The 72,089-nt window shown below is 45.3% G+C and overlaps 2 protein-coding genes across 12 annotated transcripts; both read left to right on the plus strand.

Annotated features, from left to right (window-relative positions):
• Nucleotides 1-5,314: 5,314 nt before the first annotated feature.
• Nucleotides 5,315-20,660, plus strand: LOC144729111 (chromobox protein homolog 1-like). Of its 10 annotated transcripts, none has more exons than XM_078609060.1 (7): nt 5,315-6,971; nt 10,536-11,246; nt 14,299-14,462; nt 15,535-15,757; nt 16,715-16,812; nt 17,586-17,646; nt 18,721-20,660. In XM_078609060.1, exons 2-7 carry the CDS (start codon nt 11,022-11,024, stop codon nt 18,811-18,813), a joined length of 864 nt encoding a protein of 287 aa, XP_078465186.1. In that variant the 5' UTR covers nt 5,315-6,971; nt 10,536-11,021; the 3' UTR covers nt 18,814-20,660. The 10 variants fall into 10 exon arrangements, with proteins under 10 accessions (XP_078465186.1, XP_078465183.1, XP_078465184.1 ...); XM_078609057.1 differs by lacking the exon at nt 5,315-6,971 and adding an exon at nt 7,003-7,087; XM_078609058.1 differs by lacking the exon at nt 5,315-6,971 and adding an exon at nt 7,255-7,353.
• Nucleotides 20,661-24,626: 3,966 nt separating this feature from the next.
• Nucleotides 24,627-59,967, plus strand: LOC144729112 (uncharacterized). Of its 2 annotated transcripts, XM_078609067.1 has the most exons (7): nt 24,627-25,250; nt 38,671-38,763; nt 47,978-48,064; nt 50,909-51,009; nt 52,062-52,160; nt 54,257-54,706; nt 56,244-59,967. In XM_078609067.1, exons 2-7 carry the CDS (start codon nt 38,704-38,706, stop codon nt 56,806-56,808), a joined length of 1,362 nt encoding a protein of 453 aa, XP_078465193.1. In that variant the 5' UTR covers nt 24,627-25,250; nt 38,671-38,703; the 3' UTR covers nt 56,809-59,967. The 2 variants fall into 2 exon arrangements, with proteins under 2 accessions (XP_078465193.1, XP_078465194.1); XM_078609068.1 differs by lacking the exons at nt 24,627-25,250; nt 38,671-38,763 and adding an exon at nt 44,436-45,157.
• The last annotated feature ends 12,122 nt before the right edge of the window (nt 59,968-72,089 follow it).

Below are 72,089 nucleotides of genomic sequence, written 5' to 3' on the forward strand. Positions count from 1 at the left end.
AAGCCATGATTACACGTTAAGTCAATTTGAGAATACGATATGGCTTGTAGCCGCATCGACAGCATTACAAGTATGCTGGCTGCTGCATGTATAGTAATACCCTGATTTCTTAAGTCTCTCCCGTTAGCGTCGTTTTGCAAGTACGTCGTCGTTTTATTAATACCGCTACCCGATTTGCGTCGCCTCAACCCACACGTCGCTCGCAACATCGTCTGTTGCTTCAGCCTTCGCCTCCAATATTCGTCGTCGCACCTTTCAGAAACGAACCCCCGATGATTCAACGATTTTAGCTTCCACATGGGAAGTTGAACCTCCATAAACCCGGTCCCTTCCTCTTTAGGTCCTGCCCCTTGGGCACGTGGTTGGGCAGGGGTTGGGTAGTGACGCCATCGCGAATGGATGACGCGGGCCTTCTCCCCCACCGCCACACCGCGTGCTTCTCATATTCTTTTATTACTTCCCTTCTACGTGACTTTACCGAAACAACCTAAGAATATGATTCCTTGCAGTCACGAAAGCTTCAAATCTAGAAATAAACGCGTGCTTCTCGTTTGATGATCTCGTGGCGCGCGGTGACATTTCGTGAACGCGGGAATTTGATTTCGTTCATCGAAAAGTGTCCACGATTTGTAAATTGCGCTCACGCTAAATTTCATGAACCGAACGTTCGTAAATCTAGAGATACCTGTATTGAGACTCGGGCTGACTAAAAGAGCCTTAAATTTCGATTTAAAGCTTTCGTGACTGCAGGGATTCATCTTCTTGGTTCTTTCGGTAAAGTCACGTAGAAGGGAAGTAATAAAATAATAAAAAATTAAACACTGCCAAGCTAGGAGCTTATATATAAGCTCCTAGCTTGGCAGTGTCTCATTCTTCACCTGAAGACGGCTGCTTGCGTTGTAGCCGAAACGTCGTGAGAATTATTTTATTGTTTTATTTTTTATTATTTTATTACTTTCCTTCTACGTGACTTTACCGAAAGAACCAAGAAAATAAAAGAGCCTTATTTTAGTTGATTTAATCACACGTCATTTACATGTTGCTGAATGCAACACTTGGGGATTTTCCCATTATTCATCAACTCAACACGTAGGCTTTCGCGACCAATATCCAGAATTTAGTTTTTTTTTTTAGATCGTGTTATTGTAGATGTAGGTTTATTCTCCAACACACCGGTGTGCTGAACTAGTAACGAATTGGCACGTTTTGTTTTCGTGACAAACTTTACTAATTGGCTGTGTCGGGTGGTGGTGGGTTGAATGGCACATTTATATTTACGCGATCTAACCCAAAAACCTCTCATGGGTTTATCGACTTATCCTAAAGTATATTTGTTTAATAAAGCAGTGTGGCAGTGGAGTGTGCACTGCAAGTTAGACCGTGGCAAGGTAAAAGTTTAAAAGCAACGAGCCTACCTTTACCCTACCTTTTACCGTTACCCCATACAAATTACCCAATTACAGGCTAATTACCGGGGTACTACACATGAAAAAAGTTTATAACAGGTAAATGCTAGGTAGAGCGCTTTAATCGTATAGAATACTCTCGAATCGGGCATTGAGGCTGTCGACGACACTGTCCTCCATAACCTCGTCCCAGTCGTCTTGGTCGATGACGATCTCATCAACAACCTGATCTTATTGCCTGCCGTCGTCCTCGGACGAACGCCACTCCGGCCCAGTTAGACGGGACCTTCAGGCAGCCGGCCGCGAACCATGAGCGCAAGCACATGGACTGGATGAAGAGCGTCGACGACAGCGACTGGCGAACGCACGTGGAACTCCCGCCCGGCTTCGCTATTCGCGCCTTCGCAGGGAGTTGATGTCGCCGGCGCTCCCAAGTAGTCGCAGGCCATCTTGTAGTGGGCAGGGAGCATCTCTTTGCGGGGAGACCACCACTGCATTACGTCAATGAAGGCACTGGTGGTCGTGATGCCCATGCTCAGAAAACGATCGACTTCATCGCCATCGTCGACGGAGTTGCCGACGTTGTTGAACACGGTGCTGAACAGTGACCCCTCATCCATATGGGCAGCGACTGCCGTCGGCGGGATCGCGAGCACGTCCGAGTAGCGATGCTGCAGGACCCTCCATCCAATCGTGCGTGTGCTCTCACGGGAACGCATGCCGCTGCCTCTTTCGATTGCTGTTCGCAGCCACCCCGGAAATGCCATTGCTGGCATCCTCGACCTCATCCTCTACCTCAAGAACGTGGCCCGTCTCCATCTGGTCCGACATCAATGATTTCAATTTAAAATGGAGGCCACGGACTGCGCCACAGAGCTTTTAGCGAGTGGTAAACAGGGTATTTACCGGGTAATACTTTGCGCTACCTTTACCCTACCGGGTCATTTTTCCACGCTACCTTTACCCTACCCTTTACATTACCCCTTGGCATGGTCGACACCTTTACCCTTTTACCGGGTAAAAATAAATTACCTTACCTTGCCGAGGCCTACTCCAAGTATGAAGTATCAATCCAGCGACCAGAGTTCGATTCCCTGCCATGGCGAGTGACATCTTAACTGGTCATGGAGCCCCTTATTAACCAACCTGCATTGACCAGCGTGATGAAGTATGGTCAAACAACCCCAAGACCAATAGCGTGAATAGGAAGGCCCTTCAGCAGATCACGTGTTGTCATACGATTTAGAGTTGAGGGTCACCTCATGAACCCAGAACAAATAACCCACAACCAAAGTATATACTTTACATTCAATTATATTATACATAAAATTATAAGAATAATTAAATTATGAGAATCATTTAATGTACGTATGTAGATCTAAACAGAGGATGCGAAACAAACCGGCACAACATTACAAAGCTTAGGGTTATGACTTGTCAATACACACACAATAACTTTGAATGGCACATTCATGATTGTGTGATAGCGCTCGATCTGTTGAAGGCTTCCCAGCCTGCGTAAGAAAGTATTCAGTGTTTGTTCGACCATACTTCATCGGCGGGTTGGTCAAGAAGGGACTCATGACACCACGCGTGGACTCCCAGCATCAGACAAACTAACCACAACCACACCGTTTACAATACTGTACCACGATTGTGCGGATCCAATACGCCTTTGTCCCTCCACGCAAACACAATGAAATAATATTTTATACATTCCCCCAGCAGCCACACGGCCTTCTGGGAGTACATCATTGCAGCACAAGTATGTCCACAGGCGAACACATTCCTGCGGAGGGAGCTGGTAGGAACGTTGGGTTGCTCAGTCAATGGCCAGGGTCAACGGCAGCGTGGTGTATTCCGCGAATATGCCCGACTGTGAGGGCGGGCACAAGCCGGCGTGAGTAGGTTAAACGTTGAGTTTTATAAGGGCACCACGTGGTGACCAGCCCCTCCCCACCCAGCCCCACCCCCCACCCTCCCCACTCACCCAGCCCCTCCCTCCCCACCCAGCCCCTCCCTGCACGACGGACACAATAATCCCGTGGGCAGGTGTCACCAGGAGGTTCCTACCAGTAAAACTCTGGACCTGTTTCAACACTCATTGTCTCATTAGCAGTCAGACTTGCATTTTGTCCATTATTTAAAGTACACATCCCAACGTGAGCTTATGTACGCACACAACATACTACAATGTACACAACATACTACAATGAACATACCTTTGTGTGCCCAGACATGAGGTCATGGACACGTTTTTATCAACAAATGAACAAAAAAACCAACAATATTCATACTTTTTTGGCATATATTTTATCAATTGCTTATGCATGCACACAAAAAATGTTATACCCCAGAGATTACGTTAATACATTGACTCCGAGCATTTGTACAGAAGCACACACACCATACACAATATGAACACGATTGTGCATATTATATCATTGGTTACAGGACGCGTCCTGACCATCAGCTGATGCAGACATGCAGAGCAGTGCTCACGAAGCTCTGTGTTCTCAGGGATGGCATGAAGCACACACAGCGGGCTCCCAGAGAAACACATGCCGTGATAATGACTGTATTTGACTTAATATTCCTATTTAAGTTGTTAAGCTTTGTGTGCAGACATGTCATCAGCTACCGACACTGACATCCATCAAATGATAGACTTTTGGCACAAGTGCTGTTGACGAGCACCTATTAATGCCGAAAAAGCACACGGAGGGGGTGGTTGAGCAGCACCACACACTACCGCCTTTGTCTCCCCAGTGGCGATGTTTACACACAAGCACCAGGTACTCATTTGAGGCTGAGTCGACCTAGGGGAGACCCAGGACCGGCTCAGATAATCATCATCGGTTGTTGGCCGTGAGAAGGAATTGAACTCGGGTTGCCGGGTTCGTAGAGCAGCGCGCTAACCGCTATACCACCGCTCTCCACTCACACACACACCTTTGTTGTGTATGAGTCAGAGTGTGAGTCAGAGTGTGTGTATGTGTGTAAGAGTGTGTGTGTGTATGTGATTGTATGTGTGTCAGAGTGTGTGTGGATGTGAGTGTGCATGTGTATGTGAGTGTGCATGTGTGAGAGTGAGTGTGTCAGTGTATGTGAGAGTGTATGTGAGTGTGTGTCAAGAGTGTGTATGTGAGTGTGTGCAGACATGACGTCAGCATACTCCCTCAGCATTGTGGTGGAGACAACACACACACGCACACTGACACACACACCGTGACACACATATGCACACAGAGAAAAACCCCCGTATAGCCTTAACATACTGTAGGGGCAAGTGCTATTAGCAAATAGCACCTATGAAGGCCGGAACGGTTCACGAGGGGGTGGGTGGCCAGCACCACGCCCGACCGCCTTTGTCTCCCCAGTGGCGATGTTTACACACCGCACCGGGTACTCATTTGAGGCTGAGTCGACCTAGGGGAGGCCCAGGACCGGTTCAGATAATCGTCAACGGTGGTGGCCGTGGGCGGGAATCGAACCCGGGTCGCAGGGTTCATAGCGCAGTGCGCTAACCGCTACACCACCGCTCCCCTTATGCACACAGAGACACACGCAGTGACACACACATAGTGACACACACAGTGACACACACACAATGCCACACACAGTGACACACACACAATGACACACAGTGACACACACACACAGTGACACACACACAGTGACACACACACACAGTGACACACACACTGACACACACAATGACACACAGTGACACACACACTGACACACACAATGACACACACACAGTGACACACACACAGTGACATACACAGAGTGACACACACAGTGACACACACACACAGTGACACACACACAGTGACACACGCACATAGTGACACACGCACACTGATACACACAGTGACACACACACAGTGACACACAGTGACACACACAGACACACACACACAAGACACACAGTGACACACACAGACACACACACAGACACACACACACTGACACACACACAGTGACACACACACACTCAAGGCCGGCGCCATCTTTGCGTCCAACTCGCCCACCGCAGCGGGTGGTGGTTGGAGACTCAAACCGCAGCGGCTCCGGCAGCTCCCGACGCGAATCGCTTCGCCCACATCACGATACACACACCGACGTGCAGCAACAGCAACAACTACCCACAACAACAACAACTAGAGCCGTAACATCGCTCGGTGCGAGCTAAGCCGGAGTTGATTCTTCTACGGCACGAACGTTGCAGGCGGCCGTGGTGGTGCTGGTGGTGGTTGTGGTGCTGTTGTTGTTGTTGCCTCGTGTTCGCCGAGTGGCGAGAGAAGAAGGAGGAAGGGGGGTAGGCGAACCAAGAACCCGGGCGAGTACCGTCGGCGTCTTTGCAACTTTGTTAAAGAGCCAGAAAGCAACTACAGTACAGTCCATACACCGCCACCATCACACACCACTACCACAACCACCATCACACAACTACATCACACAACACTACATCAGCAACACAACCATCACACACCACTACCATCACACAAAGACCACCACAACCACCATCACACAACACCACCACCACCACCACTACCATCACAACACTACATCACACACCACCACCACCATACGCCACTACATCACACACCACCAACTACAACCACCACCACCACCACCCACGTTCACCACAGAGCAGTCACAAACGAGGCTGGTAGAGAAAGTAGGGCAGCAGTGGAGAGAGAGAGAAGCTCCACAGAGTGCAACAACCACCACCACCACCAATCATCATCACCGCGGTCGATAGCGCAGAGCGCAGCCTGCACCCAGCACGCCAACAACACCACCACCACCGTACGGCGCGAAACAAGTCCCAACAACTCCACCACCATCATCATCATCTATCAGTAGTCTACGATGGTGATCTGCGCCATGGTGGGCTGCAGCAACAGGACGGGCCGTGACCGCAGCGTCTCCTTCTTCAACATCCCCGCCGTGATCCAGCACCACTGCGACAAGACGCGCCTCCTGTCGCAGCAGCGGCGCGCGCTGTGGCTCAGCCGCATCCGCAGGGACGACCTGGGGGAGGACGACGTGAAGGCGCACACGCGTGTCTGTAGTGCACACTTCATACACGGTGAGTGAGTGTGTGTACCTAGCCTGGCACCACAACACGTGTGTGTAGCAGGGACGACCTGGGGGAGGACGACGTGAAGGCGCACACGCGTGTCTGTAGTGCACACTTCATACACGGTGAGTGAGTGTGTGTACCTAGCCTGGCACCACAACACGTGTGTGTAGCAGGGACGACCTGGGGGAGGACGACGTGAAGGCGCACACGCGTGTCTGTAGTGCACACTTCATACACGGTGAGTGAGTGTGTGTACCTAGCCTGGCACCACAACACGTGTGTGTAGCAGGGACGACCTGGGGGAGGACGACGTGAAGGCGCACACGCGTGTCTGTAGTGCACACTTCATACACGGTGAGTGAGTGTGTGTACCTAGCCTGGCACCACAACACGTGTGTGTAGCAGGGACGACCTGGGGGAGGACGACGTGAAGGCGCACACGCGTGTCTGTAGTGCACACTTCATACACGGTGAGTGAGTGTGTGTACCTAGCCTGGCACCACAACACGTGTGTGTAGCAGGGACGACCTGGGGGAGGGCGACGTGAAGGCGCACACGCGTGTCTGTAGTGCACACTTCATACACGGTGAGTGAGTGTGTGCACCTAGCCTGGTACAACACGTGTGTGTACCTAGCCTGGCACCACAACACGTGTGTGTAGCAGGGACGACCTGGGGGAGGACGACGTGAAGGCGCACACACGTGTGTGTAGCGCACACTTCATACACGGTGAGTCAGTGTGTGGTGTGTGCACCTAGCCTGGCACCACGACACGTGTGTGTAGCAGGGACGACCTGGGGGAGGACGACATCAAGGCGCACACGCGTGTGTGTAGTGCACACTTCATACACGGTGAGTCAGTGTGGGGTGTGTGTGTGGTGTGTGTGTACCTAGCCTGGTACAACACGTGTCTGTAGCGCACACATCATACACGGTGAGTCAGTGTGTGTGGGGGTTCGTGCACCTAGCCTGGCACCACAGGAGCCGTGCAGTGGTGCTACGATGAAGTCGCACACCCGCGAATGCAGCGCGGTGTGATATACAGTGAGGAGACAAAGGCGGCCGGGTGTACAGTGCTTGTCACGTCGAAGGCTCACGGAGCGGATCAGTGCGAGGTGGTGTGCGTGTACTGTACGGCGTGGCCCGCTTTGTGCACCTAGCCTGGCACACGCGCCGTGGAGAATGGCGACTGCGCAGCAGGGTGGGTGATGGGTGGAGTGTGCGAGTGATTGAGCACGTGTGTGATATTGTGTATGTGATGTGTGTGTGATGTGGTGTGTGATGTTGTGTGATGTTTTGTGATGTATGTGTGTGATGTGTGTGTAATGTTTTGTGATGTATGTGTGTGATGTGCGTGCGTGTGTGTGATGTGTGCGTGTGTGTGTATGTTAGTGTGTGTGATGTGTGTTAGTGTGTGTTAGTGTGTGTGATGTGTGCGTGTGTGTGTTAGTGTGATGTGTGTGTGATGTGTGTGTGATGTGTGCGTGTGTGATGTGCGTGTGATGTGTGCGTGTGTGATGTGTATGTGATGTGATGTGTGCGTGTGTGTGTGATGTGTGTGTGTGATGTGTGCGTGTGATGTGCGTGTGATGTGTGCGTGTGTGATGTGTATGTGATGTGTGTGTGATGTGTGCGTGTGTGATGTGTGTGTGATGTGTGTGATGTGTGCGTGTGTGATGTGTGCGTGTGTGTGATGTGTGCGTGTGTGTTAGTGTGTGTGATGTGATGTGTGTTAGTGTGTGTGGTGTGTGTGATGTGTGTTAGTGTGTGTGATGTGTGTTAGTGTGTGTGATGTGGTGTGTGTTAGTGTGTGTGATGTGGTGTGTGTTAGTGTGTGTGATGTGGTGTGTGATGTGGTGTGTGTTAGTGTGTGTGATGTGGTGTGTGATGTGGTGTGTGAAGTTGTGTGTGGCCCGCCGTAGGCCGCAAACGCAGCGCGGTCTTTGTGTGCCGGGCTGTGTCGGGTGGCGTCGCGGTCAGCGCGCTGCGAACCCGACTTCCCGCTCACGGCCAACACCAGTGCCGGTCATGGCCCTCCCCTAGGTCTACTCGGCATTTAATAGAGTACCGGGGAGACAAAGGCGGCCCTGCGTGACTGTTCACCCACCCTCTCGTGTGCCACAGTATGTGGCCTTCATAAGGTGGCTTTTACTCTCTAACAACAGCACTTGCCCCCCACAGTCTGTGTGTTTGTGTGTATAATAGGCGATGTTTTGATGGTCGTGAGAGTTTAAATTGATTCTTAAAGTCGCGTGAGGAGCTCGGGAAGATCTCTGGACACGGTCCCATCGGCGAGATCATTGCTACACTGTATAGGGATGGATCGATCCACGTTGAATCCACCGTGCTCGATCCACGGATCGAATCGTGTGTTTCTCTATATATTTTTTTAAATATGCCCATTTAACATTCACGCTTATCGTGTGCTCGCGTTGAGACGTTGGCGACCGCGGAGGAACGAACACGTTGAGATAATAAATAAAAACTTCAAGAGACGTTTATATTTAAGGAATCGTTTCGTGTGAGGAATCGATACCGTGGAATCGTGCGTAGGCGGTCAATCGCCCTCTGTACAGTCCGCACGAATATCCCGAGGCCTCGCGCGGGTAAGCTCCGCGTGTCTTCGTTAAAACTAAACAAAGTCGCACTTTGTTATAGTTTACGTCAAGATGTCAACGACGTAAGTTTAAGCTGCACGCGCGTGATAAACACGGCGTGTGTCTCGTGTGTGTGCTGTACGGAACTGGGCACTGCACAAACGAACCCAGGAGTTGTGTTGCAAGGCAATTGGGCTATGCTGTCGAGCGAAACAAACCAAAAAAACTAAACAAATCAGTCACGTAGCGTGTCATTAATGCAATTTACTATTAATTAGTGTGTGTGTGGTGGGGGGTGAGGTGAGGATTGGTGGCGCAGCGGTTAGCGCACTGCGCCATTACGAACCCCTGGTGTGAGATCCGTGCACAAGGCACGGGGAGAGAAGACGAAACGTGGGTTTGTCCACGGCTAGTGTGGTGAAGTATGGTCAAAACAACGAGATAGACCTCAAGGCGTAGGGAGGAGGTCTTCGTGGGTCAATGTCATCACTTAAGAGCTGTACGTTGCCATGGTTGTGGTAGGAAGGCGCTGAAGCTATGGCACTTTTAAATCGTCTGGATTGAAAACTATGACTTTGAAGCTTTCGTGACTGCAGCAATGCATACTCTTTGGGTCTTTCGGTAAAGTCACGTAGATAGAAAAGGAATACAAATACAGCAGTGCGCTTGCTGTATTTTGCTGTGCAATCCGCCGGCTGTATTCTTTTCACCTGAAGACGATTGCTTGTGTTGCGATCGAAAGGTCGTGATTTTGTATTATTTTTTCCATGTACGTGACTTTACCGAAAGACCCAAAGAGTATTGGAAACTATGTTTGTTTAGGACTGCTTTTTGGGTTCAGTTTGTTGTCCTTCCCTCGCCGCCGCACATCCGATTAGCCACGGTTGGCTGCGTACGGTGCGAAAAAAGTTCAACACACCGTACGTACAGTAGTGGGTAGAGCGAGGAAAGTTGGTGGGGATGCAGTTGGAAGGAGTCTGAGGTGGCTGAGGGAAATTGAGGCACGAGGAGGCACTGGGAGAGTTAACGCATTTTTATTTTCATTATCACCATCATCAGTTTAACACGCAGGCTTTCGCGAGCATCATCTGGCTGTCCGCCTGATGATGCTAGTTGTAATTGCTGGCGAAACGTCGTACTCAGATTATAAATCTTGTGGCTTTCCTCTCCAGCACACCGGTGTGCTGTACTAGTAACGAATTGGCATGTTCTGTTGACTTGACAAACCTTACTAATTAGCTGTGTCTCCGGTCGTGGCAGGTTTAACGACACATTTATAAGTACGCGATCTAACCCCAAAAAAAACCTATATTATGGACCATCATCATTTCGAGTTGCAAATGGATGCTGGGAGAGCATCCCAGAACGATTCCGCACACGCGATGTCTCACGGTGTTGCTTGTTGTTGTTGTCTTCTTGTTTTGTTCCTCGTTGCAGGCAAGCCGTCGACTCTGTTCGACTTCACGCATCCGGACTGGGCTCCTTCCGTGGCGCTGGGCCACGACACTGAGCCGCAGAGTCAATCGCAGCGTGCCGTCTCCCAAACAGTGAGACTACAGTGAGGGGAAAAAGTATTTGATCCCCTGCTGATTTTGTGCGTTTTCCCACTGACAAAGAAATGATCAGTCTATAATTTTAATGGTAGGTTTATTTGATCAGTGAGAGACAGAATAACAACAACAAAATCCAGAAAAACACATGTCAAAAATGTTATAAATTGATTTGCATTTAAATGAGGGAAATAAGTATTTGACCCCCTCTCAATCAGAAAGATTTCTGGCTCCCAGGTGTCTTTTATACAGGTAACAAGCTGAGATTAGGAGCACACTCTTAAAGGGAGTGCACCTAATTTCAGCTTGTTATCTGTATAAAAGACACCTGTTCACAGAAGCAATCAATCAATCAAATTCCAAACTCTCCACCATGGCCAAGACTAAAGAGCTCTCCAAGGATGTCAGGGACAAGATTGTAGACCTACACAAGGATGGAATGGGCTACAAGACCATCGCCAAGCAGCTTGGTGAAAAGGTGACAACAGTTGGTGCGATTATTCGCAAATGGAAGAAACACAAAAGAACTGCCAATCTCCCTCGGCCTGGGGCTCCATGCAAGATCTCACCTCGTGGAGTTGCAATGATCATAACAACGGTGAGGAATCAGCCTAGAACTATACGGGAGGATCTTGTCAATGATCTCAAGGCAGCTGGGACCATAGTCACCAAGAAAACAGTTGGTAACACACTACGCCATGAAGGACTGAAATCCTGCAGCGCCTGCAAGGTCCCTCTGCTCAAGAAAGCACATATACAGTGAGGGAAAAAAGTATTTGATCCCCTGCTGATTTTGTACGTTTGCCCACTGACAAAGAAATGATCAGTCTATAATATTAATGGTAGGTTTATTTGAACAGTGAGAAACAGAATAACAACAACAAAATCCAGAAAAACGCATGTCAAAAATGTTATAAATTGATTTGCATTTTAATGAGGGAAATAAGTATTTGACCCCCTCTCAATCAGACAGATATCTGGCTCCCAGGTGTTTTTTTTATACAGGTAACGAGCTGAGATTAGGAGCACACTCTTAAAGGGAGTGCTCCTAATCTCAGCTTGTTACCTGTATAAAAGACACCTGTTCACAGAAGCAATCAATCAATCAGATTCCAAACTCTCCACCATGGCCAAGACCAAAGAGCTCTCCAAGAATGTCAGGGACAAGATTGTAGACCTACACAAGGCTGGAATGGGCTACAAGACCATCGCCAAGCAGCTTGGTGAGAAGGTGACAACAGTTGGTGCGATTATTCGCAAATGGAAGAAACACAAAAGAACTGTCAATCTCCCTCGGCCTGGGGCTCCATGCAAGATCTCACCTCGTGGAGTTGCAATGATCATGAGAACGGTGAGGAATCAGCCCAGAACTACACGGGAGGATATTGTCAATGATCTCAAGGCAGCTGGGACCATAGTCACCAAGAAAACAGTTGGTAACACACTACGCCGTGAAGGACTGAAATCCTGCAGCGCCCGCAAGGTCCCCCTGCTCAAGAAAGCACATATACATGCCCGTCTGAAGTTTGCCAATGAACATCTGAATGATTCAGAGTACAACTGGGTGAAAATGTTGTGGTCAGATGAGACTAAAATTGAGCTCTTTGGCATCAACTCAACTCGCCGTGTTTGGAGGAGGAGGAATGCTGCCTATGAGCCCAAGAACACCATCCCCACCGTCAAACATGGAGGTGGAAACATTATGCTTTGGGGCTGTTTTTCTGCTAAGGGGACAGGACAACTTCACCGCATCAAAGGGATGATGGACGGGGCCATGTACCGTCAAATCTTGGGTGAGAACCTCCTTCCCTCAGCCAGGACATTGAAAATGGGTCGTGGATGGGTATTCCAGCATGACAATGACCCAAAACACACGGCCAAGGCAATAAAGGAGTGGCTCAAGAAGAAGCACATTAAGGTTCTGGAGTGGCCTAGCCAGTCTCCAGACCTTAATCCCATAGAAAATCTGTGGAGGGAGCTGAAGGTTCGAGTTGCCAAATGTCAGCTTCGAAACCTTAATGACTTGGAGAAGACCTGCAAAGAGGAGTGGGACAAAATCCCTCCTGAGATGTGTGCAAACCTGGTGGCCAACTACAAGAAACGTCTGACCTCTGTGATTGCCAACAAGAGTTTTGCCACCAAGTACTAAGTCATGTTTTGCAGAGGGGTCAAATACTTATTTCCCTCATTAAATTGCAAATCAATTTATAACATTTTTGACATGCGTTTTTCTGGATTTTGTTGTTATTCTGTCTCTCACTGTTCAAATAAACCTACCATTAAAATTATAGACTGATCATTTCTTTGTCAGTAGGCAAATGTACAAAATCAGCAGGGGATCAAATACTTTTTTCCCTCACTGTACTTGTTTAGTTTTTTCAAAGCTCTAAAGTTTCTGGCCACGAGATGGCAATAGAGAAAATGTTATCCTTGAATCCATCTGCGTGGAGTTTTGAGTTTTACCCACTCGTATGCTTGGGGTTTGAATTGTTTTCTTTCTTCCCCCGGGTACGCCGTCACCCGAACAGTGAGACTACTTTTATTTTTTCAAAGCTCTGAAGTTGCTGGCCAGGAGATGGCAATAGAGCAAATGTTATTCTTAAATCCATCTGCGTGGGGTTTTGGGTGTTAGCCACTCATATGTGTGGGGTTGTATTATCCTGGGTGCTCTGGTTTCAACACTCCTTGGCTTAATGTCGCTAAGTGGCAGGACCCTCCTTAACAGTCTTGAGAGTCAGGTGAGGCTTTTTTGGACAGTGGGCTTTATTTATCCTTCTGTCTCTGACCAAATCACTTGGAATACACGTGGTCTTGTCAGATCTCCGATCCTGAGCAGGATTGAGCCTGGATAGTGCTTGGATGGGCGACCACCATGCACACAAACAGGTCATAGGAAAGTAGAGGGCAGTACAGAACTAAACGATTTACTCTTAAAATTCCATTGTTTTGTACCCCTATGCTATATCAAGCTATAAACTATTTTTCTTTTACCAGGTAAGACCCACTGAGCTATAGAGCTTTTTTTCAGCAGCGACCTGACCACAAATGATAGCTCAAGGAAGTGACTTATATGGACATTTAGAGCAGCTAAATACTTTCAACTCATGTTGATTCTAAATGTGGAGGGTAAAACCAGACGACCTGGAGAAAAATCCTTGCAACCACGTGGAGAGAGAGAAACACGCAAACTCCAAATATGCAGGCATCAGGGTTGGCATCGTACCCACGACCTCCTGCATACCAGCCGAGGGAGATAATATCTCGCCATACATGTGTGCTCCCTACCTTAGTTCGGACAGTGGTGGTCAGATATCCCTCGTAGCCTGCAAGGTGTGGGGAGGTCCTCATCCAGCAGTGGAGAGACAAAACGGCTCTGTACATATACACATACTTTATAAGGAGAAACACGTGTTGGAGACCATTACATAATCCCTTTCGATTTAAAGCTTTCGTGACTGCAGGGATTCATCTTCTTGGTTCTTTCGGTAAAGTCACGTAGAAGGGAAATAATAAGAAAAAATAATTATTATATTATTTTATTTTATTATTTCCCTTCTACGTGACTTTACCGAAAGAACCAAGAAGAGAATCCCTTTCGTTTGCATGATTTTCCCCCTCCTTGTTCTCCGCTGCTGTGTCCCGGTGAGAAGATGGGGAAGAGCAAGCAGAACGTGAAGTTCTACGGGGAGGGAGCCGCGGGAGGCGGAGGGGGCGCAGGGGGTCTGGTGGAGGAGTACGTGGTGGAGAAGGTGCTTGACCGGCGAGTGGTCAAGGGCAAAGTTGAATACCTGCTCAAGTGGAAGGGCTTCTCACAGTAAGCATACCATCGTAGTTTTTTATTGTGTGACTAGGTTGTGTTGTAGTGGGCATAATAACAGCGTCGTCATCATCATCATTTAATATTGATACCTCCCCTCCCACGAACTTCTTTCGCACCGTATGTAGCCATCCGTGCTAATCGGAGGTGTGAGAGTGACCCAGCACTTACAGGTCACTCATGCAAATGAGACTATCTTTGTCCCTTGAGTCTCTGACCTAGTTTATATGACTAAACTTCAACACACTTGAACCTGCACTGCTCATACCCTGGGTTTGAATTTGTGGAGCACATAATATTACTTCATTTACGAAATTCAGTCGAATGCTGTATTTTTATAAATTTCGTATTCAGTCAAATGGAAGTTGAATAATGTTCGATTTTGAGCAACGTGGTCTGTCGTAGTCACCTGACTACCATGGTGGAGGGTGGGAAGGGAAGAGGGCATGATTGCAGGAGAGGAATGGTATGATGGCAGCAACATCAACAACACCACCTACCCTGAGCATATAGTGATGGAGAGTAAGAGTTGGAGTGAGACAGACATAGTGAGTGACACAGAGGTGGGAGAGGGTGAAAGAAGGAGACTAGAAAATTATAGGATGGCAGAGGGAGTAACAGGGCATGGAAACAACATGAGACAGTGGGACAAGGGGAAATAACGAAACAGAGGGAGATGGAGACGGGGAGAGAGACGGACAAGGATGGAATGCGATGGAAGAGACAAACGGGGAGACGCAGGAAGACATAGTGAAATGAAGAGATATTGAGAGATAGAGACAAAGGGAGATGTAGAGATAGACACTTTATAAGTCATCTTGGTGCTTTTCTCTGACGTTGATTAGTGCACTCCTCATCGCTGGAGTTCCATATGGAAATGGCATCGTCTCATGAAAACATGCCGCCCATTTCACAATTGGAATATTATGGCACGGGTGATAATTTTTTCCCCAACATAATAGGGAGTACAGGATCGATTTGAATAATTGAATGAATGAACGAATGGATCGTTAAGTCCGCTTTAGGACTGAGCTGTATTAAGTGTAATGTGTGCCTTGCTAAATGCAAGCAGTGGCGATAATACGTGGGAACCCGAGGACCACCTGGACTGCCCGGAGCTCATCAACCACTACCTGGATTCGCTGAAGCTCAAGCCGAGAGATGGTGGCGGCTTTGGAGGAGGAGGAGTAGCAGGAGGCAGCGAGGAGCGGGTGGAGGCGTACAAACGCAAGCCGGCGGTGGCCTTCAACGGCTCGGAGGACGGACGAGCCAAGAAGAAGAAGGATGACAAGGTGAGGGCTGGTGATGATCATGTACGTATGTTGAACTTGTTTCGCATCGTACGTATAGCCAACCTTGCCAATCGGAGGTGCGGGATTAGCCATAAATACTACGCTCCGTCTATTTCTCAGTTGACGTTAAATATGATGTCGTTCAGAAAAAATTACGCCACTTATGCAGGCATCACAGTAAAAATTTGCCAGATTAAAAAATAACAAATTCCTTGTCATCACATAATAATTAGCACGTTTGGTGTTCGCGTTCTTATATGCTCAGGGCTGTCACGATGGTGTTGTGTTTCACAGCCATAGTCTGCAGTAGTTTCGCGGTAGGGGAGGACTATTACTCAGTGTTCTCCCAACTTGTTAGGGCAAAGCCACAGAGCACCTACGATTATTATGGTTGGCTATGTACGGCGCGAAAGAAGTCCTACATACATACATCGCAACATGGCCACCTACTGGCAGACTATACTCATCTGTGAAGATAGCGCCTTCGTGATAGCCTTGCGCCTTGAGAATGTCACGAATACGAAACGGGCTAAAATATTATCACGATCATAATAATTACGAGTCTCGTTCCTTTTTTAAATCCTTTATATTAAGTTCACTTGCTTGCTTGCTTGCGCGCTTACGACCGTGCACATCTTTCGGTCGTTTTTTAACCCACTTCCCGTGATCCAATCGAGCTGACATTTTGCACACAGACTCGTTGTGCGTGACAATTTATTTTCGTGAAAATTCTTTTTTCAAAAATGTTACTTTTTAGGAAAAAATTAATTATATTTAATTACCAATTGCTTAATGGTGGCAGGCAATCATCTGACCCATAGGTGGCAGCCATCTCAAGCCAGAGGACAAGAGGACTCTAGCCGCCACGCATATAAAGGATTTATAGTGAAAAACTTTGTTTTTACGGGTTAATTTTTTGCTTGTCTTCGCACGCACGTGGCTGCGTGTGTTTCTAAGGCGGATGAGAGGATCCGAGGCTTTGCGGGAGGACTGGAGGCGGAGCGGATAGTGGGAGCCACGGACTGCAGCGGAGAACTCATGTTTCTGATGAAGTGGTGAGAGAGACGACTTTGTACTCTTTGGTTCTTTCGGTAAAGTCACGTAGATAGAAAAATAGCTAATAGATCACGACGTTTCGATAGCAACACAAGCCATCGTCTTCAGGTGAAACAATACAGCAGGCGGACTGCCGAGGCAGGAGGAAATGTAGCGAGAGAGCTACTGAAACCAGAGGTTATATACGTTTGTGGTGGGTACAACCCAAGGGTAAGTGAGCGGGGCTTGGGATGGAATTTGCAAGTAAATGTAAGGCTAGCAAACGTCAGCTAATGAAATTTACAAAGGGAACAAGGTGATAGAGAGAAAAAAGAAAAAAAAGATATGAAACTTAGCAAACTTAGAAATATAATGCAACTCAGAGAGTCGGCCAACACAACAGTTAACACTACACCTGGTTGATCAACATCCTTCCAAAAATTGCTCAATTTTGCATCCATCTTCTCGGTTGAAGTAATGTCTGAGTTGTGTGGAAATCCTCCCCGTAGATGTGGTTCAATCTTGATTTGAAGCTTTCGTGACTGCAGGAATTAATACTCTTTGGTACCGAAAGAACCAAAGATGGAATGCGCATTATACATTTGAATTATTAGGTTTAAAATCATCTTAAATTGGCATCTGTCATCTGTGACTATTTCCTGCATACATAGGGAAAGCACGTAATTATTGTTTAAACAGCGGCATGGAACTATCAAACAAGTAAATCAAAATCTAGCAAAAAAGTTTTAGTGGCATTTCTTTACACTTGTTGCTTTTTTGTTCCTGTTTACAGGAAGGGTTTGGAAGAGACTGATTTGGTGCCGGCAAAAGAAGCTAACGTGAAATGTCCTCAGGTGAGAATACACGTGCGGACGGACGCGTGTGTACAGAATACACGTGCGGACAGACGCATGTGTACAGAATACACGTGAGGACAGACGCGTGTGTACAGAATACACGTGCGGACGGACGCCTGTTGCCAGGCATGTGGCGTTGTCCTTTCCATGGGCGGTCACTCGTGGTATTTGTAAACTTGCATAGCAGGGGCCAGGCGAACAGTGTAATGTCTATTTGAGCACACGTTTATTTATTCATCATGAGCCACGATCAGTGCTCCTGAATGAAAGCTTATTTGTTATTATTCGTAGTACAATATGAAGCCTTTACCAGTCCATCTGGGTGCCGCAGTGGAGAGATGTGAACTACCTCGCCTGGTATACAGGAGGTCGTCGCTTCGATCTCGACCCAGACACTTGTCAATCTCCACCCAGAGTATTTGGCTGGTATTAATTTCCACGTGGTAAACCACTTAATTTGGGCTACCATTTGTGACCAGTTTGCATCTGAAAAAAATTATATAGCTCAGTGGGCCTTACCTGGTAGAATAAAAAACTAATTTAGTTTATAGTTTTTATCTGGAGGAAACTGGTATTAATGTAGAGCCCTCACAAAGTGGTAATTGTTGTATTGACTGATGAATGGAGTATGATGATGATGGCTTGAGTTGATCTGAAACTAGATTGACTCCAAAACCTGATTGTGAAATAGGTTAGGGTTGCACGGATTGGTCCCCTCGCTTCCCAATTTGGCTGAATACCGGATATATATTTTTGCATTCGTATTTGGCTCAGAAACAGTAAAAAAAAATATGGAAGCTGAATTTTAAATTAAATCATAAACAACATTAACCACGAACACATGGCGAGGGAGAGCGATGGAGTGCAGCAAAGTTAGAAAAGACATACAGAGGGACACCCAGATTACTTTTTGGCTTCAAATTCAGGTTCTCAGTAAACCAAAATAACAGAGGGCAAATTATTGCACCCCTATAAACCGACACTTAACCACAGAACCACCCAGTCTAAACATTTCAAGATATATGACAAAACCCAAGCAACAGACTAATTATCGCTGATTTTTTTCTTCAGGTGGTGATCAAGTTTTACGAAGAGCGTGTTACATGGCACATGTACCCCGTGGATGAGGAGGACAAGGAAGAGTCGGCTGATGCCGCCGTTTGACGAGAAAAAGCGAAGGGTTTTGGGGAGGTGCGGGACATTGACGTCTGACCGTTTTGGATTTCTCCTTCTTCGGAGATATGCCACGTTACGCTGGGACGAGATCACGAAAGCTTACTCCGGGGTCAGCCATGATGAGTGGGGCGATGCGGTGGCGAGATGTTAACTACCTTGCCTGGTATGGAGGAGGTCGTGGGTTCGATCCCGACGCCTGCTGCATATTAGGAGTTTGCATGTTCTCCCCATGGTTCTTTGGCTCTTCCGTTTTTTTCTTCCACATTTGGAAACAACATGCGTTGTAGAGTATTTGGCTGATATAAATTTTCCACTTCGTTGAGCGATCATTTGTAGCCAGGTCACTTCTGAAAAGAGCTATATTGCTCAGTGAGCCTGACTTGGTAAAATATAAAATACTATACGAATGTCAGATTGTTATGGTAGCTCAAGGTTTTCCGCATTTTGGGGCTTTAAAAGAACGGAATGGTCGCCAACCAAGCGTTAATTTACAGACAGTTTTAACTGAATTTAAGTGTTTACTGTAAGTTCCAAAACAAAGTTAGTGATTTTTTTTAAGAAAAAGAAAGTGTTATTTTTTACTGCTTTCCAATCCAGCGTGAAACGTTTATAAGATGCTGGTCTTAAAGATGCGTTGGATGACATAAGCGATGTCATGGTGTTCCGTGGTTTGCTGACCCCATTAGTTACTTAATGATTCACTGCGCCCCTCCCCTTTGCCCCCGCTCAGCGATGTGATAAATGATCACAATTTGTGGTCGCGATTCAATTTAAGAAGGTATTTATTTTCTCGTTTTTACCACCAGTATTTCTTATTTTTTCTATCTTTATTCATTTGGCTCCACTGTTGTAAATGTAGCAACATGCAATGCCCATAAATTGTGTAGCATTGACTCTTCGCATGAACAATGAGTTGTGGACATCAAAGGAAAAACATTCAATTGGCAAATCGGTGTTGTCACTCACGGAGCTTTGAGACTATATAAATGAGACAGAAGAAGGAAGCTCATGCAGCACACGTGTCTTCTGTGATGTTTTGCAATCAGCTTTTGTCCTAAGGTAGTTTTTAATGATCCATTATAGCCCTCTGATCAGTGTACCCTGGTTTTTTTCTAGTACAAGTCCCTGGATGCATCACAACATTAAAATACAATTTTAATTCATGTTGGATGATTTACATGACAGTGATCCCATGTTACAGACGGATGAACAAATGGATATAACTAATGGAGTCATGCTTTCAACCCGAGTTGGAAAGCGTAAATACGAATAAGTAAAAAAAACGCTTACGAAACGGTAAAAAACAAGACCAAAGGAAATTGCTTCTTGAATCGAATTGTGACTGAATAATTGGAACTCATTGAACTTAGCAAGGTGTGGGGGGGGGGGGAGGAATGTTCAATTGTTCCATGCCTGTTAGCGTGTTCTTTGTTAAGTTAATTTTTTACGTTAAATCTTGACTTAAAGCTTTCGTGGCTGCAGGAAGTAATATTCTTTGGGTCTTTCGGTAAAGTCACGTAGATAGGTTCAAATTAATACAAATAAAATAAACAAAACTACGACGTTTCGATCGCAACACAAGCGGTCGTCATCAGGCGGAGAGAAAGACGCAAATAATTTGTTACGTTTGTTAGGTATTCGTAATTTAGAAACGCAGAGGCTGCGAATTAGGTAATTCACTTTGTTATTTGATGCGACTGTTTTTTTTTATCATTCCAGAATGCCCCCTTTGACCGCAGCGCGCTTTTGTCTGCTTTTAATTTGCTCGGCAGTTAATCCCTGGAGAGTTTGTATAGATATGTAACGATTCGTAGAATAAAACACGTTTAATGCTCGATACGTGTGTAAAATCGGAGGCGTTCGAATCGATTTTCTATCCGGTGCATATGTTATGATGTTTGTTTTATTTCATTTAAGATGTTGTAGGCATGAGACAAGCAACGAGATGGTGCACATGACACAATACAAGTGTAACACACACAATCGGCCAGAGAGGGATGAGACTGATGATAATACTGGTTACACCAGCCCACAGGGGATTATTCTGTCCGTCCGTCGTGTATCCAAAAATGGGAGGGGTGGGGCTGGGTGGAGAGGGGCTGGGTGGGGAGGGGCTGGGTGGGGGGTGGGGCTGGGTGGGGAGGGGCTGGTCACCCCGTGGTGCCCTTATAATACTCAACGTTTAACCTACTCACGCCGGCTTGTGACCGCCCTCACAGTCGGGCATATTTGCGGAATACACCACGCCGCCGTTGACCCTGGCCATTGACCGAGCAACCCAACGTTCCTACCAGCTCCCTCCGCAGGAATGTGTTATACACGATACAGAGTGAGTGGTGGCGCAGTGGTTAACGCCCTGCGCTGTGGATGTTGGCCCCTTCCAGTCAATTCCGATCCATGGCGAGTGATGGTTCTCTCCACCAGTCCACACCATGTTGGCCATGGACAGGGGTTGGGCAAACAAAAATAACGAGCCACTAATTCTAGATTTGAAGTTGTCGTGACTGCAATGATCCGTACTCTTTGGTTTTTTCCGTAAAGTCACGTAGGTAAAATTTTTTAAATAAATTAAATCACGACGTTTCGGAAGCAACACACGCAACCGTCATCAGGTGTTGACTGTTCCAGCAAAATTCCGATGATTGCTTGTGTTGCAGTCGAAACGCCGTGAGAATTTGTATTTTATATTTATATTATTTTATTATTTCCCTTCTACGTGACTTTACCGAAAGAACCAAGAATATGAATCCCTGCAGTCACGAAAGCTTTAAATCAAAATTTCATGAAACTAATTTAATATCAAAATATCTCAAAGTTCTGAACATATACGTGGGGGTAGGACCTCATCCAGCGTTGAATAGACCTACCACGTGGATCGATATTCATCCACGTCGGGGGCCTTCACTCAGCAGTGTACAGACGTAAGCACGTGGGGGAGGGGGGGGGAGGCATTCACATTCATCCAGACAAGATTTGTAGTGCAGAACCTTTCATCCAGCAGTGGGTTTGCATATGAAATGAAAACCTATACATACTCAAGAACGTTATGGCGAGGGACGCAGTCCGTAAATCGGGACTGGGTATCAATAGGTTGAGTAGGTTTTTGCTCAGGCCTCGGCAACCTGCGCCGATAAAAACCGCGTGGGGCTGTTTAAGGACTGCTCCTTTGTGACGATATTCGTTCGGGGACCACGAACGGTGCATTGCGGCTCTTGAAATATCGAAGGTTTGTTTTGACCGAATTCGAAAGTTACAACGGATCTTGTTATATTGGGCGTCGACCTCTGGCTTAGTGAAATTACGTAAAGCGGGAGGGCGTAAATTGAGGTGTTACTATAAAACATCTGTACTTAGGGCGGTTATCTGCCACGGCTAACCTCGGGTGGCAAGTGATACCTAGACTTGGCTGTTCGCCCTGCACCAACCCACACTGACCGACGGAATCAAACAACACTCAGGAACTGACATTGGGCTTTTTCTTAACCCACGTGTGTATGTTGAACTTCTTTTACACCGTACGTAACCCACGTGTGTATGTTGAACTTATTTTACACCGTAACCCACGTGTGTATGTTGAACTTATTTTACACCGTACGTAACCCACGTGTATGTTGAACTTCTTTTACACCGTACGTAACCCACGTGTGTATGTTGAACTTATTTTACACCGTAATCCACGTGTGTATGTTGAACTTCTTTTACACCGTACATAACCCACGTGTATGTTGAACTTATTTTACACCGTACGTAACCCACGTGTGTATGTTGAACTTCGTTTACACCGTACGTAACCCACGTGTGTATGTTGAACTTCTTTTACACCGTACGTAACCCACGTGTGTATGTTGAACTTTTACACCGTACGTTAAGTTTGACCATACTTCACCACACTGGAGCAATGCAGGTTGGCTTAAAGCGAACCCGACTTTTAGCGTGTGTTTGTTAAACTCGATTGACCTGAAGTTCCAACACTTGAATATGATCAATATAATTGAGAGAAATACCTGTTCTATTTTGAACCAGGTAACTTTGTGTGAACAGTACGTATAGTTTGTTTAAGGTATCGCCTAAGGCAGCCTAATGCGTGTGGGTTGCAAAGACAAAGATCGCCCGTATAGCCTGTAACAGACTGTTGGGGCAAGTGCTGTTGAGCGAACAGCACTCTATGGGTACTATCAGTGAGGAAATAAGGCAGTACACACGTGGGGGAAAGACCTCATCTAGCGGTGCATAGACGCAGCACGTGGGGGAGGGAACTCATCCAGCAGTGGAAAAAACGCAGCACGTGGGTGGAGGGTCTCATCCAGCGGTGGAAAAAACGCAGCACGTGGGAGAGGGAACTCATCCAGCGGTGGAAAAAACGCAGCACGTGGGGGAGGGAACTCATCCAGCAGTGGAAAAAACGCAGCACGTGGGGGGAGGGAACTCATCCAGCAGTGGAAAAAACGCAGCACGTGGCGGGAGGGAACTCATCCAGCAGTGGAAAAAACGCAGCACGTGGGGGAGGGAACTCATCCAGCGATGGAAAAAACGCAGCACGTGGGGGAGGGAACTCATCCAGCGGTGGAAAAAACGCAGCACGTGGGAGAGGGAACTCATCCAGCAGTGGAAAAAACGCAGCACGTGGGAGAGGGAACTCATCCAGCAGTGGAAAAAACGCAGCACGTGGGGGAGGGAACTCATCCAGCGGTGGAAAAAACGCAGCACGTGGGAGAGGGAACTCATCCAGCAGTGGAAAAAACGCAGCACGTGGGGGGAGGGAACTCATCCAGCAGTGGAAAAAACGCAGCACGTGGGAGAGGGAACTCATCCAGCAGTGGAAAAAACGCAGCACGTGGGAGAGGGAACTCATCCAGCAGTGGAAAAAACGCAGCACGTGGGGGAGGGAACTCATCCAGCGGTGGAAAAAACGCAGCACGTGGGAGAGGGAACTCATCCAGCAGTGGAAAAAACGCAGCACGTGGGGGAGGGAACTCATCCAGCGGTGGAAAAAACGCAGCACGTGGGGGAGGGAACTCATCCAGCGGTGGAAAAAAACGCAGCACGTGGGGGAGGGAACTCATCCAGCGGTTGATAGACGCAGCACGTGGATTGGTATTCATCCACGTGGGGGGGGGCCTTCACTCAGCAGTGTACAGACGTGAGCACGTGGGGGAGGAGGTGGTGGGGGCACATTCACATTCATCCAGACAAGGTGTGTGATGGAGAAGCTTTCATCCAGCAGTGGATTTGCATAAGAGCCGTAAATACACAAACACACACACATAATCTCTACAGCAACGTAAAGAATGTCGAGGTGGGGGGGGAGGGGGGTTCATTCCTTTTGACGATGCGAAAGGAATCTCTCCCCCCCCATCCCACACTTGGGGAGCGGTGGCGCAGCGGTTTGCGCGCTGCGCTACGAACCCGGCTCACGGCCACCCAACACCACCAGTGACGATTATCTGAACTGGTCCTGGGCCTCCCCCTAGGTCGACTCAGCCTTAAAAGTTTCACCCGGTGCGGTGTGCAAGCGTCGCGGCTGGGGAGACAAAGGCGGCCGGGCGTGGTGTTGGCCACCCCCACCCCCTCGTGTGCCGTTCCCGGCCTTCGTAGGTGCTACTCGCCAACAGCACTTGCCCCAACAGTATGTTAAGGCTACACGGGGCCTTTGGTACACGTGGTGGTGGTGGGCGGGGAGCGGTGGCGTAGTGGTTAGCGCACCAATCATCACACGAGGAACCCGGTCGATCCGGGGTAACTTCCGCCTTCGAAGGCGGCCCCTCGCAGCTCAACAGCGACTTGCCCCCAGCGTTCTGCGAAGGCTACCCGGGGGATCTTTACCTTTGTATGGCAGCGGAGAGCTTTGGGTGGGCCGCGTGACATCACCCCCCCGGGGTATTTATGGAGTCTCCACCCCCCCTGACACTTCCATCACCATCATCACCACCACGGCTCGCAGCCGGGGAGGGAGTCCGGTGGCACTTTTATTTAAATTCGCAGTTTCCTAGAACTCCGTGGTACACTCACCGCTGTCGTCTCCTGCTGTAGCACACACGGACACACACACACAGACACACGCAGACACGTGGGGACACACACACAAGGACACACAGACACGGCTACACACACACAGACACGGCCACACAAAGACACGGCTACACACACATAGACACGTGGACACACACACGGACACACAGACACGGATACACACAGACATACACACAGACACGGCCACACGGACACACACACACACGTGTGTCTGTGTGTGGCTGGTGTCCAACCCTGGTGTAGATTAGAGATTAGAGAGTCGGGTTGGCAATTTGCGTTTGGGTTATCTTTGATTATTAGAATTCGATAAAGACGGCGAAGACGGCTTTGGGAGCGCCGATTTCTACAAGTTGGTTAACCACCACTGCCACCAACCACGCGACTTTTACACAGAGGTAAGTTTCCGAATTAGTTGTTTTTACCAAGTTCTGTGTTGTTTAGTGGCTACACTGTTACACCACAGGGTTACGACTGAATTAAGCGTTGCGTTTGTAAAGTACTGGAGTGTATGGTGGTAAAGTAATCACAATAAAATAGATAACATAAGAGATACAGTGGGCCCTTTGGCCGGTTATATCAATGATGTTGAATGATTCTGACAGTCTTTGTCCGTGTTTACCTTAAATACAGGAGGTGTCAAGATATTTAAACACCCAAATCGTCCATCATTATGATCACCGTTACATTGCTTTTATGGCTTTATTTTGGTGATTTCGAAAGTTTTTTGGTTTGGCCACGTTTGATTGTTGTAGTACGGAGTTAGAATGATGGCTTTAATATAAGTTGTCTTGTGGTTTTTGTTGTTGTTTGACTTGCATCCCACTGGGATTTTTACACAGCGTTGGTGTACGGTGCCTTTTCTGGAAGACTTTGCAGTTTTTCCCTGGATTTTTCTTTTTGCAAAAGTTAAAAAGTCACTTTAAGATGTTTTCTTGTTCATGTTTTTTGTTTGTTGTGGTTGCACCCGATTCAAGAGCCGAATGGCTCACAGGGCTATATACCAATGAAATGAAACTAAACTTCATCATCATCATCACGGGCAGATTGGCCCCGTAGATGGCCCCCACTGCTTTCAGCATCACGTCAACAAATAGTTTCCACTTCTCGTGTCGTGTCCAATGTGCTCGAGTTTAGTGCCCACATCTCTCTGACGATGTCGTCGTGAGGTCTTACTTCCATTGATCCGAACAACAACCACAACAACCACAACAACTTTAAATGTTCCTGTTGTATTCCATCCTACGTGTGTGCCCAGTTTCCTTCTCAGATCTGCTATTAAACCAGTATTTATGTCAGAAATGGTAAAGCTTGTATGATATATTTAGATCCTTCAATACATTGGTAATGACCCAAAGGTTGTGAGTGATGTTCCAAATGACTTTACCGAAAGAACCAAAGAGTATATGGATTAACACTATGAGATCTCTTTTACCAGTGGCAAAATATAGTAGTAGGTTTTTACCCTTTTAAACTGGTACAAAACTGACACCTTTATTCAAGGCATCATGTTTGCAATGACCACAACACAAGTAGTCAAAAAAGCAAACAAAAAGAAGCAACTCTGATAATGATAAGGACAGTGCATATTATTATTATCATTATCAGAGTTGCTTCTTTTTGTTTGCTTTTTTGACTACTTGTGTTGTGGTTATTGCAAACATGATGCCTTGAATAAAGGTGTCAGTTTTGTACCAGTTTAAAAGGGTAAAAACCTACTACTAGTATATGGATTCTTGCAGTCACGAAAGCTTCAAATCAAGATTGTATTTTCACTGTTTTGGTCCGACTTAATTCATGGTAGAGAGTGCCAAGTTACATTTGTTACACTACAGATGTAACTTAATACACACTCTGGCAGCATTCGCCAACTCGTACTGACCAGCGTGGTGAAGTATGGTCAAATAAGCCAGAGCACGTGGCATTGAAAAGCCCTTTCTGACTGACACTGGTTATAACGTGTAGAGGTTTCAGTGTTATAATTATTGTAAACGTTGCAGCGGTGTAGTTGTATCACTTTAGTTAATGAGGTTACATTGGCAGTCGTGTTATCAAGAAGTTCCATTTTTATAAAAATTTAATGTCGTTTAGAGTAAGCATTGTTTAGAAAGTCGTAGTGTTTTATCTTTATCTGAAGTAGCCCAGAGTGCATGGTGTTGCTATTAAGTTGAGTTTGCAATAGACATTCGTGTTGTTTAATCCATCAGTGGAGTAACAAAGAAGGTTTTGCCCGAAACGTCGTGATTTTATTTAGTTTTCATTTATTTTATGTTTTACCTACGCGACTTTACCGAAAAAACCAAAGAGTTTGCGTTCTAAGTGTCCGTTCTAAAGGCATTGTGTGGTACTGCAGTACCAATATAAACTAATGTGGCATTATTATTGGATTATAAGAAAGTTTGTTCTTTTAAATGGTTTGCCTAGAAGTTGTGTAGTTTGATTTAAATCTTCGCATAAGTTGAAAGAAAGAAAAAAAGTTCCCGCTAATTTTCGCACAATGGAATGGGAAACAATAGATTGAATCTTCAAAAGGACTTGGGGATATTCATTGTCGATTAATCTTTGGTTGTTTTTGGCTTTCGTCTTGGGAAATCCACTGCTGGATGAGGCTTTTGTTGCTTATATAAAGTACATTTGGCTGGGTGTCTGCTTTTACATGAGTCAAGGCTGTTTTACGACACATTTGTTGCGTATAATAGCGAAACAATTGTTAATCATTAATGGACTGTTACACAAGGGAAGTTGTAATTTGGTGTTTCTTTAACAATTTAAAAAAACTAAAAAAAGGGTTGTTAAAGGCACGTGTGTAGGTTGTTGTACTGTGCAATTCGTATGAAATGTTGTAAGACATAAAATATGCAGTCTTTTTAAATCTCAAGAACCGTGATTTGACTACGTTAAAATACTCGCGTTCAATATTTAATATCGTGTTTAAAAGTCAATTCACTCGGTCCTGTACACATTATTTCCATTGTATTTTTAATGTAGGCGAATATTTAGCAAGTCTAAATTGAACACATAACTAGTGGATATTTCCTCAAGGTATAATTTGGAATGAGAGGGTATAGTTCAACATCGTTTAAGCATTTTTACAACATTTTCGCTATCTAAATGTACCCCACCAAATCTCGCGAGACTGTCCAACGCACCATACACCGACATCGCAAATCTCGCGATAGTTTGTAAGAGGTGGGGGAAGAGACTAAAGATTATTTTAATTTACAAATATTTTTAAATTATTTAAAAATATTTGTAAATTATCTCGATAATGGTCATTTTGTAGTTTCTTAAGGCCCGTCCTTAAATAACGAAACATTAAATAACGTAAAACATTTTTTTTAAACGCGTTAGAAGTGGTGGGGGGGGGCGATTCGCAATCCGAGGCCTGCCGCTGTGGGTAGGCGCCGCCGTGTTTCCACATTAACATCGTTTAATTTAAACATACTTGTTAATTGTAATACGCGTGTGATTACTGTGTTGTAAAACTACCCACCTACATTTGCCTTGTAATATTAAGCCTTCAAATGCGAGTTGTGATTGCTTTGTTGATGTCGTCAATGCCTCGCTGCTGTTGTGTTCTTTGTGTCCTGAGGTTCCCGTCCGTTTCTTAAAATAACAAAATAAATATTAAATCACTATTACATCCTGGTGATGTCCTATTGAGGTTATCGGATATGTGCATTCGCTTTCGACCGAGTCCATTGATAAGCAACGATGTCCCTTTAATTAAACCCAAGTCGTGGTCACATTGAGAATAAATGTTTTTTTATTTAACAAAATATACAATTATAGTAATACAGCTGACAAGTATAGATGATAATTTACCCCCCCCTCCCTCTTTATTTAATAAAGGATACAGTTATAACGATATGGCCTTGCACGTTTTCGATTGTCCCATTGATATCGATCACCAGATTCTCGTTATTTAAACCCATTGCTGTCACCAGATGTTCATTATTTAAACCCATTGCTATCGCCAGATGCTCATTATTTAAACCCATTTCTATCACCAGATGTTCATTATTTAAACCCATTGCTATCGCCAGATGCTCATTATTAAAACCCATTGCTATCACCAGATGCTCATTATTTAAACCCATTGGTATCACCAGATGCTAATTATTTAAACCCATTGCTATCACCAGATGGTCATTATTTAAACCCATTGCTATCACCAGATACTCATTATTTAAACCCATTGCTATCACAAGATGCTCATTATTTAAACCCATTGCTATCACCAGATGGTCATTATTTAAACCCATTGCTATCACCAGATACTCATTATTTAAACCCATTGCTATCACAAGATGCTCATTATTTAAACCCATTGCTATCACCAGATGCTCATTATTTAAACCCATTGCTATCACCAGATGCTCATTATTTAAACCCATTGCTGTCACCAGATGCGAATTATTTAAACCCATTGCTATCACCAGATGCTCATTATTTAAACCCATTGCTATCACCAGATACTCATTATTTAAACCCATTGCTATCACCAGATGATCATTATTTAAACCCATTGCTATCACCAGATACTCATTATTTAAACCCATTGCTATCACCAGATGCTCATTATTTAAACCCATTGCTATCACCAGATACTCATTATTTAAACCCATTGCTATCACCAGATACTCATTATTTAAACCCATTGCTATCACCAGATGCTCATTATTTAAACCCATTGCTATCACCAGATTCTCATTATTTAAACTATTGCTATCACCAGATACTCATTATTTAAACCCATTGCTATCACCAGATACTCATTATTTAAACCCATTGCTATCACCAGATGCTCATTATTTAAACCCATTGCTATCACCAGATACTCATTATTTAAACCCATTGCTATCACCAGATACTCATTATTTAAACCCATTGCTATCACCAGATACTCATTATTTAAACCCATTGCTATCACCAGATGCTCATTATTTAAACCCATTGCTATCACCAGATACTCATTATTTAAACCCATTGCTATCACCAGATGCTCATTATTTAAACCCATTGCTATCACCAGATGCTCATTATTTAAACCCATTGCTATCACCAGATGCTCATTATTTAAACCCATTGCTATCACCAGATACTCATTATTTAAACCCATTGCTATCACCAGATTCTCATTATTTAAACTATTGCTATCACCAGATACTCATTATTTAAACCCATTGCTATCACCAGATACTCATTATTTAAACCCATTGCTATCACCAGATACTCATTATTTAAACCCATTGCTATCACCAGATACTCATTATTTAAACTATTGCTATCACCAGATACTCATTATTTAAACCCATTGCTATCACCAGATGCTCATTATTTAAACCCATTGCTATCACCAGATGCTCATTATTTAAACCCATTGCTATCACCAGATACTCATTATTTAAACCCATTGCTATCACCAGATACTCATTATTTAAACCCATTGCTATCACCAGATGCTCATTATTTAAACCCATTGCTATCACCAGATACTCATTATTTAAACCCATTGCTATCACCAGATACTCATTATTTAAACCCATTGCTATCACCAGATGCTCATTATTTAAACCCATTGCTATCACCAGATTCTCATTATTTAAACTATTGCTATCACCAGATGCTCATTATTTAAACCCATTGCTATCACCAGATACTCATTATTTAAACCCATTGCTATCACCAGATGCTCATTATTTAAACCCATTGCTATCACCAGATACTCATTATTTAAACCCATTGCTATCACCAGATGCTCATTATTTAAACCCATTGCTATCACCAGATGCTCATTATTTAAACCCATTGCTATCACCAGATACTCATTATTTAAACCCATTGCTATCACCAGATGCTCATTATTTAAACCCATTGCTATCACCAGATGCTCATTATTTAAACCCATTGCTATCACCAGATGCTCATTATTTAAACCCATTGCTATCACCAGATACTCATTATTTAAACCCATTGCTATCACCAGATACTCATTATTTAAACCCATTGCTATCACCAGATGCTCATTATTTAAACCCATTGCTATCACCAGATACTCATTATTTAAACCCATTGCTATCACCAGATACTCATTATTTAAACCCATTGCTATCACCAGATGCTCATTATTTAAACCCATTGCTATCACCAGATACTCATTATTTAAACCCATTGCTATCACCAGATGCTCATTATTTAAACCCATTGCTATCACCAGATACTCATTATTTAAACCCATTGCTATCACCAGATGCTCATTATTTAAACCCATTGCTATCACCAGATGCTCATTATTTAAACCCATTGCTATCACCAGATACTCATTATTTAAACCCATTGCTATCACCAGATACTCATTATTTAAACCCATTGCTATCACCAGATGCTCATTATTTAAACCCATTGCTATCACCAGATGCTCATTATTTAAACCCATTGCTATCACCAGATGCTCATTATTTAAACCCATTGCTATCACCAGATACTCATTATTTAAACCCATTGCTATCACCAGATACTCATTATTTAAACCCATTGCTATCACCAGATGCTCATTATTTAAACCCATTGCTATCACCAGATACTCATTATTTAAACCCATTGCTATCACCAGATGCTCCTTATTTAAACCCATTGCTATCACCAGATACTCATTATTTAAACCCATTGCTATCACCAGATGCTCATTATTTAAACCCATTGCTATCACCAGATACTCATTATTTAAACCCATTGCTATCACCAGATACTCATTATTTAAACCCATTGCTATCACCAGATGCTCATTATTTAAACCCATTGCTATCACCAGATGCTCATTATTTAAACCCATTGCTATCACCAGATGCTCATTATTTAAACCCATTGCTATCACCAGATATTCATTATTTAAACCCATTGCTATCACCAGATACTCATTATTTAAACCCATTGCTATCACCAGATGCTCATTATTTAAACCCATTGCTATCACCAGATACTCATTATTTAAACCCATTGCTATCACCAGATACTCATTATTTAAACCCATTGCTATCACCAGATGCTCATTATTTAAACCCATTGCTATCACCAGATACTCATTATTTAAACCCATTGCTATCACCAGATACTCATTATTTAAACCCATTGCTATCACCAGATACTCATTATTTAAACCCATTGCTATCACCAGATGCTCATTATTTAAACCCATTGCTATCACCAGATTCTCATTATTTAAACTATTGCTATCACCAGATGCTCATTATTTAAACCCATTGCTATCACCAGATACTCATTATTTAAACCCATCGCTATCACCAGATGCTCATTATTTAAACCCATTGCTATCACCAGCTACTCATTATTTAAACCCATTGCTATCACCAGATGCTCATTATTTAAACCCATTGCTATCACCAGATGCTCATTATTTAAACCCATTGCTATCACCAGATGCTCATTATTTAAACCCATTGCTATCACCAGATACTCATTATTTAAACCCATTGCTATCACCAGATGCTCATTATTTAAACCCATTGCTATCACCAGATGCTCATTATTTAAACCCATTGCTATCACCAGATGCTCATTATTTAAACCCATTGCTATCACCAGATACTCATTATTTAAACCCATTGCTATCACCAGATACTCATTATTTAAACCCATTGCTATCACCAGATGCTCATTATTTAAACCCATTGCTATCACCAGATACTCATTATTTAAACCCATTGCTATCACCAGATACTCATTATTTAAACCCATTGCTATCACCAGATACTCATTATTTAAACCCATTGCTATCACCAGATGCTCATTATTTAAACCCATTGCTATCACCAGATGCTCATTATTTAAACCCATTGCTATCACCAGATGCTCATTATTTAAACCCATTGCTATCACCAGATACTCATTATTTAAACCCATTGCTATCACCAGATGCTCATTATTTAAACCCATTGCTATCACCAGATTCTCATTATTTAAACTATTGCTATCACCAGATGCTCATTATTTAAACCCATTGCTATCACCAGATACTCATTATTTAAACCCATTGCTATCACCAGATGCTCATTATTTAAACCCATTGCTATCACCAGATACTCATTATTTAAACCCATTGCTATCACCAGATGCTCATTATTTAAACCCATTGCTATCACCAGATGCTCATTATTTAAACCCATTGCTATCACCAGATACTCATTATTTAAACCCATTGCTATCACCAGATGCTCATTATTTAAACCCATTGCTATCACCAGATGCTCATTATTTAAACCCATTGCTATCACCAGATGCTCATTATTTAAACCCATTGCTATCACCAGATACTCATTATTTAAACCCATTGCTATCACCAGATACTCATTATTTAAACCCATTGCTATCACCAGATGCTCATTATTTAAACCCATTGCTATCACCAGATGCTCATTATTTAAACCCATTGCTATCACCAGATACTCATTATTTAAACCCATTGCTATCACCAGATGCTCATTATTTAAACCCATTGCTATCACCAGATTCTCATTATTTAAACTATTGCTATCACCAGATGCTCATTATTTAAACCCATTGCTATCACCAGATACTCATTATTTAAACCCATTGCTATCACCAGATGCTCATTATTTAAACCCATTGCTATCACCAGATACTCATTATTTAAACCCATTGCTATCACCAGATGCTCATTATTTAAACCCATTGCTATCACCAGATGCTCATTATTTAAACCCATTGTTATCACCAGATACTCATTATTTAAACCCATTGCTATCACCAGATGCTCATTATTTAAACCCATTGCTATCACCAGATGCTCATTATTTAAACCCATTGCTATCACCAGATGCTCATTATTTAAACCCATTGCTATCACCAGATACTCATTATTTAAACCCATTGCTATCACCAGATACTCATTATTTAAACCCATTGCTATCACCAGATGCTCATTATTTAAACCCATTGCTATCACCAGATGCTCATTATTTAAACCCATTGCTATCACCAGATACTCATTATTTAAACCCATTGCTATCACCAGATGCTCATTATTTAAACCCATTGCTATCACCAGATGCTCATTATTTAAACCCATTGCTATCACCAGATACTCATTATTTAAACCCATTGCTATCACCAGATGCTCATTATTTAAACCCATTGCTATCACCAGATGCTCATTATTTAAACTCATTGCTATCACCAGATGCTCATTATTTAAACCCATTGCTATCACCAGATACTCATTATTTAAACCCATTGCTATCACCAGATGCTCATTATTTAAACCCATTGCTATCACCAGATGCTCATTATTTAAACCCATTGCTATCACCAGATACTCATTATTTAAACCCATTGCTATCACCAGATGCTCATTATTTAAACCCATTGCTATCACCAGATGCTCATTATTTAAACCCATTGCTATCACCAGATGCTCATTATTTAAACCCATTGCTATCACCAGATACTCATTATTTAAACCCATTGCTATCACCAGATACTCATTATTTAAACCCATTGCTATCACCAGATGCTCATTATTTAAACCCATTGCTATCACCAGATGCTCATTATTTGAACCCATTGCTATCACCAGATACTCATTATTTAAACCCATTGCTATCACCAGATGCTCATTATTTAAACCCATTGCTATCACCAGATACTCATTATTTAAACCCATTGCTATCACCAGATGCTCATTATTTAAACCCATTGCTATCACCAGATGCTCATTATTTAAACCCATTGCTATCACCAGATGCTCATTATTTAAACCCATTGCTATCACCAGATGCTCATTATTTAAACCCATTGCTATCACCAGATACTCAATATTTAAACCCATTGCTATCACCAGATGCTCATTATTTAAACCCATTGCTATCACCAGATGCTCATTATTTAAACCCATTGCTATCACCAGATACTCATTATTTAAACCCATTGCTATCACCAGATGCTCATTATTTAAACCCATTGCTATCACCAGATGCTCATTATTTAAACCCATTGCTATCACCAGATGCTCATTATTTAAACCCATTGCTATCACCAGATGCTCATTATTTAAACCCATTGCTATCACCAGATGCTCATTATTTAAACCCATTGCTATCACCAGATGCTCATTATTTAAACCCATTGCTATCACCAGATACTCATTATTTAAACCCATTGCTATCACCAGATACTCATTATTTAAACCCATTGCTATCACCAGATGCTCATTATTTAAACCCATTGCTATCACCAGATGCTCATTATTTAAACCCATTGCTATCACCAGATGCTCATTATTTAAACCCATTGCTATCACCAGATGCTCATTATTTAAACCCATTGCTATCACCAGATGCTCATTATTTAAACCCATTGCTATCACCAGATGCTCATTATTTAAACCCATTGCTATCACCAGATGCTCATTATTTAAACCCATTGCTATCACCAGATGCTCATTATTTAAACCCATTGCTATCACCAGATACTCATTATTTAAACCCATTGCTATCACCAGATACTCATTATTTAAACCCATTGCTATCACCAGATGCTCATTATTTAAACCCATTGCTATCACCAGATGCTCATTATTTAAACCCATTGCTATCACCAGATGCTCATTATTTAAACCCATTGCTATCACCAGATGCTCATTATTTAAACCCATTGCTATCACAAGATGCTCATTATTTAAACCCATTGCTATCACCAGATGCTCATTATTTAAACCCATTGCTATCACCAGATGCTCATTATTTAAACCCATTGCTATCACCAGATGCTCATTATTTAAACCCATTGCTATCACCAGATGCTCATTATTTAAACCCATTGCTATCACCAGATGCTCATTATTTAAACCCATTGCTATCACAAGATGCTCATTATTTAAACCCATTGCTATCACCAGATGCTCATTATTTAAACCCATTGCTATCACAAGATGCTCATTATTTAAACCCATTGCTATCACCAGATGCTCATTATTTAAACCCATTGCTATCACCAGATGCTCATTATTTAAACCCATTGCTATCACCAGATGCTCATTATTTAAACCCATTGCTATCGCCAGATCTCCTTTACCCAAAATAAGCCCTCGTTGGTAAAATGGCCTCAAAGATTTCCACGTGCACGTTCTTTTACTGTCCGTCGCATGCGGTATTCCCTTTATTAAAACCCAAGTTAAATTGCGGGGGGAGGGGGTGATCGTGTAATTGTTTTATTTACATATTGTTCGGGAAGGTGTTATTTAATCAATGTGCCATTCATTGTTTGACCATCTCAGAGTCGCGTTAAGTTAAGGGGCTCCACGGGTGGCCAGAATCTCGCCTGGTATGCAGGAGGTCGTCGTTTGGAGCCCGACCCTGACACACGATGCCTGTTGTATATTCGGTCCTCCGGTTTTTCCCTCCGCATTTTAGAATAAACGTGCGATCATAGAGTATTTCTGGGTGCTATGCCATCATACACATGATGACAATTATCACCCGCTAGTTTGATTCTGAAAAATAGCTAAATAGGTCAGTGGGTTTTGTCTGGTGAAATGAAAAAAATTAGTTTAGTTTAACATTTACAGGACCATACTATGCAGTTTTTTTGTATGTAATTCATGTCCCTTTAATGTTGTCAACGCTTATTGATGTTGTTTCCCTTGGTGTATTTTAACCAGATACACGTGATTTGATATCTACCTCTCTATATTTATATTGTGATTTGAAGCTTTCGTGACTGCAGGAATCCATACTCTTCGGTAAAGTCACGTAGGTAGAAAATAAATCGCACATTTTATTTTGTACACCTACGTGACTTTACCGAAAGAACCAAATAAATAAAACGTGCGATTTATTTTATTTTGGAACCAAAGAGTATTTCTATTGTGGTTTTTATGTAGTTCAACATGGTCACGTATATTATAGCTTCACCATTTATCTTAAGCGTGTGTTGCGAGTGCGTTGATTTTGAATGATACTGAAGTATACGTTGGCCTGTTTGCCACGAGAGAGTGTGGCAATATCTCTGGTATCATTTCACCAGCTGAAATGCCATTCAGATTATCATTGATCTGGTTTTAAGCACGTGAAAGCTCATTGGGAATATTTACCTCCAATTGGTCTTGTTTTAATGTCATCATGTGATTGGGGGAAACTGTTATCTTCATAATGTCTGGGGATATATACAGATAATACAATAGATAATACAATACCAATCGTAATTTAATGGACAAACGTTTAACAATAGGCTTGCTCCAGAATTGAATATCTGGTACCTGTTTTACACCGACACAAAATTAAATATTGTCTAAGGCGTTAATATTTGGGCATGATGGGTAGTGAATGAATTACTGAGTCGTGTAATGTAGCATCAGGTGAGTCGTGAATTTCTCCTAAAGCGATACTTAAAATGTACACGCCACGGTGGCGAGATGTTAACTCCCTCCCCTGATATGCAGGATGACGTGGGTTTGATCTCAAACCTGATGATGATGATGCGTGTATATTAGTAGTTTACATGTTCTTGCCGTGGATTTTTATCCGTGCCAATCCGGTTTCTCCCTCCACATTTCGAAACCCTGCGTTTAGAGTGATTTGGCTGCTATACATTTCGACGTGCTAAGCCACCACTTTGAGCTGTCGTTTGTGGCCAGGTCGCTTCTGAAAACGAGCTAATATTAAATATATAGTTTAGCTTAGTACATGTGCAAGCAAGACACGGGAATCACCGACGCCACCAGGTTAATCTCTTCTCGAGAATGTTGATCTTTAATTCCACTGAATATGCACATTTTAATTAAATCCATTAAATGGTAGGCTGAATTCACATACTGTAGTTTACACTTCAGTGGCACATTTGAGTTAATTCAATTGTTAATTTGGCTCACAATCATTGGTTTATCAAAGCGTATTTTTATTATGTGGAGCGTTGAAAGTCGAAACGTTTACTTTTCCCACCAGTGGTGAGTGAAGGCCCCTTGGAGAATCCACACTTTGCCCTTCCACATTCCATGCCATGTGGCTCACCCCTGTGCAACCTTTAAACTATTAGTCAGAGAAAAGCCACAACCAAAGCTTCACTGTTTACCCGAATTCATGGTAAATCTCATGCTATGAAAAAAAATCTTGGAACGGTGATGAAAAAATGTATAGTTGCTGAATTGTGTTTGTGGTTTTATTCCACGATTAAAATAAAGAAAACTTAAGTGCACTGCATTGCTTTATTTTGTTCGAGTAAAACTCTTTAATGGCCCATTATGTAATGCTTAAAATACATCTTATAAACTGCCTGGCAACACCATTTACAATGAAACTACAGGAAGTTGTCTTTTCCTTTTGTTTTATGTCACCCCAAGTGTGTGTCAAGAAAAATAGCCCCAAGCAAAGCTTATAATCTTACCGCAATTCGTTGAAGGCATAAAATGTAGTTTCACCGCTCTTTTTAATAATTGCCTAATAAACTGAGGAATAAATTTGACTTCATCTGTGCTTTTTTCCAAAACAAAAAAAACTTCGAGGCAGTCAAAGACCAACTACGCTTATCCAAATATTTTCATCCTCCCCTAGTTGCTTATCAGTGTCAAGAGTGGTCCAGTGAGATAGTTCTGCTTTCCAAGGGCCAAGTCACGAGTCTCTGCGTGAGTCAAGTAGGCTAAAGGTCGTGAGTGTGTAGTTCTCAGAATCGTTAAACAAATGTAGGTATTTCCAAGTACGATGGATTGTCACCAACTGGAATGTGAAATTGCGTGCTGCTTTATTGATCCTGACAATGTTATTGCCGTGTTGTTTCTGCCCACAGGGCGTTTTTTGTTACTTCAAACGAAGAAGAGCAATGGAAGAAAGCAGCGCAGAGACCGTCAGGAACTTCCCTGCTCTGTGCAGAATGCAGCAGGTAAGAGTATCGGGGTACATCTTCTTGGTTCTTTCGGTAAAGTCACGTAGAAGGGCTCTTCACCCTCCAACCCAGCTTAAATATACGCTGCCAAGCCTGGTGGTGTTCATTCAGACGCTGTCTTTCCGACAGACCTGTTCTGCTATGTTTTATTATTATTATTTTATTATTTCCCTTCTACGTGACTTTACCGAAAGAACCAAGAAGGATGCTGTCTTTCCGACAGACCTGTTCTTCGCCTGAGGACGGCTGCTTGCGTTGTGGCCGAAACGTGAGAATTATTTTATTATGTTTTATTTTTATTATTTTATTATTTCCCTTCTACGTGACTTTACCGAAAGAACCAAGAAGACGCTGTCTTTCCGACAGACCCAGATGCTGTCTTTCCGACAGACCTGTTCTTCACCTGAGGACGGCTGCTTGCTTTGTGGCCGAAACATCATGAGAATTATTTTATTATGTTTTATTTTTATTATTGTATTACTTCCCTTCTACGTGACTTTACCGAAAGAACCAAGAAGATGAGTCCCTGCAGTCACGAAAGAAGCTTTAAATCGAAAAGTATCGGGGTAGTCGAATCTAGACTTTCCCACCTTCACCGACCCACATTGACTAGCGATGGTGAAGTAGAGTCATATAACCCCACCGCATGACCTGCATGGGAAGTGTAAGTTCTCTTTCGAGTGAATTGACAACAGCAGAGCGTGGCATTTCTGTAAGGCCCATGTCTCTTGAGCGAGAACCATCTTTTACGCCATTGGAACCTCATTTGCCAGTAAAAAATATGATAATTGTTTTTTTATCCTTCTATCTGGCAACAAAACTGACACCTTTTTTTACAAGGAGTCATGTTTGCATAGACCACAATACCTGCAGCCATAATGCAAACAAAAACACAACTCTGATAATATATGCACTGTCCTTGAAGTTCATTGGACCACACCCGAGACAGCTTTCCTTAGAGCCTAGTCTCACATGGGTTGGACCAGGTGCGCCTTTTGGCAGTATTGTGGTCTATGCAAACATGACTCCTTGTAAAAAAGGTGTCAGTTTTGTTGCCAGATAGAAGGGTAAAAACCAATTATCATACGAGAACCATCTTGATAAGTAAATACATTTCATCGGTTGCTGTAGGTTGACTGGCCTCTTGCGTGCGAGTGTGTGTGTGTTGGTGCGTCATTATATTCCCCGGCATGTCCTGATGGCTAGTGAGGAATAATAGGGTGTTTGGATGGATGCATGATTTAATTTCGTTTCTCCAAGCTCACGAAACATGCATTGAATGTCATTGTGTAAGAATAGTTCATGCATGTTTTGTTAGGGTTTTTCACTTAACTCCCTAAGGCCTCTACAGGGTGGTCCAGGTGTTTTGTGATCCCCCCCAGTTAATTGACCCCTAACATGTTTTTCCTTTGTATATATTCATTCCTGTTTTAAATAAAGCTTACTTAAAAAATATCTAAATGTTTAGAGGAATTAAATGGGAGTCACGAGACATCTGGACCACCCTGTACATTCACTACGGTGTGAAAACATAATTGTTAATCGTTTCTTGTGTTGAATTGCGACCCAGTCGAATAAATACGCCCATAAACGGCACACGATGCCACAGTCGCAGTGACCAGGGTTTGATTCCCAGCCCATGTATCGGAATCTATTCTGGGTCTAAACTTGCTCTACTAATTTTCAGTGAATGGCTACTTTTGCCGATAATACATCGGTGCGAGGGGCTGCCAAACCGCCTGCAAATAGGGGCGTTTTTACATTCGAGGGCCGCACTAAAGGCCACCAGGGGCTGCCAGTGCCCTGTGGGCCTTGCAATGAAGAATACCCCTCTGCTCGTCCTTTGAATGCAGTGTGTAGACCCAAAAATATTGGTAAGCAAAAGCGACCGGGTTTTGGGACTGGTCACACCATCTTCTTTGAGTGCCATTCCGGGCTTGATAGTTGCTTGATAACAGCGCTTGCCGTATGTCTGTATGTGGTGTGAACTTATTTCGCTCAGTACGTAGCCAACCGTGCTAATCGGAGCGCATTTGGCTACGTAAGGCTCCTACTATATATTTTTAATTTACCAGCCAAGGGCCCCCACTGAGCTGCTGTATAGCTCTTTTTCAGAAACGACCTGGCCACGAATGATAGCTCAACGAGAAGTGGCTTATCGCGTGGAAATTTCTAGCAGCCAAATTTCTCTTAAACGCTTGATGTTGATTCTAAATGGAGGGCGGAGAGGCGGGCGGGCGGGTCGGGGGGGGGGGTCGATCTTTGCGTGTGGTTTTTTTGGGGGCCACACACCAGCTCTTGGCGTGTGTTGACCTTCTTTGTTTTATAACAGGTGCCCACTAACGACACTTGCCCTGCAGGCTATTAGGCTCAACAGGGGGTTGGCGGGAGTCGTGGTTGCAGCTCTTCTTTGTGGCCAAGCATTTTGTTGTGTTTCCCCGTTTAAAGGCTCAAATTGGTTTGGCATCACAAATAGAAGAATGGCCAAAAAATACAAAACCACAGTGGTGGCGTGTAGCACATGCAAAGTTGGCTCATTTGCAGTTTTAATATTGTATGTGTTGTGGTGGGGATGGGAGATGCAGGGCTTCTATGCATGTGGTAATTGGGTAGTTGGTCTCATTTGTAAAGGTGCCACGTGCATTTGTTTATTACGGCTCGGCTATTTTTATGTTTAGTGCGTTGCGTGCATTTTCGTTGTGGCCTTTAAAAAAAGAAACTTGTGTTTTTAAAGAATTGATGTCGTTTTTTAATGGCGAGTTGAGTGGGGCTCATGCCGAGTTGGCTTGCATCTCACGCGGTCAGCCACGTTAAGTCTGGGTCAGGCAGTTGGCGACCAACCATTGGTTTTGAAGTGGGCATTAAAGACCCTGTATTGATGTTTACGAGAGTACAATATCTTGTCTGTGTTTTTTGTATGGTAATTGTCGGCAGGGCCATTTTCTGTGACACGAAAAAACGATTACAGACCTATATCATGGGACCTTTTTGCCAGAATCAAAGTATGAATAAATAAGAATAGGTTTGAACAAATTTGAGGCAATACAATAGGTGTAAAGATGGTCAAACACCAAATAGAAACCTTTTGCAAGGAATCGAGCCGGCATTAACCACACACACTAACGAACATGCTCTGCTAATTAATATATGCTTTGTCTTTGAAACGGATTGGTGTCGGCCAAGTACACGTGGTTCATGCAGACTTGATTGCTTTCAAAAGGTAACTATTTGGTGTTTGAACATCTTAACACCCGTGGTCTTGCCAGAGAAAGGGTTAAATCTATCCTTATTCTTTCATTATTATAGAGCTCTTTGTATGCGGTACAACTCTATGCGTTCCACACATATCATTAACGCTCCATAAAAAATGTAAATGTCCTTTCAAATAACCCTTTGTGAACGTGCTGTTGGGTGTAGGCCCTCTTTCCATGCTGCGTCGATTGTGGGGATTGGTTTTTTTCTGCTTGGTGAGGATTAGTGAAATATACTTGCACAATAATTGATTTTCGGCTGAGAATGGCACGTCATACAGTGTTGTACCACACGGAGAATAAGTTAAAATCAATGTGTACTGAACTTGTTATGATGTTTGTTCCTTGGGGGCGAATAATCCGTCATCTGTGCAAGTAACACGCATTCGACAAAATGTATTTTTTTTAATGAAAAGCTGTTACGGGAGATCAACTTGACTTGCTTTCGTCATTTCTAAAGCTGAACTTCCTGTGTTTGTGGTACAAACCACAGTAATGTAACATGAGGCTGCATGCCGCGTGTATGAGCTCTTTGCCCTACACTGTATACAAATAATAGATAAGGAATGTGGTATTTCCCCCACTCTCTGGACTGGGGGGGGGACAGCATTCGTGATTTATTCTCGAATACTCGTGCTGTGACATGTTTACTATCATATGTGACTTACAGTAAGGGTCCATGTGCTTTGGGTATTTTTTTTAAATGTGCCGGTGGTCCCATAATATGCCAGTCTGCAAAGCTGTGACCCAATTGGACAATGTTTAATGCCTTGTGTATACACACATCACGATTTGTGCTCCCCCTAGTTAAAGAAGGGCTGAATTTGTTTGTGATGCTGCGTTGGCAGTGGGTGGCCGCATGAGGACAAACAAAACACTTTATACATTCGTGAATAACGCTGTCATTGAATATGTAACAATAATTTAAACTTGTACCGTGCACAGTTTTCGCTCGCTCTCCGACAGAGAACAATCCATAATAGTTTTTTTGGGGGGTTAGATTGCGTGAATGTAATTGTGTCGCTAAACCCGCCACCACCAACCGGCACAGCCAATTAGTAAGGCTTGTCGAGTCAACGAAACGTGCCAATTCGTTACTAGTTCAGCACACCGGTGTGTTGGAGAGTTAAACCACAACATTTACAATTCGAGTACGACGTTTCGCTGGTGAATCCAACCAGTTTCATCAGGCGATTCGCTAGAATTGTGAAGAAGTCCTTCTTCAGAGGCGCGTCGAATCACAGGCAAGCGGGAATGCAGCTGCCAGATGGTGAGCCGGTGCCAAATTGCCGCCCAAGCTTTGCCGTCCTCTCTATTTAAGGTGCTCATCATCGTCATCACGATTCATGGGCAGATAGCCCGCGGGTGTCCACGACACATTTCGTCATTTGTATCCACTTTCCTCTGTCTTGTACCACCAATGTGCTTGAGTCGTGGGTCCGTCTCTGGCACCATTCTGTGACATGGGTGGGAAAAACACGATTTTTCCAGCGGAAGGCATCGGGTTTTTTATTTAATACAATTAAACCCGATTTTGGGGAATTAAAACCTGGTTTAATGAATACGAAACTCTGATCCAAGGCTTAGGCTGCTTCCTCGTCGGTGCTGCTATCATCGTACTCGGGGCCGTCGGGCACGGGGTAGTCGTAGAATGCGGCGGGCAGGTTGGTCTTGATGAACACGAGCTTCTCCTCCACAATCGTGGGCGCCAGTGAGTTCCTTCGCTTGGAATGGATGAAGCCCATCGTTGAGAAGTTGGCGAAGTGCGGTTCTGCAATTAGGACCAATTACACCGGATTTCTCCCAATCTCAGACGATCGGGTTTAATATAAAAAAATAGACAATTAAACCCGATTGTAAAAAACCCGACTGTGCCACCCTTGTTCTGTGATGTCGTCGTCTTGCCATTCTCTCTGTGAGGTCCTCTGTTTCCGGTTCCTTCCATTGTTCTTACTTTTACGTTGGTCACTCCTTATGAGTAAGGTGTTATTGGCCAATTATTTTTGTTACATGTATAAGGTATCCAGAGCACATGGAGAAACCCACACGTGTATGTATGTGTGTGTGTATATGTGGGGAGCGGTAGTGTAGTGGTTAGCGCGCTGCGCTACGAACCCGGCGGCCCGGGTTCGATTCCCGGCTCACTGCCACCCAAACACCACCTTTGACGATTATCTGAATCGGTCCTGGGCCTCCCCCTAGGTCGACTCGGCCTCAAAAGTTTAACCCGGTGTGGTGTGTAAACGTCGCCACTGGGGAGACAAAGGCGGCCGGGCGTGGTGCTGGCCACCCCACCCGGTCGTGTGCCGCTCCCGGCCTTCGTAGGTGCTTCTCGCCAACAGGACCATTGCCCCAAACGTCGCCTATCCAATGTTGCGTTTTCCCACAGGGTTATTTGTGAAGGCGAGTGTTTTTTTTAGCATAAGCCATCTCGTCAATACACAGGCGTAACTCTCAAACGCAATTCTGGGCTGTTGTGTACACGCAGTCCGGTGATCTTTAAAAAAAAGTCTGAATTTGTCGCTAACGTGAGTTAACATGCGAGCATTTCTTTTTACAAAGGCAGACATTTCTTTTTACAAACTAACGCTTTCCCCAATTGGGTCTTGTCTGGTTTTCAAAAAGTCGCCAGGCACAATAACCTGGAAGGAAGAAGTGTGCAATACTGTGCGTGGGGAAAGTCCCGAATGTGTTTCTCTAAGTGGGGGAAAAACGCGCCCCGAATTGGCAGCTGTTTCATACCACCAATGTTAAGATATCTCGGCACGTGACGAAACGAGTCTTTTTTTTCATACACACACTAGGGTGAGCATCTTTTCTTTCTGCTCGGGTGCCCAAGGGGGTGTGGTGACCGACGAATCTGGAATTCCCCTGTTTGATTCGGCTTGTAGTATTACTGAAATGTGTAAAACCCCTCGCTCTTTGCTGGTCTAGTCGGCTTGTATAGCTCTTGCGTGAGCACAGAGCAAGGATTGCCTCCCGTTGTCTTGAGTGCGGATTTGCCGTCTGGTTCTATACGTTTTTTTTCCATAGTTGGCGTTGTTTAAAATCTTAAACGAGTTGATATTCGTGAAGGAGCAGCGATGAGCTGTCGCGACCGCAGGCGCGCGTTCAACTTGGCGTTTTGGCTTGAGAGGAAGGTTTGTGCAAGATGGACCGATTGTGTGTTTTTCTCGGGATTTTTGTGCTCCGTTGTAGTTCAACAGCTTAGAACGCAACGTATTGTCTGTTTATTGCTCGATTGTCCTTCCGTCCGTCGTTTGTGTGTTTTTGTGTCCTATTGTTTATTGCTGGTCCATCTGTCTTGTCAGACACTATTGATGTCTTTCTGTCCCACTCCTTTGGACGACCTTTTACCTACTTATGTGTGTTCCTTGTGAGCGGTGATGGAATGGTTTGTACTGCTGCGCTACGAACCCGGCGACCTGAGTCCGATTCCCGCTCACGGCCAACACCCAGTGACGATTATCTGAACCGGTCCTGGGCCTCGCCTAAGTCGACTCGGCCTCCAAAAACGTCGCCACTGGGGAGACAAAGGCGGTCGGGCGTGGTGCTGACCACCCACCCCCCGTGTGCCACAGTGCCGGCCTTCATAGGTGCTGCTCGCTAACAGCACTTGCCCCCAGTCTGTTGAGGCTACACGGACGGAGGGGATCTTTGTCTTCATTGTGCGCTTTGGCCCCTTTTAGTCGGCCATCTGTCGTAGCTAATTAATTATTTAAATACGAGGTGAGATGCCCGTTGTGAGCTACAACATTTGTGCTTCTTTTGTCACGGAGAGCTGGAGGATCCAGATTGGTTATTTATAAGTTGCAAGCAAACAGTATTGAAATTTGGTCTGTTAAAGTTGATATACATTTTTTTTAAATTAGAGTTCATTTAATATCTGTGCCGGTGACTCGCCCAGATGTATATTGTTGAACTTCTTTCGCACCGTACGTAGCCAACCGTTCTAATCGGAGCCACCGTGATTAAAAAAAAAAGATCAGCAGTTGATGTTGTTTCGAATGGATTGTTTTTTTCTTCTCAGAATCACGTGAGCCATGATCTGTACGTTGAAAAATGAAGGCCTCTCCAAGCCGATGCTGTGTCTCTCATGGGTCTTGTGATGTTCTTCTGCACGCGAGCTGATTTTTATCGCTCGGTCCCCACAGTTTGATGTTGTCTCTAGTGGGTTCCACAACTAGAAATTCTAGCTCTTCATACTGTGCTCATACTAAATAATCCGGGTCCCGTTTTTCAAGTCAAGATTTTGGACATTGTGGGGGCTGTCTCACCGGTTTTAAATGAAGGACCTCAATCTTGAGTGATTACATTTCTGTGGTTGCATAATTACTGATTTCTAACATTGCGCGGTTGGCTACTTTCGCTGCGAAATAATTTTAACATGCATACGATTACAAATTTAGATTCGAGCTTAAGGTGTTGGCTTGGAATTAACTCTTGTGTACGTTGTCACAGGATCTTTAAAATAAATGTTAAATCCAATGCTTGGGTTGTTCCATGAAAAAAATTGTGGTTGGGAATCGCACTGGTTGTTAGACTTATCATGTGCACGATATTCCATCGTCAGCCTTGATCTATCCACTGCTGGATGGAAGATTCTCCAAGCAATTGCCATCTCTCGTGGTCTCGCGTTGTAACAATAAACCTAGCGCAAGCATAGGAGTTGCTTTCATTTGCTCGTTATTACAAGTGTATCCTACGAGTAATGCATATTGTTAAACATGGTCCGCATGTGTGTAACGCTCTCAGTAGACTTGCCTTATGGTAAACTGCATTGTGAAGTCCAGCAGGGGTGGCAGAGTTTAGTGTCTGTCTTCACAATGCTCATTAACATAATTGTCCTCACCTGATTCGAGGAATGTCGGGAATTTGTTTGTTTTCTATTCCAGTGCCAGGTGTCCAGAAAAATGCAGACCTTGCAGGAATTTGTGTTTTGTTTTAAAGGGCGAATTCGGTCGAGTTCTCAGAAGGTTAATTTCGGTTCAGAATCCCACAGGCTAGATAAATATTCAGATTGTGAAAAGAGTAATTATTCTAAAGGTTCTGATATATCTATACGAAGTAATGTGTGCTCTTTGTTTAACCCAGAAAACCTTCACGGAGTCTTGAGCCACTTCCCCCCCCCCCGCTCCCCCCACAATGTACGCCTCGGTTACAGACAGATGATGGCCATTCGAAAGGAGAATATCACTTTTCCCTCGGTGACATGAAAAAATTGTGGATCCTATGTTTGAAAATTGACCTAATTTTATTTCGGCCTTTGTCACTGACAATTTGCATACACTTTAGAGAATGTGTTTTTTTTTTCCATGTTAGGGTTGTCATAATGTTTTATTTCACCAGGTAAGGCCCACTGAGCCATATAGCTCTTTTTCAGAAGTGACCTGGCCACAAATGATAGCTCCAACGGAGTGACCTATCAAGTGTAAATGTATCGCAGCCAAATACTCTAAATGCATATTTCTAAATGTGGAGGAAAAACCGGAGGATCCGGAGAAAAATCCACGTGATCACGGGGAAGGAGCCATGCAAATATACGGGCGTTAGGGTCGGGATCGAACCCACTACCTCGTGTATACCAGGCGAGGTAGTTAACATCTCGTTGCCGTGGTGCCCCCGAAATAGATGGTGTCACGCGATCAGCATGCGCACTCTTGTCCAGGGATCAGAATTCACCGGTTCAAACCAATTTTGACCATTCGATGTAAAACTTTTACAACCTGAAATAATTGCTCTCGCTGCGTCTAGAAGAAGTACTTTTTCTTGTCGGCAGCATCGGATTCCATTTCCGCACTTGGTACGTGTTCGGAGCGTTATAACTCCAAGAGTGGTGGCATTTATGCCTCCATTCTTCGTTCTGTCAAATATGTGATGGACGGCGTTATGATCTGTGCGTTTTGTTTTTGAAAACCAATCATTGTTTGGATGTTGTGTGTGGTTTTTTTTCTCTCCAGGAGTTCATAACGATTCGAGTCCAGGAGCCTTTCCTGCACAACAGAGATTCATGGCGACCGTACATCAGCTATGAGATCTTCCTTCACGTAAGGCAGCTTCATTGTTTCGCCGGTAAACAATGGAGGGATTATAATCCAGCAGCTGATGGAGCAAACATTTATTTATTTTAATACGTGTAATGTTTTTACTGAGATACGCACACACACAAGTCCGGTTTAACGTGCCGGGGAGGTGGGGGGAGGGACAGAAAAACCGGCGCTTGCACAGATCTAAGGCTGGGGAAGAAAAAAATACTCTGGCCATCCAGATTAGGGGGTCCTCTGGTGGGGGTAGGGGGGGGAGATAATAACCAACATTCGAGGGCAGTGGTTCTTCTTAACCTGGGGTGCACGCACGCCTTGGGGGTGCGAGATACAAATGATCGAAGTTAACCAAAAAAACCTCTCTCATGGAAAATACAGTACAACTACTTTGTTTCATCAAACCCTACGTCTTTATTGACGTAATTTTTTTTTTACGATTGAGAACCAAAGTGGTGGAGGCTGCAGTCAAGGTGAACAACCACTGTTCTAGGGGTAGATCGGGTGTGGGAGGGCGGTGACGAAGGGACACACGACAAATCACGTGACATAAATGCTGCTTTATGAGATGGGGTTACTACTTCTCCATTCTGGGCCCATCCACTCTCAACTCACAAAGGGGAAATGTGGCGGGGGGGGGGGGTTAGGGAGGGGGTGGATGGAGCATTTTTAATGACTGACATGATAACGAGCGTGATGGTTGCGCAGTACGATACAACTCAACGTGGATTTACACGTTGCCTAAATGAAACGGGATCTCGGTTTTTACATGAGGTGTGGTGTGAGTCTTGTGGGCTTTACATTTTTGTTGGGGTTTGAGTTGCCTTGGTCTAATGGTTCCTTCCTGTTGGTTTTGTCATTCGTAGCCACGTCGCTGAAATGGCTAAAAAAAATAAACTATCTGCATTGTTGTACACTAAAAAGACTTAATTTCTCACTGAATATTTTCCGTGTCGCTGGTCGGCTGGAAGTGGCCACATGATGATGACTAGTGGGTCAATCCATGTAGCGTGAGCTGTACTGGATGTGGTGTGCCGAGCGTGGAAATATTTTCTGTCTCATTTGACGCAGGACATACATATCGAGCCGAAATGAAGCCCTTGTAGTAATGTAACAATTAATTTTTTTACTTTATTGTTAAGATGATGATGATGATACGGGCATCAAGTCAACGCATGTAACAATCGATTAGAGACGATTAATTAAACTTATAATGGTAATGTTACTTTCAGGTCTAATGGAACAAACAAGACGGGAAATTGGATGGAGACTGACAATTTCAAATGACAAAACGACAATTGTTTCCCAAAATTGTGAAGTGTCTGGAACCTCGATTGCGAATTAATTCCTTTTGTCCTGACGATCACAAATAATCATCTGGAATTGTATTTTTTTTTTATTTTGTCCTGACGGTCAGTCATCCCAACGATGAAATAAAATCATCCAGCATAGTCATCACGAATGGATCCTCCTCCATACCCTTGTGTGTAGAATTTACAACAACTGCGGGGATTAATATTCTTATGGTTCCACCTGAAAACGGAAGCTTGTGTTGCCTCCGAAACGTCGTGGTTTAATTGAGTTGTTTTCATTTTTTAAATTTTTTACCTACGTGACTTTACCGAAAAAAACGAAGAGTATGAATCCTTGCAGTCACGAAAGCCTCAAATGTAGACTTCATATTCTTGGTTCTTTCGGTAAAGTCACGTAGAAGGGAAATAAAAATATAAAACAATAAAAAAACTTTACCGAAAGAACCAAGAATATGAATCCCTGCAGTCACGAAAGCTTTAGATCAAAATTTTACTGCAGGGATATTATAAACTTAACTGGTCCGGGCGAATCGGCGGTCGAGCGAGCGGCTTTGCGCAGAAGGTTGCGTCTATAAATCGTGATTTGGGTTTGGACTCGGCCCATCATCATGCCAGGTTTGGTTAAATAGAGTACAACTTAATAGCAAACTCAATAGTAATTGTTGTCTGGATACACTCGCCCCTGAGCGTAGCAACGTGGACTTTCCATCACTGGCTTCAGGGCTGTAAACGGGATATGATCACTGCCTCAATGCTCATTTGAGCCGGAAATCAACAATTTTTTGGTTAATACTTTGTCAATCAATTGCATTCGAATCGTTAAAAAAAACCTCGATCTCACGCACACGACCATGCACATGTCATTAACGGAATATATTTCATGCTGGATGTAATTACCAGCGAAACGTACTCAAATTGAAAATGTTGTGGATTTACTCTCCCACAATTGGCTGTGTTGGGTGATGGAGGGTTTTGACACATTTATGCTTACGCGATCTAACCCAAAAGCCTTTATTATGAATAATATTGGTCGCGAAAGCCTACGTGTTAGACTGAAAACCCACACCATTTACAATTCAAGCAGTGATGTTTTGCTGGCGATTTAAAACAACAAGCTTCATCAGGTGACAGCCAGAATTGTGGAGAAGTACTACCTGCAACGTTTAAAAACACAGCGCAAAAACAAATGCGATACGAAAACCCGTGGAACGCGACGATTATGTGGGTTTTACTCTCCAACACTCCGGTGTGCTGAACTAGTAACTAATTAATAATTCAAATTTAGAATGCGCATTCCATCCTAGGATTCCAATGCGCAATGCATGAAAAGCAGGAAACAAAAACAGAACCAGGGCAACCGACCAAACTAAGCCACTTTAAAGACAAACCTGACTATAGGTGGCTGTGTCGGGTTTAACGACACATTAATATTTATGCAATCTAACCCAAAAAACGTTCATTATGGATTATATTGGTCGTGAAATCCCTACTACTACTGCGTGTTAAACCGACTTCGTCCCTTTTTTTGTGCGTGCAGACGAACAGCATCAGCTTCACCCGCAAGACGTCGCGCGTGCGGAGGCGCTTCAGCGAGTTCGTGTGGCTACGCCAGAAGATGATGAAGAACGCGTCCATGATGTAAGCGATGCGGCTGCCGTGATGTTACGGTACAACCCTCCTCGGAAGCCGCAGTAATGCTGGGTGATGGTGGGTGGTGGGGGGGGATCCTAACGGGAGGCATATTTCGGCATACTCTTAAGTATTAAATAATGCTTCGTGAAGTAATTTCCGTTACATTTATACGCAGTTAATAACGAAGGATTTTTTAAAATCAAAATGCGTAGGTTTTTGTAGACGATATCGTGAGTTGTGATAGATTTTTTTAGTTGGGCCAATTAATGAATGAATCTGGTCAAATTTGTTGTCGCAAAACCCCTCCAATGCCCGACATCAGCCAATGGTCATGGTGTGCAAGCGTTCTAACGTGTTCACGGGTCACCCGAAACAACTTTAGCATCCAAGTTTAATTGACGTTTGATAACGTAACAATGCTTGACAACTATTTAACGGCAATTTTTTTTTATCTCTCCCGGAATACGGATTAATCAGAGTCGCTTACTATCGAGGTGAAAGGCTGAGGTTCACTGGATGTGTAATAACTGCGGGTTTTTTTTACGTCGTGGTTGAAGTGTGGTTTTTGTTTTTTCTGTGAATTAAATGAGAAAAATAACGTTAACCGGAGGACACATTACACAACATGTGATGTACGGGGCAACGGATTATTGCCAAGTTCCATACAACAGATGAGCACGGTGTGTATTCACAGCTTTATAATTGCTTGTGCACGCACACAAACGTTGTTTTTGGGTCGGAGAACTTCTGTTTTGTATTTTTTTGTTCTTTCCTTTGGTTTGTTTCGGGTAGAGACTCTGCCTGGCGCTCAACTCTGGACCACTAGGGTTAAAGAGTTTTGAGAGATGTAACTGTGCGTAGCTAGTGGTGTGATGTAGTGATGTGGCTATGGGGTGGAGGGGGAGTGGTGGGGGGTTGCAGTGGGGGGGGGGGAGGCCAGTGTATTGACCATGGCCGATGATGATTGTTAGCCATTGTTCACTTGCAGGAGATCCTTACGACGTGATGTTCGTTTGACAATGTCCCGATCGTTTTCACTTTTTTATCTTTCGCATCAGAACTGTGCCGCGTCTCCCCCCGAAGGACCTGTTCTTCAACTGCTGGTGCGATGACGAGATCGAGGAGCGGAGGAAGGGCCTCCAGACTTTCCTCAACAAGTGAGTGTCGTCTGCGTGGTCACGCTTTGTCAGCTGCTTGATGATTGTTGGTGCTGTGGGTGGGGGGGGGAGGTTCCGCCAAATCGGATTATAGGTCACCGACTAGACAAGGGGTCGGCAACCTGCCGCTCTGGAGCTAGTGTGGTGGCTCTTTGGGCTGCCCCCTTGCTGCTCTTTGGCTTCCCCCCCTTGTGACTCTTTGGCTGCCCCTCCCCCTTGCGAATTTTTGGCTGCCCCCCCCCTTGTGAATCTTTGGGCTCGCCTCTTTCAGCTTTTTGGCTGCCCATCTCCCTTGCGAATCTTTGGCTGTCCCATTGCGACTCTTTGCCTGCCCCCCCTTGTGGGTCTTTGGCTGCCCCAACCCCCCCCCCTTGCGGCTCTTTGGATGCCCTCCTTGCGGGTAGCCGTTTAACCAAAAAAAAACCCGTAGATGTCGAACGTAATTTTACGTGAAGACTTAATGATTAAATATGTCAGGGGAATGGGTTACTGTGGAATGTCTTGGTTACAACAAAACGTACAACAGCTGAACTGTAATGTTAAATAATAACTAAGGGAGGTAAAAATTATATGGACGGTTTATTCCATCACCTATTTTGTTTATTTCGTTCAGAATAGCATTCGTCATCTGCTGTACGCCTACTGCTGTGTTTGAGTACGTGCACAAGTGGCTCTCCTTGTGATGCAAACTATTTTGGCCAAGGACTAAAACAACAAAAAATGGCTCCTCTTCGAAAGGTTGCCGACCCATGACCCAGAATCTACCTTCTCCTGCTTATGCAGTGCGAGAACTTTTATTTTTATCAACATTTGACTGGGGAATGTGATCATAGATGCCTGTCCATGAAGAGTTGCGGTACAAGTATGGAAGGTCCCATGTGAATATGTACCGTGCTCACGGTCCTGTTGTTTAGTTGTTAATATATATTCTTGATTGCTCACTCGGCACCTGGTTTTTAACAACGCCGCCAAATCATCGGCGTGTTACTCTCGTGATGACGTGCTCCGAATCCTACACAAACGCGTTACGTTTTTTCTCGCAATCCAATGGTGGGGGGGTGGGTTGGCGAACCGCGTTGTGTTGCCCGGCAAACTTGAGTTTTCGATGCCAGAGTGTGCAGGTGCTGGGTGGATTATGGCTACCACATTGCAGGGTCATGACAGATTTACCGCTTTGGTTAGTGGGAGAGCGCGGGGAGGTCTTTATCAATATGTAGTGTTGTAAAGGACGGACTTCTAAACTTCTTTATGGCACACACTGTTTATTGTCTTAATACACAGTCCCTATCACACAAAGGGGTATATGGTCCCCTCACCCGTTACCCTGAGGAGGTACAGCCTCCGGACCTTGTACAGCTCCACACTCACGCTTAGCTCCTAGTCTAAGGAGGTACAGCCTCCGGACCTTGCAGGCTATCTAATCTGCCTGCTATCCCAGCGTCCTCTGGCTGGACCTAGGGGATCTCCCCCCGACCACTGGTTACTCTGAGCCCTAGCCCGGATAAGGGCTGGAGGGCTTGGTCCAGGGTCCTAGATGTCTTCGGCCGACTTGGGTCTTCGTGTAGCAGAACTGGCCAAGAGCTCTCAGCGCTCCGGCTTTTATACCTGTTCGTGGCCGGGTTGTCCAATCCGCGGCCACCTTGTGGAACCCTCCGATTGGTCCTTCCCAATCTGGCGTTTGGATCCTACCTCACCCCATTTGACCCTGACCGTTTGATTGAGCGGGAAAACCTTGTTTACGATCCGCTCTCTCACAGCTTGCGAACAGCGAGTAGTTATCACCACTACAAATACATGATGACGATGATTTAAATATGAGTCGCTGTCCGTTCCCACCACCCCAATAGGTTAATGCCTTGGTGGATTTTGCCTTGTAGAATGAGGATGGTTTAGTTTTATTTGTATGTTTTTGGCTGATTTGTTTACCTTTACTTTGCACTCCTAGAGTGTCTTGGTATTGTTTGCTGTTGTAACGTTCTTACCCGCCGCCACTGCTGGACATCTTTGAAAAAAATATTTTCTAGCTCATCGCATTCCTCCGATATAAACACGTGATTCTGATTCGCTAACACCCCACCCCCCGTCCCCTGCCGCAGGGTGGTGGAGATCGCCCCTCTGCTGGCCGACAGCCTGCTCCACCTGTTCCTGCAGAGCGCGCTGAGCCGCCAGGAGATGGAGGGGTGCGCCATGGGCCGGACGCCGTACTCTGTGTCGCAGGCCGTACGCTTCCGTTGCGGCGTTCCCGGCCACGACGGAGACGACGGCGAAGGCGGCGCCACGGTGGCCATTGTGCCCCTCAAGAAGTGGCAGGTGCTCGAGTACGGGGACTGGTTCGTCATCGAAGAGCTCGAGCCATTCGAGTTCCCGCCGAGCCACCCGCTCGAGGTGGTGGAGGAGGAGGAGGAGCAGGAGGAGAAGAAGCAGGAGAAGGAGGTGGAGGAGGAGGAGGAGGAGAGGGACGAAGCGATAGAAGACGACGACGAGGATGATGAAGATGGCACTGCAGTACCCATTGTTAAGAAGCGTTCGACGCAGAAGGACAGAAGGTAATAATGACGATGACGACGACGATGTTTGATCTTTCAGCCAATTCGGTTGGAGCACTCTTTCAACATGACTTGCAATCGTAGGGTTGCGAGTTCAAATCCCAGTTGTGTGTCGACTAATATTATTCTATTTTTAAATCCTTTATATTAAGTTCACTTGCTTGCTTGCGTGCTTACGACCGTGCAAATCTTTTGGTCGTTTTTTAACCCACTTCCCGTGATCCAATCGAGCTGACATTTTGCACACAGACTCGTTGTGCGTGACAATTTATTTTCGTGACATTTTTTTTCCAAAATTTTACACTTTTTAGGTAAAATGTTTTTATATTTAATTACCAATTGCTTAATGGTGGCAGGCAATCATCTGACCCATAGGTGGCAGCCATCTCAAGCCAGAGGACTAGAGGACTCTAGCCGCCCATTTCAAAGACCAATGTGGGCTGGGTTGTGGCCCATTGAACACGCATATAAAGGATTTATAGTGAAAAACTTTGTTTTTACGGGTTAATTTTTTATTATTGTTAAGTCACTGCTCGAGGAAGCCCTAACCCACGCCGTGTCGGTCACGGGTGGTTGTTTGACCGCACTTCACCTGCTGCGAGCGATTGATCTGAATTGGTGCTCTCCCCCCCGCCCGTTCTTTTAACGACTTGTACTGAATCGGCATGGTAAAGTATGGTCAAACACCCCCCCCCCCCTCCACATAACCGACGATGTGGCTTGGGGGGAGGCCTTCATCTAGCAGCGGATTAACGAAGGCCTCGTGAATTGTTACAAGTCGCGGTGGCGAGATGAATCACATTATCATGTGAAGCGTCACGTGTGAGGTCATAGGAACTAAGTGACGAGAGAATGTGGAAGGGGAAGTCGTGTGCATGCTGATAGTGTGACACCATCTGTTTCGGGGCGCCACGGTGGCGAGATGTTACCTAGCTCACCTGGTGTACAGGAGGTCGTGAGTTCGATCCTGACCTGACGCCTGTATATTTGGAGTTTGCGGTGTCTCTCCCCGTGGTCGCGTGGATTTTTCTCCGGGTCCTGCGGTTTTTCCCCTCCACGTTTAGAGTCGACGTACGTTTTGGATGATTTTGCTACTGCTAGAAATTTGCAGACGATAAAGCCGCCTCGTTGAGCTATCATTTGTGACCAGGTCGCTTCTGAAAAATGGGCTACATAGCTCATTGAGCCTTGTCTGGTAAAAGAAAGAATGTCTTCTTGGTTCTTTCGGTGAAGTCACGTAGAAGGGAAATAATAAAATAATAAAAATAAAATAATTCTCACGACGTTTTGGCCACAACGCAAGCAGCCGTCCTCAGGTGAAGAACAGGTCTGTCGGCTGCTTGCGTTGTGGCCGAAACGTCGTGAGAATTATTTAATTATGTTTTATTTGTATTATTTTATTATTTCCCTTCTACGTGACTTTACCGAAAGAACCAAGAAGATGAATCCCTGCAGTCACGAAAGCTTTAAATCGAAAAGAAAGAATAGTTGGGCTCCGTTTGTGATTGTTGCGTCCGGCCCTGTCTGTCCGTCTCAGCGCCAGCAGCTGCTCCAGCGGCGTCTCCGTGGACAGCGTCTCCAGCAGCTGCAGCCCTCCGGCTTTGCCAGGCGGCGGGGAGGCCACGACGAGACGGGTGGCGCTCGGGCTACAGCCACGGGAGGAAAATGTCGGTGGCGACGGCGATGGTGGGGACGACGACTACAACGGTGGCGGCAGTGGAAATGGCGACATTGGCGATGGTGGTGACGTTAGCAACGTTGGCGACAGCAGCGATGGTGGAGACGTTGCCGATGTTGGCGATGGTGGCGACGATGGTGAAGTTGGCGACGTTGGTAAAAGCGATGGTGGAAACGGTGACATGGGCAATGTTGGCAACAGCGATGGCGGCGGCAACGACGACGACAACAACGGTGGCGGCAGTGGAAATGGCGACATTGGCGATGGTGGTGACGTTAGCAACGTTGGCGACAGCAGCGGCGACAACGATGGTGATGCCGATGGGTCGGAGCCAGCGGAGAGTTCTCCTGAAAACCGTGACCACGGTGAATCGGTCGACACGAGCGACAGCGCGGTGTCCGGGAACGCCGCCTCGCTGCTTTGAGGAGTGCGACTGTGTCCATGGGAGAGAGCCGGGCCCTTGCTCTGCTACTCCTGTGCTTGTTGTTGTTGTGCTGTTGTTGTTGTTGTGCTGTTACCGCTGCTGTTGTGCTTTTCTCTAGGGCTGCCGCGATGTACGTTGCCGTTTAACGCCCGCGAACAATCTGGTTGGCAGGGTGTCGTTGCATCGCGATTGTCGCTGCACGTGATGTTTTTTTTTCCTTCTTAAATGTTTTCGTGACGAAATATTTACGGAACAAAAAAACCCCAAAATTATTAAATTTGGAAATAAACGCGGTGTAATTTTCCCCCTTCAAAAAAAAGAATCCAAAGTAGCTCATGGTATAGAGAATTGGCTTTATCGCTTTCGCAGTTACTCAGATTAAATCGTGTGATTGATAGCATATGCGTGTTACAAGCATATTAGATTGTAAAGTTGTAATCGTTTAAATTACTCGTCACAACCGCTTTCATTATTGCGCCCGTAATGTTACCAAACTTCTCAAGAGTGCAATTTTTTTTGCCTAGTCCCCTGGGGGCAGGCTTGTATTATGTAAACTGCAGATGAATATACTTTAATTCATCTTTTTTTTCCCCACTGGAAGCACAGCAATGCAAAAAAACCACAATCAAAAATTAAATCTCCAAATTTATGGGAATCCGATATCGAAATCACATCGTGAAATTTGATCTCGTATCGTGAGAAAATATAAATATATAGCGGCAAGCCCTAGTTATGTACCCCCGGGGTCTATTTAACAGGGACGGAGTGAAGTGGGAGGGGGGGGTAGACCAAACCGCCGCGCCGGTTACGATGTTGAAGAAGCAAGCTGCGCGAGGTTGCATCGCTGTCAAAAAAAAACCCGCTGTGGACTAAGTACGTTTTTGGGTCTGGATGCGTGTCCGTGTCCGCATGGCTTGTCGCTCGCACAGCCAACACCGTCCGCGTCCGCATATCTCACACGCCTCCGATTAGCGCGGGTGGCGGATAGAAGTTTCAACGTACGCACAAGGGAGGGTTTGTTTTTGTGAATTTTAGCTGCATGCTGTTTTACTTACGGTGTTTTTAATGTTGTTCTTGATCGTTATAATGTTTGGTGCTGGAGACTACGCCGCTGCCGTGAGCAATGTAAGTCCGAGATGAATGTTTACACTTGAAAAAACACACTATTCCTATTGGCGTTAAGTGATATTAACAAAAAAAATAAGGATTGGTGATTTAAATTAGTTGTTTTTTTAAATTAAAATTGAAAACGACGAAGATTTGTTTCATTTCAGACACCGATACTACGCTTGAATAGGTCGTGTTTTTGTTTTCTCACGTAAACCTCACCCAATGCGTACGTTCTGTTTAAAGCGAGCGTGATTGCATAATCATCGCACGGTTACCGTTTTTGAAGTAAGATTTCAAAAGCTTGGTCTTACATGTTTACACTTCTGTTTTTTCCCCCTTAATGTATGCGTGACCTCGTGTAAAGTGTCTAACTTAATATAAATTAGTTGTTTTTCATAGCTTGAAGACACTGTTGTAACTTTGCTGTAGATAATAGTTTGTGATTGTGATAGTACTAACGTCATTAGCTGTAGTTTTGGTTTTACCACTTAAGTTTTAGGAAGTAGAACACATTTAGACCCTGCCGGGGGTAACTTGGCAGCATTATATTATTACTAAAAAAGGGAAATAACTGTCGCAACAAAGCAATGCAAGTCTCTGTAATATGTTGGTTAATGGACCGTTGTTAAACCGATGTGAAATGCAAATGTTTTTTTTCCCCTACACAAATACTTTGCAAAAATTGTCTCGAGTACCATCATGGTGTGCCAAAGCCCTGCTCGAGTATTCTCAGAATGTCTTTCTCTTTGCGCCATTTCGTGTTTCGACCGCTGCTCGGCCACCGCGTCGCGTAGCGCTACACGACGGGCTCCTCGGGTGCTCCGCCAAGTGCGCTGCACTTCCGATCCCAGAGAGGAGGAGGAGGAGGCTCGTTTCTATCCGACGGGTTTCCACCGCAGTCTGGTCGGCAGGTTGCCGTGTTGGTGGGGTTCAAGTGTGGGCGCGCCGTACTCACACCGCTTCCCAAAGGTGTCTGCGCAGTGTGGAGAAGTAGGCCAAGTATCCTCTACAAGGGGGTCTCTAGAGCTCACTCCAGTGAGCGAGGCCCTTCTGCACGCAGTAGCTTGTACAAACAAATCCATTGCTGTTCTTGGTTCTTTCGGTAAAGTCACGTATAAGGGAAATAATAAAATAATAAAAGTAAAACATAATACGACGTTTCGGCCACAACAGCATCATTGAGACGCTGTCTTTCCGACAGACCTGTTCTTCACCTGAGGACGGCTGCTTGCGTTGTGGCCGAAACGTCGCGAGAATTAGTTAATTATTAATTATTATTTTATTATTTCCCTTCTACGTGATTTTACCAAAAGAACCAAGAAGATGAATCTCTGCAGTCACGAAAGCTTTAAATCGAAATCCATTGCTGTTACCTTTTATACCCAACAAAGTAAAATCGTGTTGCACTGCGAGTCGCAGGCCCCCGGCCCCCACCCCCAGGTCTCGCAATCGAACTCTGATTTCCTGCCGTTTTAGATTTTTAAGCGTCGAACATTGAACGTCACGGAAAACTTGACGCAAGAAAGAATCTACCTCTTTGACCCCGGATGGGGGGGGCGGGGTTTGACACGGCGTGGAAACGTGCGTTGCCAAATGACACACACGGTGTGCAAGCAGATGGTCTTGCCTCCCCACGGACAGGGGCGGTCTGTGACTTGCCTTATTTTCCCTTTGCTCAAGAGTTGATACATTTGCGCTGTTCAGGTTCAGAAGCAGATTGTGGCGCGGTTTGGGATGTTAATTGGGATCGTGCCTCCTCCTGTCCCTTTGATTTGCATCACAAGCGAAGTGCCTAAGCGTTCATATTTAACAAAAAAAGTGTGGCGTTCATTTTGAGTACAGGTGCTATGGTGTGTGTGTGTGTGGGGGGTATAACTGATGTTAGGGAATCAAGTGATGTATGCCAACTTCGTTATACACTGTTGCGTCGACTGTCACAACAACAGCGCTGAGGTTTCATTTTGTTAATCTGGTGGTGTATGCTGTGATCCACCCGTTCACTGCGTTCAATATTGTGCTGGCCAAATAAAGGCAAACTCAGGTTTTCAATTTGAATTAGTTCTGTGTGTTTTTTTGTCGTGTTGTATTTTCGTGTGCGTATTGTCGCGATAGCATTTGGAGGCGCGGACATTGGCGGTGTGTGAGTTGGTGCAGAGGTTTCGAGCAACGAGCAGGGGGACGGCTGTGAGATATCCTGGGTTCGAATCCATGAATCCGCCAATTAATAAAGCAGTGTCTCCAAGTGTCGTGAATTGTTGGTCTGAGCCAAGTCACCAATTTCCCTGCACACGAATGAAAAGCACCACCATTTAAATTGTATTTTGTGCTTGATTTATCGAAATTTACACTTTATAATGAAAATATCCGCTTGACTCGTGTGAAGAACCTGGCTCAGGTGGCAGAGCGGGTGGGAAAGTGCCTCTTTATTGTGCGTACCAGCGGTCCCTGGTAGCTCTGTGATCTCTACTTCCGTGGGCCGGTCTCTGAACACCGAACGATTGAAATGCTCTTGCGAGAGATGGGGGGTCGTACTTTGTCGAATGGCATGACGCTGATTACAGAATAGGGATACAATTGGGGGATTCATTCTTTTTAAGGTCACATTGAAAACACGTTCCTTCGGAGTGGGCAGGTAGGAACTTTGTTGGACAGCGCATTCGTGCACGAAAGACAAATATGCACGACAGATAAATAATCCCTGATGGGCAGTGTGGAACCTACTCTTAGTTCTTTCGGTAAAGTCACATGTAAAGAATGAAATTAAAATTAATAAAAAAATAAAAACAATAAAATCACGACGTTTCGGAGGCAACACAAGCTTCCGTCTTCAGGTGAAACTGTCACAGCTAAATATCTGTATCAAGACAATACTTGGAGTTGAGTAGTTTGGAAATATTCCGAGAAGGTTTACAATATCAGAGAAAACCAGAACGGATGGAGCAACAGTCTATCGTCCTATAGCTTCAGATGCCCCTAAGTGTGCAGTCGTGTGTGTGTGTGTGTATGTGCACGAATTGACAACTCGTTAGCATCACTCTGCCACGGTGTAGATCAAGAATGCAATGCAGCCGTGCCCGATTAGCACCGTTGGCTACGTACGGTGCGAAAGAAGTTCAACAAACATACATTGCCTTGTTGAGGCTTGACAGACACCTGCACTTGATTGTTATTCTGATATATTTTTTCACGAATAGGAGTGATCACCGTTTTTTTCTTCATTTAATGTGCTATGAATCAGGGCTATTGCCCGAAACGTCGCCTATTACATAGAGCAATGATATTGACAAATGTGTCTATTCCTTTTTTATAAAAAAAAAAACACAAGTAGCCCTGCAATTAAAATTACAAACACTTGCATCATTAATTAAGCTGTCACATGTAAAATGTTGATTGTGTGCATCGCTCGCAAATTCATCATCATCATGGTTAATTATGACGTACAATGAAGAGGGTGGAGGAGGGGGCGATGGAGGAGGAGGGTAGAGAGATAAAAAAAAACCGGTTCGGATATCACTCGTCGTGAGCCGGGAATCGAACTGGTGTGGCCAGAAAAAAAACATTCCTGCGGAGGGAGCTGGTAGGAACGTCGGGTTGCTCGGTCAATGGCCAGGGTCAACGGCGGCGTGGTGTATTCTGCAAATATGGCCGACTGTGAGGGCGGGCACAAGCCGGCGTGAGTAGGTTAAACGTTGAGTTTTATAAGGGCACCACGGGGTGACCAGCCCCTCCCCTCCCAACCTAGCCCCACCCCTCCCAGCCCCACCCGCCCATCCCCACCCTCCCCTCCCCACCTAGCCCCACCCCTCCCACCCCCCACCCAGCCCCACCCGCCCATCCCCACCCTCCCTCCCCACCCAGCCCCTCCCCACCCTCCCCTCCCCACCCAGCCCCTCCCCACCCAGCCGCTCCCTCCCCACCCAGCCCCTCCCCTCCCATTTTTGGATGCACGACGGACGGACGGACACAATAATCCCCTGTGGGCTGGTGGAACCAGGAGGTTCCTACCAGTAAAACGTTCCATTATACAGGCAACAGCGCTCGGTGGCACTGCGGATACGCTGTGAAGAAATGGGGGCCACAGGCCGAAACGTCACCCGTTTGTCGAAATTGCTGCTTGTTAAGGCCGCAGTGATATTGACGGATGTGCTAAGTCGTTCATTGTACACCGTGGAGCCTTGGCAGAGGTCGCAAACGGGGTTTGATTCCTTACCCGTACCCTACCCGAAATGAGTGACAAACGGTTACTCACCAGTGACTCACGGCCTACCCGTACCCGGCCGCACCAGGGTCGCAAACGGGAAGAGGAACTTGATAGCTGGGTATCGGGTAGGGTACGGGTATCGGGTACCCGGTTGCGACCTCTGAGCCTTGGCCACGTGGTTCCGTGCCTTGGGGGCACCCAAGATCCACGGCCGAGGAAGAGCCTCGCGTGGGACGAACAAAGCTGAGAGACCTTCACGGTGAGCCGAGAATGCCTCGCTGAGTCTCAAGACACATTTTTTTTGTACAGGAGGGTCCTGCCAAGTTTTTGGTTGTTGCAGTCGGTGCCAATGTTGTTTTGTGTAATGTGTGTGGAACTTCTTTCGCACCGTACGTAACCAACCGTGCTAATCGGAGGTGTAATCCCAATTTAGTAATTTCATAGCGTTGGGATGTTTGGCCAATACCGTGGTTTGAGTTTGTTTCAGCTGTGGGAGGAAACTTACGCAGTACAGAGGGAGAATATACAAACTTTACATACCACACTCACGCACTCACCGCTCACTCGCCACACACTCAGCACACTCATCACACTCATCCACTCACCACGCTTACTCACCCACTCACCACACTCACTCAAAAACAAACGACAAAGATTCCCCCTATAGCCTTAACATACTGTTGGGGCAAGTTCTGTTATTTACAGTCAAGAGCCTATTAAGAGTAGAATATTTGACAAGAACGCAAGTTCGATAGCCTTAACAGACTGCTGGGGCAATGGTCGTTAGCGAGTAGCAGCACCTATGAAGTTTCAAGACGGCAAAAAGCCACGCCAGGCCGCCTTTGACGAATGGCTCATCGTGACATAGTCTTTGGTTTTTTCGGTAAAGTCACGTAGGAATAAAATAAAATAAATCACACGACGTTTCGATTGCAACACAAACAATCATCGTCATCAGGTGGGAAAACCACAGCAAGAATGAGTTTTTTGCTGAAGTGGGAGAGTGAATCGTTACAAGTCGCGGTGGCGATATGAATCGCAAATCACGTGAAGTGTCTCACGCGTGAGGCCACAGGAAAAGAGAATGTGGAAGAGGAACTTGATGCCACAGTAGCGAGGCGATGTTAGCCACCTCGCCACGTATACAGGAGGTCGTGGGTTTGATCCCGACCCTGACGCCTGCTGTATATTTGGAGTTTGCGTGTCTCTCTCTCTCATCATCATCACGGTGGCTAGGAGATGTTAACTACCTCGCCTGGTATGCAGGAGGTCGTGGGTTTGTTCCCGACCCTGACGCCTGATGTATATTTGGGGTTTGCGTGTCTCTCTCTCATCATCATCACCGTGGCTAGGAGATGTTAACCACCTCGCGAGGTATACAGGAGGTCGTGGGTTTGATCCCGACCCTGACGCCTGCTGTTGTATATTTGGAGTTTGCGTGTCTCTCTCTCTCTTCCCGTGATCGCGTGGATTTTTCTCCGGGTGCTCCGGTTTTTCCCCTCCGCATTTAGAATCAACGTAACGCGTTTAGAGTGTTTGGCTACTGCTATACATTTCCAAGCGATAGGCCACTTCGTTGAGCTATCATTTTGCGGCCAGGTCGCTTCTGGAAAAGAGTTATACAGCTTAGTTGGGTTTTACCTGTGCGTATCATCGATGTAGGTTTATCCCTACATCGATGATGACTTTTATACAACGTACTCATTTCTATTTAAAGCTTTCGTGACTGCAGGGATTCATCTTCTTGGTTCTTTCGGTAAAGTCACGTAGAAGGGAAGTAATAAAATAATAAAAATAAAACATAATAAAATAATTCTCACGACGTTTCGGCCACAACGCAAGCAGCCGTCCTCAGGTGAAGACCAGGTCTGTCGGGGAGACAGCGTCTGAATGAAACACCACCACGCTTGGAGCCCTTCCCCCCTTCCAACCCAGCTTAAATATACGCTCCAAGCGTGGTGGTGTTTCATTCAGATGCTGTCTCCCCGACAGACCTGGTCTTCACCTGAGGACGGCTGCTTGCGTTGTGGCCGAAACGTCGTGAGAATTATTTTATTATGTTTCATTTTTATTATTTTATTACTTCCTTTCTACGTGACTTTACCGAAAGAACCAAGAAGATGTACTCATTTCTGGCTGAGTCGAAAACCCCAACGTGGCCACAGTCACATCCCATCCAAAATTAAACACGCAAGCCTCAACGACCCCCGGGGTAGCAGCGATTATATAAACTCCGGCGTGTCATATCGACTAAAGCAGCTCCACGTGGCCAGCAGTTACTAAGTGACCTCATTTACAACTCTAGACAAATGAGCCGATACGTGAAGTCCAATGCCCGCTAGAATTAACCACCGCGTTTGCGATGGATTGGGATTTTTCGTCTTCAGTTTTCGATCTGCAGCCTTGGGGGCGGTGTGGGCGTTTGATGATTTGCAGGGGTCCTACAAGCAAGGACGTTCATGGGTGGATCACACCGTGTGGACCCAGTGGCGTAGTAACTACATTGACAGCTCAGAATGTGTGGAATTATTAAACAATTTAGTATTCGGTTCCTTCGGTAAAGTCACGTAGAAGGGAAGCAATAAAATAATAAAAATATGAAACAATTAAATTCTCACGACGTTTCGACTGCAACACAAGCAATCATCATCAGGTGTGTTGCGTCGAAACGTGATTCGCCGTGTAGCTTGAGGACAGCTCTGCCTATAGATAAACCATTTAGCCTCCTGATGGCCCCCTGGTTCGACCTGATGACATCAGCCTTACTTTCATTGCTTACTTGTATGCGTGTTGTATGCGTGTTGTATGCGTTGTATGCGCGTTGTATGCGCGTTGTATGCGCGTTGTATGCGTGTTGTATGTACGTTGAACTTCTTTTGCACCGTACGGCAGCCAAGCGTGCTCATCGGAGGTGCGGGGGAAGTGGCAATGCAGCTAAACGCACAAAAAAACTGCGGTTCTTAACGGGGGATCTGTATGACGGTGGCGACAATGCTTTGGTGATGATGATACTCGTGGGAGGAGATGATGGTGATGGCGGCGGTGGCATGGAGGGCAGAGGAGTGACCAGTGCCGGATAAAGCTAGTGCTGGGCCTGTAGCATATGTTTTAAATAAAAAAAAAACACGTACATATTAACACACACATTTTTTACTTGCATAGTAAAGTAATTGTACTTTTTTTATTTGCTATGCAGCCAGATAATACGACAAATAGCTAACCTTAAACACCCAGTCGTTAATAAAAGTTTTGAAGGCGGTATAGTACTATAGTAATAGAGCAAGTGCAGAATCACTGAACCGGAATTGAAAGCTTTAAAGCATTTAGCGCGGGGCCCTTGAAAGTGCGGGGCCCGTAGCTACATATGTAGCTACTTTTCCTACTAGGATAATCCGGCACGGGGAGTGACGCTCACAACAACGAGTGGAGCGCCGGGCGGATAAAATACAGCAAGTTGGCACAGTGGAGGGTACAGCTGGTGCATCTGCCGGTCATTTCAGTCAGCCAACATATGGCACCTGCTGGGTCTGTCTCGAGACCACCTCCTGCTATCAGCGAGCCTTCGACACTTCACGTTGCAGCCTCAGAGTGCACCTAGCCTGGCACAGGCGCCGTGGTGACGTCACCGTCACTTAGTGGCGAATGGCGCGTATTGGCATGGCTATGGTGATCACGATACTAATGCATCTTATTTCATTAACGCATCTTTATCCAGCAATGCCAAGTTATGTTTTTTTCCCCAGTCGGGGATGCGATGATGCTACTGCTGCTGTTGTCGTGTGATTCCGATTGACTAATTAGCAGGTGACGTTTCAGCTTTTGGATGTTTGACCAATACCAGTTACGTTGTAGGTTTTTTATTCTGTTCTAGCAAATGACATTTGATGATGACGAGTATTCAGTTTAACACGTAGTAGCAGGCTTTCGCGACCAATATCATCCATAATAGAGTTTTTTTTATAGTTTCGATAACGTAAATATAAATGTGTCGTTAAACCCGCCACCACCCGACAGTCAACTAGTAAGTGATGTCACATAAACAGAACGTGGCCAATTCGTTACTAGTACAGCACACCGGTGTGTTGGAGAGCAAATCCACAACATTTACAATCTTTACTTGACAAACCTTACTAATTGGCTATGTCGGGTGGTGGCGGGTTTCACGACACATTGGCATTGTCGCGATCTAACCCAAAACACCCTCTTGTGGACGATGATTATGATAGACAGCTAGAGAATGAATGTCTCCCCATGCCGTTGTAGTTATGGTCATTATTAGACCTTAGACCATACTTCACCACGCTGGTCAGTACAGCTTTATGAATGCGGGGGGGGGGGGGTAGCAGTCCTGGTTCACACATCTCTCACCACCTCACGTTATCCGTGGGCAGGAATCAAACTCGGTTGGGGTTCGTTCGAAGCTCAGTGCGCTAACCGTTACACCCACCGCTCCATCTACAAAAATACGCATTTGGACCTCAATGTCGGTGCTCCACCGCGCTGCAAGCGTGACGACGCAGCGGTGGTCCTCACGATGTCGCTGCTGTCCCGTCGATTCTCCATCGGAAGTTGCCACTTCAGATTCAGCAGCAGCAGCAACTGCTGCAACTGCTGCAGCTGTTGCTGCTGCTGTTACTGTTTTCCCATTCGAACGCGCGTGGGTTGTGAGCACCACCGCGATTCGTCACCATCGTTTTGTTTGCTGCTACCGCCGCGTCTAGGGCACGAGGAGTCAAATCTCGCTGCCCGTGGAACACGGAGCCGAGGCGATCGCCCTCGTGGAGGCTGGCTGCGTGTTCCAGCAGAGTGTGAAGCGTCGTGTTCAGCCGCTCCTATAACGTCCCGTCTTCAGACTGTTTCGACATCACGAGAACTGATTTTGACTGGGACTACCACCACCCACCAAGGACAAAGATCCCCCCGTATAGCCTTGAACAAACTGTTCAAATGCTGTGAGCGAGTACCGATGAAGGCCGTCACGGTGGATGGACAACACCACGGCCGGCCACCGTTGTCTCCCCAGTGGCAATGCCCTTTCTGGGGGTGCGAGACACGGCCACATGTTTTTGTTGAGAAGGTAAATAATCGAAAAGACAAATTGAGCACGGGCACTTATAAGTCCAATTAGCTTTTTTTCCCATCAAACCGATGTATGTGTTAACATTACAAATGTTATTACGACTGAGAAACAATGGGGCATGGGCTGCAGTAGAAGGTTAAGAAGCACTGCCTTTTCGATTTAAAGCTTTCGTGACTGCAGGGATTCATCTTCTTGGTTCTTTCGGTAAAGTCACAGACCTGTTCTTCACCTGAGGACGGCTGCTTGCGTTGTGGCCGAAACGTCGTGAGAATAATTTTATTATGTTTTATTTTTATTATTTTATTATTTCCCTTATACGTGACTTTACCGAAAGAACCAAGAAGAAGCACTGCCTTATGCAATGTCTACCTCGTAACTGGGTGACTTGAGCGAGTGAGTGACTGACTGATCGAGCGATTGACTGACCGAGCAAGTGACTGACTGAACGAGTGAATTATTTGTGTGTTCATGTGTTGTCCTTCCACCGCACCTCCGATTTTCACGGTCGGCTACGCACGATGCGAAAGAAGTCACGCATGCGTACGTTCATATATAGGGCGCTTCAAAAAAATGTGAACCACGGTAGCAGGCACGGCAGAAGGAGGAGGGGACCCCAATCCTCGGGTCTATCTCTCTCTGTCAATCACAAATCGCGTGGAAGTGTCACACGTGAGGTCACACTGGAACGAAGTGAAAAGAGAATGGTGCAGAGGTACTTGGTGCCGCGGTGGCTAGGAGATGTTCACCACCTCGGCTGGTATGCATGCAGGAGGTCGTGGGTTTAATCCCGATCCTGACGCCTGCTGCTGTATATTTGGAGTTACCGTGTCTCTCTCACCATCACCCGCGTGGCTTGGAGATGTTAACTACCTCGCCTGGTATACAGGAGGTCGTGGGTTCGATCCCAACCCTGACGCCTGCTGCTGTATATTTGGAATTTGCGTGTCTCTCTCACCATCACCCGCGTGGCTTGGAGATGTTAACTACCTCGCCTGGTATACAGGAGGTCGTGGGTTCGATCCCAACCCTGACGCCTGCTGCTGTATATTTGGAATGTGCGTGTCTCTCTCTCTCTCTCGCCGTGGTCGCGTGGATTTTTCTCCGGGTCCTCCCGGATTTCCCTTCCCATTTTTTGAATCAACGTCGCGCGTTTAGAGTCTTTGGCCTCCTGCTAGAAATATCCACGTGACGAGCTTATGATTGGGTTATGATTTGTGGGCAGGTCGCATCTGAAAAAATTTGAAGAAAAGAGCCAGACAGCTCAGTGGGCTTTACCTGGTGACACAAAAAAGAAATTGAACAAAAATAGAACCACTGCCTCAGCACCTCCCCTGATCTGCTGCTGCTACTGAATTCGGAGGACGCGAAACACCGTCCAAAGACAAAGGTCCCCCGTGTAGCCTTAACAAACTTGTGGGGCTGTTGTTAGCGGGTAGCACCCAAGGAAGGCAGAGGAGGCTGCGTTGTAGCCAACACCACGCCCGGCCGCCTTTGTCTCCCCAGCGCCGACGTTTACACGCCGCACCGGATTCTCATTTGAAGGCACATTGCACCCTAGAGGTGTGTGGGAGGTGTTATTGTTGTTGTTATTGTTATTGTTGTTTTTGTTTACGCTGAGTCAGACCGCGGGCGACTCACTCCGATATTGCACGGGGGGTGCCCTGGAGTCGCACCCCCCCCTGCGCCCCCCCCTGCGCACCCCCCCCTGCGCCTCCCTCCCCCACCCCCCACCTCCCTTTGGGTAATGCGATCGCAATTCCCCAAATCGAATGCGGGCGCGCCCTCTGCAATGCTCGCGCCGGCAAACAATGCAGCGTGGGCACTTTTGACGGCCGGTGCAGAGGGGGGGGGGGTCCCCTCTCCCCCCTTCCCCCTCTCCCCCCTCTCCCCCCCTCCCCCCTCTCTCACCTCCCCCCGCCACCGCCCTCCTCCCCCGCCGTAATTATTTCTCCGTGTCACCTTAGCTTTGACAGTGGACGAATTTGCCGGAGAGAGAGAGAGGCAGAGAGGCAGAGAGGGCGCGTTATTTATGCTGAGATGAGCCGCATTTGTGGCGAGATCGGACGGTTTGAGAAGCAGCTCGTTATATATATAGTGCAAAAAAAATCCATCTAAATGTAATTTCCAATACGTAATATAAATATCTCGCTTTGAAATGTAATAGTTCATCGCGTTCGTGCTTTCGGTGCCATGGCACGCGACGCAGAAATCCGTTCGGCTCTCTTTGTGCGGCGGTCGCCGCGCTTCGTGTCGATCGAGAAACGCCCCGCGGAAGTGGGTATCCTGGAGCTACTACTGCCTCTGAGATATTTCAAGTGAAACCTCTGGCTGACGCACTCGATAGCAGCACTGCCCTACATTTCCGAGCAAAATTGTCCAAATCAAAGCGACGATGGTCCGACCGATATTCAAAATGTCACAGCTGGAACGTCGGCACATTTAATGTGCTGTCTGTTGTTGTTGCGCTATCATCAAGGACCGGGCCGAGACCATTAACGAATCCCACTTGAGGACCTGGTTTAATCACCGGCAGCTGTCTGGTTTATTGGCCAGAGCCTCGGCTGTGCCGCTTCGGCGTTCTGACCTCTGACCTCTGAGCCACCGGGACACCTCCAAAAGGCAGCGTACTTAATGAGTAAACCAACAAAGAATGTTCACGTTTGTTTAGCCATGGTCTGTCCACTGCTGGATGAAGACCTCGCCAGGAGATTTGCCACCGCCTCACCTCACCCCTGGGCGTCGGATGATCTCCTTCGCTTGATCGCAAATGCATATTTTGAGTCACCAGTGCTGTGACCAATCGTCTTTGGCACTCTGAGATTGTTGCAGTTTTAGTAACTTATAATTAAAGCCGATGATGATGGCGGTAGCGGTGTTGTGATGATGAATATGGTAATGATGATGGCAGTGGTGGTGATGGTGATGGTGGTGATGATGGGTGTGATGATGATGGTGATGATGGGTGTGATGATAGGTGTGATGATGGTGATTATGGGTGTGATGATGGGTGTGATGATGATGGTCACAGTGGTGTTGTGACGATATGGTAATGATGGTGCCAGTGGTGGTGATGATGGTGGTGATGGTGGCAGTATTGGTGATTATGCTGGTGGAAGTGATGGTAGTGATGATGATGGTAATGATGTTGATGATGGTGGTGATGATAATGATGGCTGAGTTGATTTTAATCGATAAAAAGACAAAAACGTTCACTCCATAACTTTACTGAAATAAAAAGTACAACATTTAATAAATAGATAATATTTAAAGTTGAAACAATCACATGAGTGCAATAAAAATATTTAAAAAAGCAATGTACAGTTGTTGTCAATCCACTGCTGAATGAAGGCCTCCACACGCTTTTCATCCAAGGGGTTGTTTGACCATACTTCACCATGCTGGTCAATGCCATACGGTAGTATAGTGCCGTACTCGAGTCGTCGTAAACGAACAAAAAACAATGTTGAGAGCTCCCACTGCTGCCACAACATTTCCACATTAAAACATCCAAATAGACGCATGAACTGTCCAACAATTTTACGATTCGAGAGCGCAAGACGTACAACAATGCCCGCAAGACGTATACCAATGCCCGTACAACAATGCCCGTACAACAATGCCTGTACAACAATGCCCTTACAACAATGCCCTTACAACAATGCCTGCAAGACGTACAACAATGCCCGTACAACAATGCCCGCAAGACGTACAACAATGCCCTTACAACAATGCCCGTACAACAATGCCCGCAAGACGTACAACAATGCCCGTACAACAATGCCCTTACAACAATGCCTGTACAACAATGCCCTTACAACAATGCCTGCAAGACGTACAGCAATGCCCGTACAACAATGCCCGCATGTTTCTCGCCCGTCAGTAGAAAAACGTTCTCATTATTATTATTATTTAATCGTGGACGCAGTGTCTGTAAAATATATGCTCGTGTGCAGAGCACTGCCTAATGGCACCAATTGAATTTTGTTAATGAAGCAATTAATCAAGTGCATTATTAATTGCGGTGTAATTCGAGCTAATGAAGGATGGTCACATTTAAGAATTGCTTAGCCGTGGTGACTGCACCGTAGTCTCGGCATTATACGACGCTCACGGACTGTAAGACGCATCCCGAATGTGTGTGCCCGCCCTCACTTAAACTCGTACAAAGATCTCCCCGTGTAGCCTTAACAGACTGTTGGGGCAAGTGCTGTTAGCGAGCACCTATGAAGGCCGGCACGGCACACGAAGGGGGGTGGGTGGCCAGCACCACGCCGGGCCGATTTCTCTCCCCAGTGGCGATGTTGAGACACCGCAACAGGTTCTCCCTGAGGGCTGAGTCGACCTAGGGGAGGCCCAGGATCGATTTGGGTAATCGTCAAATGCGCTCACTTACCGCACTATAAGACGCACCCGCAAATGTGTTGCTTTAACTACGGCAAGGGGAGGAAGGGGGGCAGGAATTGCATCGTCTGATCGGGAGGTGACGGTAATGTGCATGTGTAAGAGGCTATTTGGAATGTGGCGTGTTTGGGATGGGGGGGGGGGTAAGTCGCGTGTCCGTGCGTCTCTGGAACGCACAGCTTTTAAATACGGAATACTGCACACAAAAGCAGAGTCGTAGCCCTGTAATTGAATTCCCGCTGTTTTGAGTTTAATTAAAGAGCAAGTGGTATGATGTGGGGGGTGGGTGGGGGGGGAGCTGATTTGTTAGAGAAGCCGTGAGTGGTCAGGGTTCGAAGTTCATATCGCTCATCACAACATCATCACCATGTTTACCATCACGATCGTAATCATCATCATCATCATCATCATAATAGTAGTAGTCATTACTACCACAATCGTTATCATCATCTTTCCAATCATTATCAACATCGCCATCAGACTCGTGAT

The sequence above is a fragment of the Lampetra planeri genome, chromosome 31 (genome assembly GCF_965212315.1).
Source record: "Lampetra planeri chromosome 31, kcLamPlan1.2.h2, whole genome shotgun sequence".
NCBI lineage: Eukaryota > Metazoa > Chordata > Hyperoartia > Petromyzontiformes > Petromyzontidae > Lampetra > Lampetra planeri.

What these genes read in the sequence shown, in the direction of transcription:
- LOC144729112 (XM_078609067.1), top strand. Translation starts at nt 38,704, where the DNA reads ATGGAAGAAAGCAGCGCAGAGACCGTCAGGAACTTCCCTGCTCTGTGC. An exon ending in CTCTGTGCAGAATGCAGCAG is followed by an intron (nt 38,764 to 47,977) that starts GTAAGAGTATCG and finishes TTTTCTCTCCAG; the next exon opens with GAGTTCATAACGATTCGAGT. An exon ending in ATGAAGAACGCGTCCATGAT is followed by an intron (nt 51,010 to 52,061) that starts GTAAGCGATGCG and finishes CTTTCGCATCAG; the next exon opens with AACTGTGCCGCGTCTCCCCC.
- LOC144729111 (XM_078609060.1), top strand. Translation starts at nt 11,022, where the DNA reads ATGGCCAAGACTAAAGAGCTCTCCAAGGATGTCAGGGACAAGATTGTA. An exon ending in AAGTGGAAGGGCTTCTCACA is followed by an intron (nt 14,463 to 15,534) that starts GTAAGCATACCA and finishes GCTAAATGCAAG; the next exon opens with CAGTGGCGATAATACGTGGG. An exon ending in AGAAGAAGAAGGATGACAAG is followed by an intron (nt 15,758 to 16,714) that starts GTGAGGGCTGGT and finishes TGTGTTTCTAAG; the next exon opens with GCGGATGAGAGGATCCGAGG.